At 34.9% G+C, this 63,812-nt stretch overlaps 1 protein-coding gene across 2 annotated transcripts; it reads left to right on the top strand.

The window, feature by feature from the left end:
- The first annotated feature begins 13,990 nt into the window (after positions 1 to 13,990).
- LOC136035548 (CDK5 regulatory subunit-associated protein 3-like) lies at positions 13,991 to 62,212 on the top strand. Of its 2 annotated transcripts, none has more exons than XM_065717406.1 (10): positions 13,991 to 14,099; positions 20,954 to 21,073; positions 25,032 to 25,203; positions 35,246 to 35,484; positions 39,211 to 39,481; positions 42,283 to 42,386; positions 45,586 to 45,894; positions 49,729 to 49,916; positions 55,733 to 55,904; positions 62,046 to 62,212. In XM_065717406.1, the coding sequence occupies exons 2-10, from the start codon at positions 21,071 to 21,073 to the stop codon at positions 62,112 to 62,114; spliced, it is 1,527 nt and encodes a 508-aa protein (XP_065573478.1). In that variant the 5' UTR covers positions 13,991 to 14,099; positions 20,954 to 21,070; the 3' UTR covers positions 62,115 to 62,212. The 2 variants fall into 2 exon arrangements, with proteins under 2 accessions (XP_065573478.1, XP_065573479.1); XM_065717407.1 differs by lacking the exon at positions 62,046 to 62,212 and adding an exon at positions 61,466 to 61,706.
- The last annotated feature ends 1,600 nt before the right edge of the window (positions 62,213 to 63,812 follow it).

Here is a 63,812-nt window from a genome sequence, read left to right as displayed (position 1 = left end):
TATCAGAGAACCCTTTAGAAAAATTTTAAGGTCCAATCTACAAAAATGTGGAATTTCGTATTTTTTGCCAGAAGACAAATCACGGGTGCGTGTTTATTTGTTTTTTTGTTGTTTTTTTTTCCCCAGGGGTCATCGTATCGACCAAGTGGTCCTAGAGTGTTGCAAGAGGGCTCATTCTAACGGAAATGAAAAGTTCTAGTGCCCTTTTCAAGTGACCAAAAAAATGGAGGGCACCTAGGCCCCCTCCCACGCTCATTTTTTTCCCAAAGTCAACGGATCAAAATTTTGAGATAGCCATTTTGTTCCGCATAGTTGAAAACCATAATAACTATGTCTTTTGGGATGACTTACCCCTCAAAGTCCCTGGGGGAGGGGCTGCAAGTTACAAACTTTGACCGATGTTTACACACAGTAATGGTTACTGGGAAGTGTACCGACGTTATCAGGGGGATTTTTTGGTTTGGGTGTGGGGTTCAGGGGGGAGGCTATATTGGAGGATCTTTCCTTGGAGGAATATTTTATGGGGGAAGAGAAATTCAATGAAAAAGGCGCAGGATTTTCTAGCATTACTATTAAAAAAAACAATGAAAATATAAACTTGTAAAAGTTTTTTCAATTGAAAGTAAGGAGAAGCATTAAAACTTAAAATGAACAGAGATTATACGCATATGAGTGGTTCTAAAAATACTTTAGCATAAAGAGTGAGGTATTTAGGAGGAGATAAATACTTCGCTCTTTATGCTAAGAAAAATTCAAGTAATTTCAACTATTTATTCTACGGCCTTTCTGATTCAGGGGTCATTCTTAAAGAATTGGGACAAAACAAGATTTAGTGTGAAGAGCGAAGTATTAACGAGGGGACCAACCCCTTTTATATATAATCAAAAATATAAGAATATAAATGTTTGTTACGTAAGTTAATTCTTAAGTTACGTATATTTTTTACTAATAAAAACATTCGTTAAAAATTAAAAGATCTAGTTGCCTTTTTAAGTAACCGAAAAATTAGAGGGCAACTAGGCCTCCTTCCCCACCCCTTTTTCTCAAAATCTTCTGATCAAAACTAAGAGAAAACCATTTAGCCAAAAAAAGAATTGATATGCAAATTTCATTTTAATAATTTATGTACGGAGAGCCAAAATCAGACATGGATTAATTCAAAAACGTTCAGAAATTAAATAAAAAAAAAAGTTCTTTTAACTGAAAGTAAGGAGCGACATTAAAACTTAAAACGAACAGAAATTACTCCGTGTATGAAAGGGGCTGTTCCTCCTTCAACGTCCCGCTCTTTATGCTAAAGTTTTTTACTGTTTAATAAAGTAGAATTGAGAGAAACAGTAAAACTTTAGCGTCAAGAGCGAGACGTTGAAGGAGGAACAGCCCCTTTCATACACGGAGTAATTTCTGTTTTTTATTGTTTTAAAAAGTAGAGTTGCGAGAAAGAATCAAACTTTAGCGCAAGGAGTGGGGTGTCGAGGAGGAAAAGCCCCTTTCATATACGGAGTAATTTCTGTTCGTTTTAAGTTTTAATGTCGCTCCTTACTTTCATTTCAAAAAACTTGGTTTTTTTATTTAATTTTCGTTAAGATCGTATGACTTTTAGGGGGTGTTACCCCTATTTTCCAAAACAAGGCAAATTTTTTCAGGCTCGTAACTTTTTATGAGTAAATGACTAAATTTGATGAAGCTTATATATTTTAAATCACCATAAAAATCCGATTCTTTTGATATTAAATAAAAAAAACTAGTTTATTTAACTGAAAGTAAGGAGCGACATTAAAACTTAAAACGAACAGAAATTACTCCGTATATGAAATGGGTTGTCCCCTCCGCAGTCCCTCGCTCTTTCCGCTAAAGTTTGACTCTTTGCCACAATTCTACTTTTTAAAACAATTAAAAACTTTAGCGTAAAGAGCGTGGGACTGCGGAGGGGACAACCCATTTCATATACGGAGTAATTTCTTTTCGTTTTAAGTTTTAATGTCGCTCCTTACTTTCAGTTAAAAAAAATAGTTTTTTTTTATTTAATTTCTGAACGTTTTTGAATTAATGCATGTTTGATTTTGGCTCTCCGCACATAAATTATTGAAATGAAATTAGTATATTAATTTTTTTTTGGCTAAATGGCTTTCTCTTAGTTTTGATCAGACGATTTTGACAAATAAGGGGTGGGGAAGGAGGCCTAGCTGCCCTCCAATTTTTCGGTTACTTAAAAAGGCTACTAGAACTTTTAATATTCAACGAACGTTTTTATTAGTAAAAAATATACGTAACTTAAGAATTAACTTACGCAACAAACTTTTATATTCTTATATTTTTATTATGTGTACGGGGGGTTTGTACCCTCGTTAATACCTCGCTCTTTACACTAAATCGTAAGTTTTGTCCAAATTTTTTAAGAATGACCCCTGAATCAAAAAGGCCGTAGAATAAATAGTTGAAATCACTAAAAATATTTTAGCATAAAGAGCAAGGTATTTCTGTCCTCCTAAATACCTCGCTCTTTATGCTAAAGTATTTTTAGAACCCCTCATATGCGTAATAATCTCTGTTCGTTTTAAATTTCAATGCTATTCCTTACTTTCATTTGAAAAAACGTTTTCATGTTTATTTTTTCATTGTTTTTTTTTATAGTAATGCTAGAAAATCCTGCGCATTTTTCATTGAATTTTTCTTCCCCCATAACATATTCCTCAAAGGAAAGATCCTCCCACAAGGCCCTCTCCCATCAACCCCACCCCCCAAACCAAAAAATCCCCATGAAAACGTCTGTACACTTCCCAATAACCATTACTATATGTAAACACTGGTCAAAGTTTGTAACTTGCAGCCCCTCCCTCAGGGATTGTGGGGGAGTAAGTCATTCCCAAAGACATAGTTATTATGGTTTTCGACTATGCTGAACAAAATGGCTATCTTAAAATTTTAATCTGTTGACTTTTGGAAAAAATGAGCATTGGAGGGGGCCTATTTGCCCTCCAATTTTTTTGGTCACTTAAAAAGGACACTAGAACTTTTCATTTCCGTTAGAATGAACACTCTCGCGACATTCTAGGACCACTTGGTCGATAAGATGACCCCTGGGAAAAAAAAAACAAAAAAACAAACAAACAAATAAACACGCACCCGTGATTTGTCTTCTGGCAAAAAATACAAAATTCCACATTTTTTAGATAGGAGCTTGAAATTTTTGCTATAGAGTTCTCTGATATACCGAATGCGATAGTGTGATTTTCGTTAAGATTCTATGACTTTTAGGGGATGTTTTCCCCTTTTTTCCAAAATAGGGCAAATTTTCTCAGGCTCGTAACTTTTGATGACAAAGACTAAATTAATTGAAACTGAAAATATATTTAGAATCAGCGTAAAAATTCGATTCTTTTGATGTATATTTTAGCATCAAAGTTCCGTTTTTTAGAATTTCGTTTACTATTGAGCCGGGTCGCCCCTTACTACAGTTCCTTACCACGAACTGTTTGAAAAGAAAATAATTCGGTATTTCGGGGCTTCTGACATTATTACTCCTTTGCGGAAGTTAGGCTCAAAATTGAAAAAGGATTATATTTTTTCTCTGGGCCCCTTCCACCTCTTAGTTCGTTTATTTTCCCGTTAGTTTTCACCTGTTTTCGCTTTATAGTTGTGTTATCTCTTAGCAGCTCTTTCGTTAGTTGAGTTATGGTTGTGGTATATATGTTTTATCGCTCGTATAGTTGTGTTATTTTCAAATTATACTCCATAATAGAGAGGCTCCGAACACCCAGCATTGTATATTAAGCTCTTAATTTGACGTTTTTTTCTAACGTGACCAGATTCGTCCTGCGCCCTTTTCATTGAATTTTTCCCCCATGGCATATTTCTCCAAGGAAAGATCCTCCCACATAGCCCCCTCCCTCAACCCTACCCCCAAAACCAAAAACAATCCCCCTGAAAACGTCTGTACACTTCCCAATAACCATTATTATATGTAAACACTGGTTGAAGTTTGTAACTTGCAACCCCTCCCCCAGGGACTGTGGGGGAGTAAGTCGTCCCCAAAAACATAGTTATTATGATTTTCGACTATGCTAAACAAAATGGCTATCTCAAAATTTTGATCCGTTGACTTTGGGAAAAAATGAGCGTGGGAGGGGGCCTAGATGCCCTCCAATTTTTTTGGTCGCTTAAAAAGGGCACTAGAACTTTTCATTTCCGTTAGAATGAGCCCTCTTGCGACATTCTAGGACCACTTGGTCGATACGATGACCCCTGGGAAAAAAAAACAAAAAAAAAACAAAAAAAACAAACAAATAAACACGCACCCGTGATTTGTCTTCTGGCAAAAAATGCAAAATTCCACATTTTTGTAGATAGGAGCTTGAAACTTCTACAGTAGGGTTCTCTGATACGCTGAATCTGATGGTGTCATTTTCGTTAAGATCCTACGACTTTTAGGGGGTGTTTCCCCCTATTTTCCTAAATAAGGCAAATTTTCTCAGGCTCGTAACTTTTGATGGCCAAGACTAAACTTGATGAAACTTATATATTTAAAATCAGCATTAAAATGCGATTCTTTTGATGTAGCTATTGATATCAAAATTCAATTTTTTAGAGTTTTGGTTACAATTGAGCCGGATCGCTCCTTACTACAGTTCGTTACCACGAACTGTTTGATATCTATTGGTATCGAAATTGCGTTTTTTAGAGTTTCTTTTACTATTGAGCCGGGTCGATCCTTACTACAGTTCGTTACCACGAACTGTTTGGTTAATTACTCTTGAATTTAAAATAAAACTATAATAAAGAAAATCATGATCTTTTTCGCAACTCCTGTGGTGGTCGGTTGGTAAAGCTTTGTTTAGGAAGTGTAACATTTTCTAAAATCTGGAAAACAACAATGCATAATTGTTTTTCCCACCTTTCTTTCTATTGTCATTTTTGAAAAATGAAATTAAAAATGATCAATGTTTAAATCAGTTCATTTTTAGATTATTTGTAAATAAAAGTCAGAGAAAATTTTACATCTTACTAAAAAAAAAAAAAAAAAAAAAAAATGGTAAAGATGGCTATAGCCAAATTTTAGTCACTCTTCTGGAAAACAGTACAGGCCCCCAAAATTGATACTAACAAAGGATTAATTTTATCTTATACTAGCTGTTGGGGTGGCGCTTCGCGCCACCCCAACACCTTGTTGGTGGGGCGCTTCGCGCCCCCCAAACCCCCCGCGCGCGTAAGTCGTTACGTGCCATATTAGTTACGCGCCATTGTAGTTGTGTCCCTGTGTCCCACCTGTGAATAGAGATATATATATATATATATATATATATATATATATATATATATATATATATATATATATATATATATATATATATATATATGTTTTTAACTACGTAAAACATGCGAATATACAACATTCTTCGCTGTCCCATTATCTGTGCAGATAAATAGATTGTCAGGTTTACTGACTCTTGAACATGCAACATATAATTGTCCATGGGAAAAACAATCCGTATTCAGATCTATACCTCATTATTCTAATGATGTGTCCCTGTGTCCCGGTCGTCATTTATATTCCCTGTGTCCCGGTCGTCATTTGTGTCCCGGTATCCCAGTTTGTAATTTCTCTAGACAACTTATTTTTATATATATAGATTTGTACGGAACTTGTATCTGTTAGTCTGTGCACTGAGGAGCCTATATATAATAGGAAATGTAGGAAAAGCATTGGTTCCCCACCAATGAGCCGAAAAAGCGAATAGAAAGAACCTTATTTTCTGAATATCAATACGTCTTTCTTAAAAGACAAAATTTACAATTAAAATCATTTTTAAACTTAAAAGAAATAAGCTGATAGATACACAAGACAAAAAAAAAATTAGTCAAGTGACGATATCGAAAAGACTAGAGACATCCATTAAAAATATTCTATTATACCACTTATATATATAATACTTATTATATTATAATAATAATATATAAAATAATTAATATATATATATATATAATAATATATATATATATATATATATATATATATATATATATATATATATATATATATATATATATATATATATATATATATATATATATATATATATTATATAAATAATATAATATAATACTTATTATATTATACCGCTATTTATATTTATAACATTAATAGCTGGGTCGACTCTGGCTAAGGTCACAGAGTCACACCACTGACCCCCTTCCCAACCAAACAACCAGCCACACTAGGAATCGAACCCCCGCCCCTCGGACAAAGGATTCTAAATCCAGTGGGCAAAAAAAAAAACAGATAGGACGACAAAAATATTGAAATCTTGGAAGACAGAATTATATATTTATAGAAAGTGAAAACTTTATTGAGATCACCGTCTTGTTCAGCATACTTGAAAGGTCTAATCACTATAAAGTCCCCTACAAACCATGGGGCTTGGGCTGTCAGTTGCACAATTCGCCCACTGTTATGGGAAGGAGGGCACATTTGACCTTTTCTATCCAAAAAGCCCAAGAGATTTCAAGTGAAGCTTTCAAAGAATGTTGAAGAAAGTACAGAACTAAACCAAAACATATTATGTGCATGCAGGTTGTCAAAAGGGCGTATCTAAGGAGTCGCTTAGAGTATCAAGTAGAAACTTTCGGGAAATGAGGGGGATGGTCAATTGACGAAAAGGCAACATTTGCCCACTACTGTAACTACTACTACTGCTTGTACTGCTACTTCTACCCTACTATAACTACTACTGCAACAACTACTGCTTCTTTTGTTACTACTACTAAGGCTAAGGGTATTATATTGAAAATTTTAGAAATGTTATAACATGCAAAACCGATAACCGATTTTAAAGGCTTGAACATTATCTGTTAATTTGCAACTAATTCATTTTCCTATGTTAATTTCTTACCCGAAGACAGTCGTCCTGATGCTGACCAGATAAACTTTATTCTCAAGCTCCACTATGTGATCAGGTTTAGCCAGATCTAAAATATCAACACCGATTAAGTCTGGAGCAAATTGCGTACCAATAAGTGCATAGTCCAAAACACGGAATTGGACATGAAAGACAAGTGAACTCACCCCTTCTCATTGGCACCCGCAAAGGGGGGATAAGGAGGGCCCTTAGCCCAACTGGAAATTGGGATCAACACTAATGTAGCTTGGACTGCGATTATGACTACTTGGGACTGTAAATGCTTTTAAATGCAATAGGGACTAATTGCTATTGAGACTACTAACAATGCGACTACAACTCCTTGCAATTGCGACTTCTACTACAGCTGCTTCGATTTTGACTGTGACAGCTATTAGTGCTGCTGCTGAAACAACTGCTTCTACTACTACTACTGCTATAGCTACTACTACTGCGGCTACTACTACTACTGTTGTCAAGCAAAATCAAAGAGTGTCAGTGCATCCAGGTTGTCAAAAGGACTTTTCTTAAATATTTCAAGAATTGACCTCCTCTCACTCCCTCCCATGCCTACAGGTATTAAGTTGAAACTTTGAGGGTCTAATAAGAGAGATGCTAAATTAAAATGCACTATTTGTTTCCAGATTTGAAAACAAAATAACTTTAATATCTTATGGACAGCTATGTGATAGTTAAAACTTTGAGAGAATGTTGAGGGGGGTGTTGAACCTAAGGCGACTATGTGAGTCCAGTTGTGAAAAGAGTGTATCTAAAAATTCTCAGGAAAGGCTAAGATCGTTAAATAGAGACTTTCAGGAAATATAGGCTTGGCTATTGAAGTCATAAAAAAACATCATTAGCATCCAGGTCGTCGAAACGGAACGTCCGTAATATCCAAGGAGCAGTTAAGGGTAATATGTTAAAAACTTTTAGAGAACATTAAGATGAGCCTAGTCAAAAGGCACTACGCACACAAATTTTCCAAAGGGCTTATTTACAGCATCTCAGGAGCAGCTAAAGGTCCTTTAGCTAAAAGTGTCAAGGAAAATCTGTGATGTTGAAGTAAATGTTGATTAATAGGAACTATATACAATATCTCTAGTACGGTATTAAGTTGTATTTTTCTGGAAATGTTGAGGGGAATATTGAAAAAAAAAATCAAAGAAATTAATTGCATCTCGGTTGTCAAAAGGGCATGTATGAAATATCTTAGTTAGCGGCTAGGGGATAGGGTTTAACTTTCAGGGAAATTTGAGAGGGATGTTGAACTCTATTAAAGAGCATTCAAGCATCAAGGTTGTCAAAACAAAGACTTTTTTACACCGCACCTAGCTAACACTCAAGTCAAAGTCACAAATAAAAGAGTTTAAAGTCAAAAATATAAAGAGGTGAGTGATTCCTCTGTAATGTATGCATTCTTTTACTCAAACAAAATATTTGAACCCAAATAAAGTCTTATAATAGTTGAAACTTAAAACAACCAGAAATCCCTATCAAAGAATAATTAAAACCCAAAATGATGATTAAAATAGAAAAAGATAAATAGTAACATCAAACGTAAAGGTAGTATGCACTTATATATGTGAATAATTAAATACAATGGCTGAATTTTAACTGAAAACAAACATAAATTACTATACACAGGAGCTATTCTACCACCTTCCTCCTATCCCTAAACCTTCTAAAGTCTATTGTGGTATTTGCAGTTTACTGAAACCAAGATATTTTTTAAACTGAATTTCTACTGTTATATCCTTTCTAGATAAGGAATTACCATTAGATAGAATCTTGAATCTTGAACGAATGGAATTTCCAGATATTAATATCGTTATAAATCAAACATTCAGTTCATTTTCAATAGTTCTTTCCAGCCGTTTTATTATTATAGTGATTTATTTTTAATTTTTCATCGACGCTTTCGCAAACCGTTAAAAAAAAACTAATAGATTTGTTCATTTCAAACAAACACTACTCCATTTTGCGAGGTTTCAGGTTGTTTTTGCAAATGTCCGTAACTCTGTTCCCAAAATAAAAGTTTACGCCTAAGTTTAATTGAAATGTTAGTTACAATTGTTGAATGAACTACAAATGGCAATTTTTTATCTCACAAGACAGTTTTCGGTTACTATGGGTCAAGGCTCAATCTTTACTAGGTTGCAGATATCACTGCAACCTTGATTGCATGTATATGGTTTATTTGAAATTTGTCGGAAGTCATCTTCTATTGGCTAAACTCTACTTACCTTCTTAAAAAGGTTAAAGAAAGTTCATTATTTCCCACAGCAATAAATTCAAACAAGTCATGCAAAAACAAAAATCCAAAAAACTAAGTTTAGCTAGTGATATTTAGCTCGATATACAAACAACCTGAATAAGGATTCTTAAAATTTATGGATCATATCAGGTAAAGCTAAACGTAGAACGACAGAAAAATGATCGTGAATAATTGTATGGTGAAAGTGTTTCACGGTAGAAGTGTGCCAAGTGTGGCTTAGCTGTGATGGAACTGGCCAAGCGTGATGGAACTGGGCCAACATGGTGGAAGTATACCAAGCATGGGAGAAACGTGCTTCACATGTGGCGACTCGAAATAAACACCAGGTGGCGAGAAGAGAGAGACCACTAGTTCCATTCTTTAAGCATTAAGTCCCTCTGTTCCATTCGAATATTTACGTTGTCTTGCAATTAAATATGGCAAATAGAATTTGTTTTTCAGGAAAAACTTTCACGCTGATTTGGTGATCTTTAAATATTTACAGGTGGCAAACATTCGATATGTTATCAAAAGAGAAACATGTAGCACATGTCAACGGAACTCAGAGATAACTTCATGGAAAAATAGTTACTTATTGACGTTGCCGAATATTTTAACTTCTTGTCTTTTTTAAGAAATCGTGCAGGATTTTTTGAAGTAATTTTTAGACTTTTTAGACTAAAAAAAAGGAATTTTTAGACTTTTAGAAATCTTTTCTGGCACAGTTATTAAAAAAAAAGTTCAATGTAAACGATGTTTTTTATTATCGTGAATGTCACAGAGTATTGTAGTCCAGGAAGGAGAAACTTATAAATCTAAAGTGTTTTCACATAACACTTATAAATTGTCCAAGATAATCAATTGCATATAAGTATTTTCTAATTCTTTCTTTTCTACACAAGCTAGCTATTTAAAAAGAATTACATATAATACTACAATTTAACTTTTATTTCAAGCCTCCAGAAAGCACTTGTATAGTAGTAGTTATAGTTCTTCCATTTTCTCGTATTTATTGTAAACTATAAGCTATTAGTAGGGAGTGACCCGTACCCAAAGGACTTGAACCTACAAAAAAAAACTGAAAAACTGTTTTCATACATATTATGTATTTAGCAACATATATATATATATATATATATATATATATATATATATATATATATATATATATATATATATATATATATATACATATATATATATATAGGGGCTAGACCACCGTGGCTGGGGCTTTTGAGGCTTTTCTATTTGTGTTGGAGTCGGGAGGAAGCACCGTAATATATTTTACCCCGGACACCATGAACACTAGGAATGGACATGCCCCTACCCTCAAAAGACGTTAAATAAAAACATTTTAGATAGTTATTTGGTCTAAATAATAGAGATGTCCATTTAGTATGCCTCCAGCAATGACAATGCCTCCAGAGGCCTAGGGGAAAGGGAAGTCAATAACGTAAATTGGAAATCGCTTAAGAATATGTTTTATAATAGAAAATAGGGGTGTTGTGCAATAAAAGGGGCGGCTAAAGTTATAAAATTGAAACTGTCAGGAAATGTGAGGGGGAGGGGGTATTAAACTGAAAAAGACATTATGTGCATCCAGGCTGTAAAAATTAAATTTTTGTACACCTCAACAATCATATGCTCACTTCAAAGTCATAAATATATGAGTTTAACGATTCAGAAGTAAAGAGAGCTGACTGATGCTTCTTATATGTATCTATTCTCTTGTTCTGTTTTCAATCATGGATAATATTTTGAGCAATCTCCCAGAAGGATTATTTTCCCGTATTCGAGAATTCAGTATATCACTTTTTAAGCTTAAAACCCGATTAAAATAGAAATATATTCCTAATACGGATATAAACCAATAATAAAACTCGTACCTTAGGCCTCAGATCCACCCGTGCCTCTCAGGGTATAAAAAAGGAGCCACAAGGCATTCTGTTGGTTTGCTCCTGCCAGAGCGTCCTCCCACTAAGGTTGGATTGACGTGTACAGGTTTCGAAGATCGGTCTAATATATTCTTCACAGGTCTTTCTGGGTCTGCTTCTGCAGCGTGAACACATTGGTTGCCAGTTGACCGCTACATTGGGTAGTCGAAGATTGTCCATACGTGTTGCATAACCAATTAATGTCCGTCTTCGATTTCTTTTGACATCTGTCACACGAGGTTGACTCGTTTTATGACTCGATATGTTATCTTTTTCCGCAAACGGATGTTGAGGATTCTTCTTAGATATGCATTTTCGAATATAAATATTCTTCTCTGTTAGTACTAGATTAGGTGCCAGGTTTTGAGGGCGTAGCAGAAAACTGTTTTGTTTTTTTTCGTAGCCTCCGCCATTGAGAGAAGCTATACAACCTTCAAACTTTCCGTAGTCTATTGAAGGCACTATTAGCATGACAAAGTCTTGAGAGTAATTCTTTTGTGGTTATCCAGCATTTTCTTCTTTTTTTTAATTCGTAGCGTCAGCCATGGAGAGAAGCTATACAATCTTCAAACTTTCCGTAGTCTATTGAAGGCACTATTAGCATGACAAAGTCTTGAGAGTAATTCTTTTGTGGTTATCCAGCATTTTCTTCTTTTTTTTAATTCGTAGCGTCAGCCATGGAGAGAAGCTATACAATCTTCAAACTTTCCGTAGTCTATTGAAGGCACTATTAGTATGACCAACTCTTGTGAGAAATTCTTTTGTTGTTATCCAGTATTTTCAATAATACTTCCAAAGTATTTGAAATGGAGGATTTGCTCTATATGTTGCTCTCCGCATTTGATGTTCAATGGTGAGGCGGTGACAGCCATACATTTTGTTTTCCCAGAATTCATTTTCAATATGACCTGAATTACTCGTTGTTTCACCTGGTTTAAGAGTTCTTGGTATTGTTCCTTGCATGATTCCACGACGACAGTGTTGCTGGCGAAGTCTATATTATAGAGACTGACTCTTGAATTCAAATGGATGCCTTCCGTGCTGAAGCTTCGTACTATATATGTAATCAATGATGACTGCGAAGAGTAGTTGGGACACGATGCAACCTAATTTAACCCCTGAAAGGATATGGAGGGAATGTGTTTGACCATCTGGTCTCTTTACGCAGAACTGGCTATTTTTATAGAGCACAACAATCAGCGCAAATATTTTCTTGGGAATTCTGTATTGTTGTAGGATCTTCCACAAACTTTGTCGATCCGCTGAATCAAATGCCATTTCAAAATCAAAAAACATCACATAGATTTCTGATTGCTGCTCTTTACTTTCTGCATTAGTAGCCTTAAGGAAACTATTAAGTCCGCACATGAGCAGTTGGGTGTGAAGTCAGATTGCACTTCATGAAGGTTTCTATTTAGTTTCGAGTTAATTTTTTGCAATAAAATGTGTGATAGTATTTCGCTTGGTATGAAAATCAAGCATAGGCTTTGTCATTTGCCCTGGAAGTTAAGGATACCTTTCTTAAAGATCCTTGAAAGAATTCTGCGTCTTTAGTCGAAATGTATTTTGGCGGTCGTCCAGATTACTTCAAGCAATGCTGTCCAGTTTTAATTATTTTGACGATATTTGGTCTTCGCCAGGTGACTTCTTTGGTGGTGTTGTAATTTCGATAGATTACTCTGAATCCGTCTTCATATTTAAGACAAACAAAGGTTTTGCAAAATCTCTATTGGGTTATCACGAGGAGTTCTATTCAAAATCTTTTCAAAGAGGTTGACCCATACTTTATTTACCGCAGACTTTGTTCTGTTACCAAGAAGCTCAGGTTTTTTTTACCGATCGATGTTAAACAGAAGACACTTTGTCGACAGTCTCATTTATGATCTTAGAGACAGTTATTGTATCGCACCTTTCTTTGTGGTTTCTTCTGCCATGGGTGTCTTCCACTATAATACTTTTCTCTGGTCTTTGCTGGCACTCTAGTTTTAATACTTTACCTATCGTTATTTATTCTTTGTTTTTAAGTTTCTGGTAATCAGGAACTTACCTTCGGATAAATGATGCTTACATTTTTTTCTCTCTGAGTCCCATGTTCGGTCAGACAGCCACTGGTCCTTAAGACTCTTAAAATATCCAATGGTGGCCATTGCGGCATGATTAAAGCACTGCTTTATGCGTCCTCAGATTTCTCTACTATCAGCATTATCCGATGAAGACAGGACTTCAAAGATATATTGTATTTCAAGTTTAAAGTCTTGGTTTTATTCTCTGAACTGCAATTTCTCTGTTCATAAAAGTAGGTCCAAAGCGATCTTTTTCGTGTTTTTTTTTTCAATTTAAGGCAGACTTTTGCTGATATCAGATTGTAGCCTGAGCCCACATTAGCTCCTATACAGCCCCTTATATTAAGCACATTTTGCTCCATAAGCAACTGTCAATCTGATTTCCGGTTTGAACGTCAAGAGCTGTACAAATATATCTGTGCATATCTCAATGGGTAAAGAGAGTGCCTCACATTACAAGTTCGTTCAGGAATGGAAAGAGCATTAGGAGTTGTCCATTTTCATTTCACTGGCCCAGGCTATGCTCACTGAAAACCCATGAATAAAACAGTTAATTATTACATACCTTCGTGTTAAAGTATCTTTAAAAGCATGCCATGTCATGCTGCTGTATGCCATTGACTATGGGGCTCATCGTTATGCAGAATTCATACTTTGGTTCCTCAGTGGCGTCATTGGTAGGTGCGAAGCCTGCTAATACTGACAATTTTACACAGGTCAGACTGAGTATTCAGAATTAGGCTGCATCCAGATGTAGCATTCTTCGTGAAATAAGCTTTCGGACACGCTCTAAGTATATTGTTATAGCGACAAAATCCTCCGAGGATTTGTCAATTTGTTTTACGTCTACACGCAGCATAACCAAACCATTTTCCAGTATTAGTCACATAGAAACTTTTGACTTGATATATTCTGCTACATTAGGCACAAATTGTTATGTGCCTGATCTATGGTAATAATTGATTAATTTAAATTATAATTTGAAGCAGTAGATAGTCATTTCAAAACAAGCTTAGAACAAAAGCTCTGATGATCTCATTTATACCTGCTTCTGATCCAATTTGATAAGTAATTAGGGCTAAGCTATGAAAAGCAATAACAGGGGTGGCCTAGGGACAAATTGAACACACTGCTCGATGTTTTTTTTGAGGCTATTTTTAAATATAATAATTATTTCTCTAGTCAATCCAATCTAAAGTTCTTTAAATGAGCCCAAAGTTTAACATAGGCCTAGCCTCTTTCCTTTATTGTCAGCACAAGAAATTAGCCTACACAGGCCTAAATAAAGTGTTTGGCAATTGTAAACCAATTTTTTTCCAAGGCTTTTTGTTCATCAGGTTTTGATTATAAAAAATGGGTAAAATTCTAGTCAATTGACTTCTTGCTATCTCGGAAAGGGTTTAGGTCAGGGAAATGAAACTTTCAGGGATGGGTCTACAGGCTAAAGTATGTTCTAGGAAGGTTATTTAAAGTACCCATCTCCACTCCTTCTCCCTCTAGAGGGCCCTGAAATTTGCCTACATGACAGGTCTATACCTATTGAAATTTTGACAAAACAACATTTTACCTTAATTTTCAGTTACTATTTGCCTTTTCTCTGCCTTTAGTTCTGAAAATACAATTCATGTTATTTGAGTAGAATTTTGAGCCATATTAATGTTTTTTTTTCAAAATTTAGGAAATGTATTTGCATATCTTTAAAACCTTATAAAATGGATTTGGGCAAAGTTATGAAGCTGAAAACAATTTTGTTGTACCTCAATTAAGCAGAAGACCTATTTTGCAAGGTTTCACTTTTATAACACACATATTTTCAAAGGTCAGGGCCCTCTAGAAGGAGAAGGAGTGGAGATAGTTGCTTCAAAATACCTTTTAGGGACATACTTTAGTCTGTAGATTCATCCCTGAAAATTTCATTTTCCTAACCTAAACCCTTTCTGAGATAGCAAGAAGTCAATTAACTAGAATTTTACCAAAAATTGCCTATCCTCCTGGGTGGATTAATATAAAGGTAAAACTGGTGCAAACAGTATTACTGGCTTTCATACAAAGTGAATATACCACTTGATGCCTTTTTTTATGCCCTTTACAAATATAATAATGGATTCCACTGTTAATTCAGATTTAAGCACTTTTTGACCTCTTGACCTCTTAAAAATGACCTGTATATAGGGTCATTGCAAATCTGTAATAGTTTAGAAACAAATTCAGGCTATATATTTGCACATCAGGGGGTGGGGGTAAAGCATAGCATATATTAAATACTTAAACTAACCATTGCTTTTTTTTTTTTTTTTTTTTTTTTTAATAGGACCCTGAAATTTGCCTACATGACAGGTCTATACCTATTGAGATTTTAACAAAAAAAAAACATTTTACCTAAAATTTCAGCCTTATCTCTGCCTTTAGTTCTAAAAATGCAATTCCTGTTATTTAAGTAGAATTCTGAGTCATATCAATGTTTTTTTTTTCCCAAAATTTAGGAAATATATTTGCATATCTTTAAAACCTTATAAATTGGGATTGAGCAAAGTTGTGAAGCTGAAAACAATTTTTCTGTACTTCAATTAAGCAGAAGATCTATTTTGCAAGGTTTCACTTTTATAACACAAATATTTTTAAAGGTCATCAAAAGTCAGGGCCCTCTAGAGAGGGAAGGAGTAGAGGTGGGTACCCTAAAATACCTTCCTGGAAATACTTTAGCCTTTAGACTCATCCCTGAAAGTTTCATTTTCCTAACCTAACACCTTTCCAACATAGCCAAAAGTCAATCAACTAGCATTTTACCAAATTTTGATCTTCATTAAGGCCCTTCCCCCTAAACTTAGGAATTATTTTTACAGATCCTTATAAACTTATAAGTTGAGATTATGCAAAATATATGGCTCAAAATACTTTTTACCTTAATTTGCACTTTGAAGTAAATCAACATCCATTTTGTGCCTCATTTTAGCCAAAAAAAAAAACCTATTTTACAAGGCTTTACTTTCATAAAACAAAGATTGCCAAAGGCCAGTGCAGGTAAATCTATAATAGTTAATATAATAGTTATATATTTATATATAATAGTTTATATAATCTATTGTTTATATAATAGTTATTGACTCCTTATCAATAAAGTGAACATGCCACTCAATACCTTGATAATTCTAGAAGTGCATCCATTTCTGGTTGACCCTCCTCCTCCATGGGGCATACTAAAAATTCATAAAGTGGGCTTGTTTACAGGTAACATTACCTATAGAGCAAAGCATATTAGTTCATGAGCTCCACAGAAAGCAGGGCAAGGTCTGTATTCTATATTTATTTAATAAACCTTGTTTGAGGTTTTTTTTTCATAGTTTGATCACTCTTTGTTGAATAAATATAGAATACAGACCTTAGCCTAATGCCTGCAGGGCTCATAGACTAATACACTTTGCTCTATAGGTAATCTTACCTGCAACCCCACTTTATGCATTTTTAGTTTGTCCCATGGAGGAGGAGGGTCAACCAGAAATGGATATACTTCCCTAATAATGACAAGGAAACACTATATGATTGGCAGGATCTTGCTAAATGCAGTAATGCATACTTTAGAGCACTTGGGACAAAAGTAAACATTTACCAATGCCTTTTTATGCTCTTAATGAAAATAATAATTTGATTCTGTTAGAAATTCAAATTTAAGCACTTTTTGAGCTCTTCAAAATGACAAATTGTCAATTAAAGTATAAATTATGGGTCATTTTCTGACAAAATAATACTATGTTTTCTCAGTGCCATCATTTTTTAGTTATTTTTGAAAAAATAATGCTACATTTTCTAAGTGCTAAAGCTATTTATAATAAGGTTAGATTAGGGAAAGAAGTGCTTAAATTTGAATTTGGAATAGAAGCAATTATTCACAAAGAGCATAAAAAAGGCATGAAGTGGTATGTTCATGTTGTAGGTAACTCAATTATATGAACTGTCATAATTTTACCCCAGTGCCCTCTGGAAGGAGGAATGAATATAGACACTATATCTTCCTTGGAAATCATTAAGGTCATGTATGCATTCATGAGAGTTTCAATTCACCTAGCCCAACTACTTTCTAAGATTAGAAAAATCCCCTAAACTAGAATTGTACCCAACAGAATCCTTGATTACTAATATCCAGGATGTTTCTACTAATCAGATCATCATGTTTCCTTTTATTAGGCTATTATGCACTTAAAAAAATGATTTCAAATGATATTTGGTATATTACACTCTCAATCAGACACAGATAAATTAGTTTGTGGTAATGAACTTTAAGTAAGGAGCAACATAGCTCAATAGCAGCCAAAACTCTAAAAAATAGAATTTGAAAACCTAATATCAAAAGAATTAGCTTTTTATGTTGATTCCAAATATATAAGTTTCATTAAGTTTGGTGTTACCTATCAATGGCTATGAGCCTGAGAAAATTTTCCTTGTTTTCAAAAAGTGGGGAAATACCCCTTAAAAGTCAAAGAATCTTGAAAATCATCACACCATCACTTTAGATTTGTAAAGGGTAATTGTCTAGTGTAAATTTTTATTGGGATAATTCTATGGGAAGAAGTATTTCTTCATGGATGCACAGCCAAATTTCCTGGCACCATTTAAAATCAACTAGAAATTAAATTAAAAAAAAAATAAACAGAAGCTACTAGATATATGAAAGGGATTTCCACTCCTCAACACCTTGTTCTTTATGCTAAAGTTCTGATTTTGTCTCAAATCTTGAAGAAAGACTCCTGAAACAAAGGGTTGTGCAATAAGAACAATAAGAAGCTTTTTTAAAAGTACTAAAAAACTTTAGCATAAAAAGCAAGGTTTTAAGAAGCAGCAAACACCTACACATACATAGTAGTTTTTGCTTGTTTTGAGCATTAATGTTGCTCCTTACTTTCAGTTGAAAAAATTAGTTTTTTTTATTTAATTACAAACTGAGAAGATGACTGGTATAATATAGGGGTCACAAGGTATTACTACATTGATATAATAATGGGTAGGGTATAGCTATGGGTAGACTCAAGATCAATTTGCCTAATAGTAGGATGACCAGAAGGGGGTACCAGGGACTTTTCGACTCCCAACATTAAAAGTAGTAGCATCTCTGTACAGCATATCAAATTAAGGGCTTGACAGAAGGGGGGTAAATTTGTTGCAAGTGAATATCAATAAATTATTACATTATTATTTTTAATCTGCTTGTTCTTATTTTACCTTAAATTGCATTTACAGCAAGATAAGGTGGACTGCATCCTCCTGTTGAACATCTTGTGTCCCACTTATACTTCCATTCTACATTAATCCACTCCAAATTGACTGCATTTTTGAAAGAATTAATGGATTCACCAGTGACAGTCTCATTGGAAAGACTGTTCCAACAGCCTCAACTGAGAAACGTGTGCCAGATTTATCCTGCATAGAATATGGAATCTGATTGTTATGGGGACCCATGTGAAGGACTTTGCATTTTGATGCAGGTTGAACCCCATCATCCAAATGGGAGCCCATGAGGAGAGACCATTCAAGTCATTTGCAGGGTTCCATTGGCAATTCTAATTAGTTTGCTGTCATCAGCGTAGAGAGTGATGGGGTTTTGTAGAACATCCTCACAATCCTTAATTTAAATAGAGAAAAGGGTGGGGTCAAGGATGCTTCCCTGGGGTACCCTGCTTATAACTGGTGCAGGCTCTGAAAATCCAGGGTCTCCACTGTCAGAGTAGATCATGACTTTCTGGATTTGGCCAATCAGAAACAATCTTATCTACTCCACAGCGTCGGCATGAACTCCATGTGCATGGAGCTTGTGTAAGAAATTTACAGACAACTTTATCAAAGGCCATAGCTTGGCCGAGACACAAGACTTCAACTGCTTTACCTTCCTCAATTAGTTTAGTGACTATATCATAAGACTGGATCAGGTTTGTCTCAATGGACTGATTCCTTCTGAAACCATGTTGAGACTTCGACAGTGACCCATTTTTTTTCAAGGTGGTTAATAATAGCGTCATTGAAAATACTTTCGCGCAGTTTAGAAATGACTGATGTTAGACTAATAGGCCAGTAATTTTCAGGATTATTTTTATCTCCCTCCTTGAAAATTGAAACTATATTGGCTGATTTCCAATCATATGGTACCACCACCATCCTCATGGATGTCTTAAGAATATCAGGCAGTGGTATGGCAACAAGAGCTGCAGCTTATTTCAGCAAACTTGGATGAGTGCCATCGGGGCCCTGGGCATTGTTTGGATCCAAATTATTCAGGCGCTTGAAAACATCATCTGCATCAATCACAAGCCATGGCACTTCGTGGGCATGGTTCCTTTCTGGGAAAGGGGGAGGAGGAGATACTGGAACTGAATGAGAGAAATTAGTGGCAAATATGGCATTTTCACAATTTGTGATGTCTGCAGGAGAATTGAGCACAGTAGCATCAGGACGTATAAGCTGGCATATTCTACGTCTTTTAGGATTAGAGCTGGAAACATACTTCCAAAACTTTCTGGGGTTCGTTATTGCACTAAGGGCTATATTTACTTCATAATCACTTATGACTTTACGTGTGAGATTTCTCAGCTTGTTATGGCGTTTCTTGAAATCAGCAAAATGATTCTCCTGTTTTGATTTCTTGTATATCCTCCATGCCTTATTCTTACTCTTAATGCCTTCTCTTACCTCTTTAGTGAGAAATGGTAATGTTGTTGTTTTCTCTGTGTATAATAGGGAAGCAAATTGCTTCTCAACTGCAAGCAAGCATGACTTAAAATTGAACCATGAATCATCCACATTATCACTAACAATCAAAGATTGTCAATCAACTTCAGACAAGTGTTCCCGGATTTTACCATAATCTGTATAAGATCTTTTTGTCATATTAGTTGGCCTAGTGGAAACCAGCATTGAAAACATAACACAATTGTGGTCACTAGAACCGATTGCAGGTAAATATTTGAGAGACGTGATTATATCAGGATCATTTGTAAATACCAAGTCAAGTGTAGTCGGGTTTTGACCATCTCTATAAAGGGTTGGTTGATCAATCAGTTGAGTGAGAGCAAGATTTGCTACAGAATTCAGAGTTGTTTGGGCATTTTAAGTTTAATTGAAAGGCAAGGCAAGTATGGTCAAGGCAATATGGTTTTGTTATTAGTTGGTATTGACCATTATTATTAATTATTATTATTATGTTATTATTATTTACTGTTATTTATTATCTAGCTTATAGGTAACCTTTGACCCTAGATATCTTTTATAACATTAACTTAGGCAAAACACATGCAAATATATATTTTTTGCTTATTCTTTTTTGGGAAAAAGTCATTGCTGAACTTGCTTAAAATAATGATATTAGGGATTTTTTATTGCTGTTTTTACTTTTCATCTGGCTTTTTTTTAGTGTAAATTGGATTTATCTCTACTCTCCTCTTTTGTTTACCCGAGAACAGCTATTAGACATATAGCCATATTATTCAATTACCAGTAGTTTTTTTGAAATTTACTGTTTTTAAATTGCCTTGTCTTCTTAATTTTTTGTAGGATGAAAAGGCAGTATAGTATTTGCTGTTATTATAAAATATAGTTTGGTAAAGTGAGGAAGTGTACTTTTAAAAATTAGATAAGGAAGTATTGATGATTATTTTAAAGTAACTTTCAGAATTTTCTTAGGGCTTCTTTCAAAAGAGTCCTTCCATACTATTACTTAATTTCCCTTTCCTATAATGTCTTGATATAGACTAGGTAATAGTTTTTTGATGACCAAATTTATGTTCTAAAATAATTTCTCATAATTCTATTTCCTGGTTTTAGAAGAGATACAAAGGATCATATTGAAAAAGAAACGTCAATCTTAACAATCTACTGTGAGCAGTGGCAAAGTGACTGTGAATAGAGTAAAAGAAGAAGTCTATAGACGACCCTGTTGCTATGGTAAGAAACAGTGTAGGCTATTTATGAAACTTAAAACTCATAAGCGGCCTAAACTTATGTTAATTTTGCTTTATTGTAGATATAAGAACATACATGCTGTAATTTCAACAGTCAGTGCAATCACTTGCCCAGAAAAAAAACGTTACATAAATTGTGAGTCTGTGACTCTTTGAAAAAGACTGTCTGGTGTTATTTAACATTTAGTAGAACTAAGTCACTGATGGGAAACAGCAACAATCAGGGACAACAAAAGAATGAAGGACATGAGAATTTAGTTAAATAAAAATTAAAAAGAAAATAGGTTGCTGATGATCATATCTGCACACAGGGGGAGGGAGATCCCAACCTCCTAGACTTTTTGAAAGGAATAAATACCAATAGAAAAGCAGGATGATTAATGGATGACTACGGAATGCATTTTTCAAGCTTTTTGAAGTTTTAGATAACCTGCTTTAAAAAATCTGAAAAGATAGTGACATAATCAAAATTTTCAGTCTCAGCCCTGAGCTTGTACTAATACTAATGAGCTCATCTAAGTACCGATTGTTGTCTCAATCTTGTAGTAGGCCTATACTGTAGTCCACACATAGTTTCACTATCGCAAATGATCATTGTTATCGGCCAACCATCTAGGGCCAAATGAAAAGTAGTTTGTCTCTAAATGGGGTGAAAGGACATTGTATGGAAGGATTTAAGGGGAATTGTAATTTCTTGGGGAGGGGCAAAGAGGGAGGCTTTAAGTAGATTGGAATGGAAGAGGAGCATGCATAACTGTGTTGGCCTCAGTTGGCTCAGATGGTACAATTGGGTTGTTAGTAATAGTAGTAGCGTTTTAGCATATTTCTAAAGCTGAAACAGATCATGGTTGGCATTCACGTTTCAGCAACAGAGAAACTCCATTCCAAAACTGGTTTTTTGATTTGAACATAGCTTTTGGGAAAGGGGGCTGGTCACCAAAACTCTGTATTGTCAATTTGCACCTGCATTACTCTGTAGTAAAGCCAAAAAAATTTGCTGGGTGTAAGTTAATCGTAGCTTCCTGGTTGAATCTGTGTTTGGTGGTCATTGGGGGGGAGGTATATACTTTCTTTTCTTTCTTTGCTTGCATGTCCAAAAAATATCTTTTTTTTATTTGTTTTGTAGAATTAAGAGAAGCACAATAAGATTGATAAGATACAAGAATTTCACAAAAAAAACTCAGACAACAAATATAAAGCTTTTATCCCCATGACTTGTTAAAAGGGGGAAATACACATACTATCCAAATACAAACAAGAAAAAGAAAGAAAGACTGGTAAATATATCAACAATCTTTAAGAATTATTGAATGTATGTAAAATACGATATGAAATTTCTGATAATGGTTCAATTTGGCTGTTTCATTAATTTTATTTATTTAATGTTATTCTTGTTTAATTGTTTTTGGTGATTTAATGTTTTTTTTGTGTGTGTTTAATGTTATTGTTGATTTTCATTGGTATTTACTCCACTATTTATCTTTATATATAAGCGGGTTATAAATAAATATATATATAATATTTCAACTATATGACTGTCTGGATTAATTTAGACTCCTTATATTATTTTAAGCTTGCGCAAATGATTGCTGTAATTACCATCAATCATCCATATAATAAAATTAAGCAGTAATACTTTTGCTCATTCTTGGTAATTAGTTGTGCTTTAGACTTACTTTATTTTCAAAATATTTTCTCTTCAATTTTATTTCCTCTTTTCTGCCTATTACCACATATAATTTTTTTGGGGTGGGGGTGGTGGAGCTCTTTTTTAAGGATCATCAAAGGAACTCCTCTTGTCAAAGAGGATTATGGAATAAAAGACACTAATTGTTAAAAAATTGAGACGGCACTTGTACGATATAGCCCCTACCTAAAAGAAACAAGGGTAGATCCAAACAAAAGGAGTTACTCAGGAATCTCCCAATGAAAGGAGAATTATGGTAAATGGTACATACAAGCTTGCTATTTTGATAATTTTAATGACCCGTTTTGGTGCTAAAAAAATGCGATTGTAGTTATAAATGATACCTATAATTAAAGCTCTTAAAATAAATGTTAAAAATTTTTATTTTGACGGTCATTACCTTTTTTGTTTTTACTTTTCTGAATAAAATCAATAAAAGCCTTGAACATAATTCTACCCTGACTAAAATTTTGAGCTTGTTCCCCTCCAGGCCGTATTTCTAGGCGTGTCCATGCAAAATATACCAACTTTGATCATTCAAAAGGGGATTTATTACAAAACATCACATTTACAGGAAAACTGAAAAATGTGATTTTTTTTCTTTGTTTTTTTTTTTGCTCTAATTAAAAACAGTTCGTTTGCAAAAGGAATATTTTACATCTGTCTAAGACATGGCGAAACGACATAAATATTTGTCCTGGTTCTCAACTATTTTTGAGTGGGGAAGGAGGATACGATGGATTTTGGTGACAGAAAAACAACTATAAATGGGTTGAGAGCCTTACAGTCTTAATGTCTTTCTACTCTTAAATACTTGATAAATGTCTTACGAGATCCACCACTAAAGGTTGAGGAAGGACGACAACTAGATAAGAGCTTTGTAACATCAGACGGTCACAACAAATCAGCAACCACAGGCTCATGAATATGTGTGACAAAAACTTACGATGTCGAGCATAATCAAGAAAAGACGCATCAAGTGGCTTGGCCGTGTAATGCGAGTCCCAGAAAAGACCCTAACAAGACTGGTCCTTACTGCAGAGCCTTCTTCCTCCTGGAAGAACAAAAACTGGGAGGTCAGTTCAAGTCATGGCAGAAAGTCGTGAAGAAGGACATCGAACCAATTGGGGGTTATAGAGATATGGATACAAGTGGGACAAGTCGTAGCTTCAATTCGTTCCTGACAGAACCTGGTCCAGCAGCTTCTTGGTGCCGAGTGGGCTAAATAGCCTGTGTCTCGTCTTAAGAAAGGAAATAAGGACTATTATGAAAAATTCATTTAAGTACCAAGCCACCTGATACCAATGGTTGTGTAGCAACAGCTTTGTAGCTGTACACGTTCCTTCTCCTTCGCAATCTGCTCAAAGTTTCTTTCTTTACTTAAAATTAAGTTAATGACTATATTTTGTTTGTTTTATGTCAGGACTAAAGTATATGCTCAAAGAATTGCCAAGCAAATGTTTCCTAATGCTGCCAAGTGAGGAGGTAAATTGATGTAATGATCAATTGTATCGTACACTTAGGAGTCTCACAGCCGACCGTTGCAGATCGTGGCAAATGCCTGACAGAAGGAAAAAATCCCAAGATCAGTAACTGATCGGTAGCGGTTGCGAGTGAAAGCGCTCATTCGCTAGTATAGGGCGTTGCCCATTTTCTGAATCACCCTTGTGTCTTCTTTTCCTTTGTAAATTACTTCCACTAAGAATTCAATGATGCAATTTTGGGATTTCCTAGATTTTGACAAAATGTGTGCATTGCAAGTATTGTGACAATGTGACGGAATATCACCTTTGCTACATCTTTTTGTATTCAATAATATGTCATGATAGTATTATTATTATTCTAATTTCAAATATTTATCGAAAGTTGGGCAATATTTCTGAAAAAAATTTCGGTATCTGAAAAATGTTATTGATTTATTGCAATTTAGGCAACTAGTGAACCAAGGATTGCAGTATAAAGTTCTCAAAATATGCAGCAAATTTACAAGATACACTGGAATGCCCAAATATCACACATCCTCTTTTGAGAATGTTTAAGTTTTCTGGAATAAAAACCTGAATTTTAGGAAATTATGAGGAAACCAGAGATATTTTGGGAGGCTACACATGACGCTTGTCCCCGAAGTGAAGCCGAAGAAGAAAAAAATGGCCAAAGCTCCACCTAAAGATTATGTTTATTTAATAGTAACTCTAAATTTCCCAGAATAAAGTGTCTTTCAAGGTGCTGATATATTTATGGATGTTTTTTTTAGGAAAATGCACCGATCGATATCCAACTGAATAAGCTCATTGATTGGCTGCAAAACAGAAGACTAATTAAACAAGGATGGCAGCAGCAAGTTCTCAAAATACGCAGCAAAATCAATAACGCTCTACAAGATATGCCGGAACACGCAGAAATTGCAAAACTTTTGTCAGGATCCTGTAAGTTTGTCCAAGTTCTTGTAGTAGTAGCAAGCCAAAAAAGGGAGACTACTCTCCTGTACTTCCGTGGTATTCCTTAAAAACAGTACCTAAGGAAGCCAAGGGAACCCGAACTTTTTTACTCACTGACTTGTGCATCTGTTGGTGCTGTGTAAAATTCTTAGCCGTAGAAAACACGGCTTAACACCTAATGGGTTATCTTATATGGAATTTAAACTGTGTTAAATGTACTATGTTTCTGTGTTGTAGTGTTAATACTTTTTTCTAACTTTTATGACAATTACTCAGAGGACACTGAAAAGCTTGACCGGCCTTGAGCTTCATAAGTTTTTTTGATAAGTTGGCAATTCTTACCCCCTTGACAGTTTTTTTTAAATGTCTTTTGAATGTCCGGTTATTATGGGCCGTGGTTCGCTCTTTAAGAGGTTGCAGCCACATCCCTAACCATCTGTAAATCATCGTTGAATTAAAAGCAAACAATATAAGTCAAAAATCATGTGTGATTAGCTTAAATCACATTTCAATTTTTGATTGTATATAAGATGTGTTAGTTTGTGTTTTGTTCTAATTTTTGAATAAACAATTCAGAAATGGCGTCGAGAGTTAAGATAAAATAAAACATCGAGGTCAGAAAAAATTAATGTCCTTTATATTACATATTTGGCAGGCGAATATGCAACTGTATGTATTAAAGGAAATATTATTTGTAGTGTCCTGTGGTGGCACATTGAGTTTGACCTTAGTTTGGTAACACGGGATCTAGAGTTCGAACCCAGCTGTAACAACACACTGCAGGCTGACACAAGGAAGACGCGGTGCTAGTCTAATACTTATATGCACATTATTTTCAGTAAATTTTCGAAGGAGAGAGTTTTGATTTTGGATAGTTAGGTGTGATGAAAATAGTGGGCAGCCCACAGTAAAGGTAACATACAGTAGTGAAAAGTCCCTATTTTCCTCATTGAAAATTTTTTACACAGATCTAAAACCAAGGTTCAGGACCCCGCCTTTGCGCATGCGCATAGACCAATGTTTCCAATGGAAAACTAAGTAGCAACTGAAACTATGGCTCTGACGTATATGATCAGAGTCTATCTATAGTTCTGACACATATGCTCAGAGTCTAATTTACATGCTATGAAGTGTGTGTCAAGTTTGGGTAAGATTTCGCTACTGGTATATACTTATGTTCTGGGTAGCAGGACTTGGCAGCATTACTACTTTGCTTATGATGTCATTAAAACAGTCTCCATATTGGTTTTTGTTCCATGTATTTGACTACGCATAGAACTTGTAATAACCTGACAAGTGGAAGTAAGTTGATGATCAGTCAAAACTCTGAATAATACATAAATATATAGATAGAAACAATTTGTAGAGTATTGTTAAAACTTGATTTTTAGTTAAAAATTTGAGTTGATCGAAACCCAGTGAACTTGACGTCATATTCTCGTGTATAATCCTAAAATGACGTCAAACGAAAAAAATAAAGCGGATAAATAACATCATTTTGAGTTCCATGACGTCATCGTGGATATAAACATACAGCCTTACCTCCCACGTTTATTTTTGTTAAAAATGGACGAAGGAGACAGACGAAAAATAAGAAAGAATCTTGTTGTTTTGGAAGAACTGTTGAAGATGGACGACCAGTTTCAGAGGTTGTCAGTGCAGAAGAAAATCTTCAGCCAAATAATGATTGATGATATCCTGCAACAGGATTCTCCAACCTTAGATTATTGTATGAAGCTGATGTGTCGTGGTCCCACAGCATTTACTCGATTTATTGATATCTTAATGGAGACAAAACAAAATGACATTGTACGTTTGCTGGAGCCTCGATACTTTGAGTGTCGAGATATAGTCAGTGATAGTGTCTGTCCCCGCCCACTGATGGGCGGGACAAGGATGTTTGCCCGCCCAAAGTATGTTTGCAATCGGTGAAATAGTGTTTTGCAGATTTACACACTACAAAAGCTGGCCCGTGAAGATACTAAGAGCTATACCAATTAAGGACGGTCAAGTTAAGTACCAGGTACTTTGCTACGAAGGTAAAAAAAAGAACTCGGAATTGTTACTGCTGGGTCCCTCTCATTTTGGGGTGAGTTTCAAAACGGTTTTGTTGGCAAAAATAGTGCTGGGTGAAAGAAAAAAATTAAAAGGAACAGGCCTCTTTATTTCTGAGTCTTTGACTAAAGTGAGGCTAGACCTCCTCAATGCTACTAAAGATAAAGTTGGAAATCGGAATGTTGGACAGTAGACGGAAAAATCATGGCCAAAATCGGGTCAACTACAAAGCAAATGTCGGTGAGATAATTGCATTGCCCGATCCTTCTCATCCAGTAATGTAACAAGACAGGGACTAATTGCAATGGGTCAGTGATTAATTAATTAGTTCATTTATTGCGTTATACAGATGAATCGACTAGAACAGTTTGAAAAAAATCCCCTGTGCCTAGATTATCTGATAAACACATCGCTAGGTGAAGATGACAAAGAACAGATTGAATAGTTGGTATATATTATATCATGCAGATATGTAAGTGAATGCTCGAAAAAGGTAAATAAGTCGGACTTAAGGGTTTGGTCACTTAAATTGTCAGTCATTACAGACAGCATATGATGAAATATCTGAAGTTGTTAGTAGAAATAATCAAATTGATGTTCTAGCGCTGACAGAAACGTTCCTTACAGAGAGTATAGATAAGAAAATGCGTGATATTACGGGTTTCTCGTTAGAAGTATTAAACCGTGAAAAGCTAGGGAAAGGTGGCCTAGCATATTATGTGCGACAAGGACTTGATTATTCGCTAATACCTGATTTTAATGTTCGTGTTGAAGGAATATTTGAGTCATTCTGTCTCAAGGTAAAATTAAATCATCAGGAAATTCTAATGGTGTTGGTACATTATAGCTCCTCAGGTGATACGGAAATATTTATGGATGAACTAGAAAAGCTTTTGTCAAAGTTGAAGTGTCATCGGTACCCGGTAATAATGCTTGGGGATTTTAACATGGATCTACTATCGTTACAAAATAACAAAAATCTGTTATTTCTTCAAAACTGTATGTCATATGGTTACCTGCCTATAGTCCAAATATCCACAAGGGTAACCCCAATGTCCGCGACTCTGATTGATAATATATTTGTATCTCACCAAAATATTGTTAGAAAGTTCGTAGAAGTGCTATTATTTCAAACATCAGATCATTTTGCTACTTTCACTGATGTAGTGATGGGTAAAAGTAAGATAAAGTCAGAACCGAAATACAGGCTTAATCGTTGAGATGAGTCAGAAAAAAATATTGCGGATCTAGTATTAAGCTTAAATAGTATTCAGTGGGAAGAATTTTTTCAAGCCCACGTTGATTCGGATTCAGCGTATTCAGGATTTATTGATTTAATTACTAGCAGTCATAATTGTCACTGTCCTCTGATGAAAGAGAAACAGCGTAAACATTTGCCCTGATAACCATGGATAACACGGGGACTTCTCGTTTCTGTTAACAACTGCAAAATTCTTCATAAACAATATTTAAATGATCCGTCTGAAGAGAATTTTCACCGGTTTAAAGAATATAGAAATGAGTTAAACCAGCTAAAAAGAAATATATTTATATAGAAATACTAGCTGTTGGGGTGGAGCTTCGCGCCACCCCAACACCTAGTTGGTGGGGTGCTTCGCCACCCCCCCCCCCCCAAGCCCTCCCGCGCGCGTAAGTCGTTACGCGCCATATTAGTTACGCGCCATTGTAGTTGTGTCCCTGTGTCCCACCTGTGAATATATATATATATATATATATATATATATATATATATATATATATATATATATACATATATATATATACTAGTTGGTGGGGGCGCTTCGCGCCCCCCCCAAGCCCCCCCGCGCGCGTAAGTCGTTACGCGCCATAATAGTTACGCGCCATTGTAGTTGTGTCCCTATGTCCCACCTGTGAATATAGATATATATATATATATATGGTTTTAACTACGTAAAACTTGCGAATATACAACATTCTTTGCTGTCCCATTGTCTTTGCATGTAAATAGATTGTCAGGTTATCCCCCTGTTTCCCCCGGTGTCCCCGTTGTAGTTGTGTCCCTGTGTCCCGGTCGTCATTTATATTCCCTGTGTCCCGGGTCCCGGTCATCATTTGTATCCCGGTGTCCCGGTCTGTATATACATTCGTTTTTTAGTTTTGTTTTTCTCCTTTATTTTTTTCCTTTTTTTTCTTTTTTAGTTTATTTAGATTTTTAGATTTTTTAGTTTTTTTATTAGTTTTTAGTTTTTTTTTCTTTTTAGTTTTTTTGTAGTTTTTACCTTCTTTTTAGTTTTGTTAATTTTTTTTTTTACTTGTGTCCTGGTCGTCATTTATACTCCCTGTGTCCCGGTGCTTTGTTGATTGCTAATCGAACATTCCTTTTGTCCTGGTCGCTTTCTCTTTGAGTGTCGTCATTTATTTTTTTCTTTTTTAGTTCTTTTAGTTTTTACCTTTTTTAGTTTTTTTTTAGTTTTTAGTTTTTTTAGTTTTTTACCTTTTTTTAGTTTTTTTAGTTTTTTAGCTTTTTTATTTTTTTTATTAGTTTTTAGTTTTTTTGTAGTTTTTGCCTTTTTTTTTAGTTTTTTGTCCTGGTCGCTTTCTCTTTGAGTGTCGTCATTTATTAGTTTTTTCCTTTTTTTTTTAGTTTTTTATTGGTTTTTACCTTTATTTTAGCTTATTTTTCAGTTTTTTCCTTTTTTTTAGTTTTTTTTTATTTTTTATTTTTTTTAGTTTTTTACCTTTTTTTAGTTTTTTTAGTTTTTTTAGTTTTTTAGCTTTTTTACTTTTTTTATTAGTTTTTAGTTTTTTTTTGTAGTTTTTGCCTTTTTTTAGTTTTTTCAGTTTTTTTTTTAGTTTTTTATTGGTTTTTACCTTTATAGTTTTTTTAGTTTTTTAGCTTTTTTATTTTTTTTATTAGTTTTTAGTTTTTTTTGTAGTTTTTGCCTTTTTTTAGTTTTTTCAGTTTTGATGTCACCTAATCCAGTTTTTTCAGGTGACGTCACCTGACACATCCATCCACACATCCATCCATCCATCCATCCACAGACAACTTATTTTTATATATATAGATATATATATATATATATATATATATATATATATATATATATATATATATATATATATATATATATATATATATATATATATATATTATATGTTTTTAACTACGTAAAAATTGCGAATATACAACATTCCTCGCTGTCCCAATGTCTGTGCATATAAATAGATTGTCAGGTTTACCGACTCTTGAACATGCAACATATAATTGTCCATGGGAAAAACAATCCGTATTCAGATCTATACCTCATGATTCTAATGATTGCCCTTGAGCTTTGTTGATGGTGATTGCTAATCGAACATTCCCCTGTGTCCCCGTCATCATTTATATATCCCCCTGTTCCCCCCGGCGTCCCCGTTGTAGCTGTGTCCCTGTGTCCTGGTCGTCATTTATATTCTCTGTGTCCCGGTCGTAATTTGTGTCCCGGTGTCCCAGTCTGTAATTTCTCTTTGAGTGTCCCGGTCGTCATTTATATTCCCTGTGTCCCGGTCGTCTTTTGTGTCCCGGTGTCCCGGTTTGTATATACATTCGTTTTTGAATTGGTATATGATGAAATGATTTTTTTGGTTTTTTTTTCTTTTTAGTTTTTTTTGGTTTTTACCTTTTTTTTAGCTTTTTTTTATTTATTTTTTTAGTTTTCTTTTTCTCCTTTATTTTTCAGTTTTTTTCTTTTTTTTTCTTTTTTAGTTTTAAGTTTTTTACCTTTTTTTATTTTTTTTTTAGTTTTTTTAGTTTTTCAGTTTTTTTTATTAGTTTTTAGTTTTTACCTTTTTTAGGTTTTTTTTACCTTTTTTTAGTTTTTGTTTAGTTTTTTAGCTTTTTTAGGTTTTTTTAGTTTTTTTTCTTTTTATTTTTTTTGTAGTTTTTACCTTTTTTAGTTTTTTTTCTTCTTTTGTATTAATGCTAGGCTCGAAACTGGAACCTCTTGAACCTAGAACCTGGAACATAACGCCTTACCAACTCAGCTAATTCTGCTTGAATACATTCGTTTTTGAATTGGTGTATGTTAAATAATTCAGACGTTATATGAAGACATATAATGACGTCATATACTAAGCATCGTCATAACAAACATGACGACAACTAACTTCATGACGACATACAGCTCAATCCTTATAATGACGTCACTTGACAGACAGACAGACAACTTATTTTTAAATATATAGATTATTTTTATATATATAGATATAGAATATATTTTCAGAATAGTTTTAAAAATGCGAATGGGAACCCCAGGAAAACTTGGCAAATAATTAATTAGGCCATCGATCCAAATAAATAGGGAAAAATACATCATATAAAAGAACTAGTTAGTGAAAAAGAATCAGTAAAATCATACCGGAAGAAATTTCAGGTGTTCTTGGTTCATTTTTTGTAAATATGGGACAAAAAATAAAAGATAAACTGTCAAATGCAAAATCAAAAAGAAAACTAGTGACAATTGCAACACCTCCAAAACCAAAGAAACAAGAGACATTGGCGGAAATGCAAAAAATTCCATTTGTTACATGCGATGAAGTAAAAAATGCATTTGTGAAATTAAAGGGACAAGGTCAACGGGCCTAGATGGACTTTCTTTGCAACTAATAAGAAAAATACAACCAGCAATCATTGAGCCTCTTACGGTCCTTATAAACAGAAGCCTTGACGAAGGTATTTTCCCTACTAAACTAAAAGAATCCAAATTAATACCACTTTTTAAAGGAGGAGACCCAACAGTAATTGATAACTATCGACCAATCAGCTTACTTCCAATTTTTTTCGAAAATATATGAAAAGCTTGCTGCAAAAAGACTGTATGAATACTTTGAAGCTAATAAAATTCTTTCTGATAAGCAATATGGATTTCAGAAAAACAGATCCACTAAACTCGCAATTACGGATCTTATAATGAATATAAAAGTAGCGCAAGATGATGGTTTATATTCTCTGGCGATTTTTTCTAGATTTAACAAAAGCTTTTGATTGAGTTGATTTTGACATCCTTCTTGAAACATTAGAATGATATGGGATAAAGTCGACGGTTCTTGATTGGATTCGGTCATATTTAGCAAATAGACGTTGTAAAATACTTGCTAATGGTATCTTATCAGATTCGTTCAATGTAACTTGTGGGGTGCCACAGGGATCAGTTCTTGGACCATTACTTTTTTAATTTATGTGAATGAACTTTCGGCTGATATCCCCTTTGCATATATGATAAATTTTGCGGACGACACAGTAATCTTTCTAACACATAAAAACCGTGAGCAACTAATTGGAAACGCTGAAGTTTGCCTCCAGGCAGCAACTAAATTCTTTGATGAGCGGCTGCTTTCCCTTAATACAAAAAAGACGAAGTATATCATTTTTAAACATGGAAATGACCCAGTTTACGACAGCAAGATAAATACGGCAGACCACAAAGAAATTGAACGAGTTGACCACATTAAATATTTAGGTATAATAATTGATGAAAAGCTGGATTGGGCAATCCACGTTAAATTTCTTTGTATGAAGCTGTCAAGAGCTGTTGGTATTCTCCATATACTGAAATTTATTTTTTCCCATAAAATAATACTGATCCTATATTTCAGTCTATTCCACTCATATCTTTTATATGGAACAAGCATTTGGAGTTCAAGTTTTAAGTCAGAATGGAAGCAAGTTCAAATTCTTCAGAATAAAGCTATACGGGCAATTTGCAAGCTTGAGCCTCGTCAGAATGTGAAAGCATTTTTAATATAACTTAAGATATTAAATGTAGCTCGACTTCGAGAAAAGAAGATTGCCGAAACTTTATATATAGTAAGCGAAAATACCGCACCTGCGCCGTTTCAGTCGGCTTTTCGAAGCCGACATGATACTTCGGCTCCCAACATGATACTTGACATGTATCGCAACTAGTTACAGAAACGAGACGTCTCACGTCATCTGGTTTTTCAATCAAATTTACCGAACCGAAAATATGGAATTATTTGCCAAATACTTTGAGAAATGCTAATAGCCTACCAGAGCTCAAAAGTAAGATTAAAAGCTTCTTATTGGAAAATATTGAATTAGATCCTAATTTCTTGTACCGATAGTTCTTTATGTTTTGTTTTATTAGTTTACGTTTGTTTTCTTTTCTTTTCCCTTCTTCTTTTCTTTTCTTGATGATTGAATGAATTCTGTCACCCGTTACGGGCAGTGCTCTCTTAGGGTGTGGTTACTTTACAGTGTGTGATTTGTTTTTTGTTAGTAAACAAGTTGAATTGAAGAAAAAAAAAAGATAAACGAAGGTTCATTGGATCTGATGCTTCGGGAGTTTTGTACTTGGAGTTTAAAAGTACCGGACTAAATTCCTACCAAAAAATTAGTTGTAACGGAGTGCTATTTATTGAAACTGAAAAGTTATGGTTTTCTCCAAGTTCTCAAACCTGTGGCCTCAAACTTATTTAGAATGCTGATTTCGATTTCTTGTCCTGTTCTTCAAAAATAAGACCAGATCTTGGTGGAACCGTCCACAAAGTGGTAGAGTTTCCCAAAGGGAGTGTTCTTCTATTACAACCTGATTTTCCGTTGAAGTAAATCCCTCGGACATTATAATAGAAATGATTCAATTATCGAAAATCTGAAATAAAAAAAAAATGTTAAACTTCCTGTCTTCGGGATCTTTGAAGTTGATGAAGTCCAAATAGTGCCAGGTGAGGTTTCTGCAGAAATAATACAAAAACTCGTAGATAATGCAACAAGATTGATACCTTCACTAGCCAGAAAATTGCACTCATCCTGAGGAAGATCTACTATCTGCTTCAGCCTGCTGCTTTCTTACCATGTAGGTCGGCTCTTTCTGCTGGAAAGAAGTAAATAGAAAGACGTCGATTTCCGACGATAGTATTCCTCTCCCTACAATCAAAAGAAAGGAAAAAGACCAGTTTAGTGAATACGAGAACGAGTTCAATTGAGAGAATATCAGAAATTTTTGGGCTGTTTTTTGGACGCTCGAATGTCTTAGTTCGTTCAGCGGAACAACATAACGAATGGCTTGCCCCCAACCGTCCATTGCACTTCCTTGCTAAAGGGACATGAAAAGGAGATCAGTACCGCCTGTTTGGAGATTCTAGTGCTGCTTCTCTATACCAATAATTGGATATCCAGATTTTGGACTAAGAACGTCCGGATTTAGAAACTTATTAATAAATGTTTAATTGATGTTGTCCTTCTGGATCATAATTCTCTTTACTTGAAGCTTCTTAACTTGAAAGTATAGTCGTTGTGATGCTGGTGATTTATACTAATCTAGAGTTTTCCATTTATATATTTTTTTTCTCCAGTATCCACCTACAATTATTTTTTCCATTCCATAATAAACAATATAGGCCGTAATTTATACTAATTCATTTATTACTGTCGCATGGATACATTTAGTGGTGATAGAAATTCTTAATAGCGTTAAAGATCAGTTTGTCTAAGGCTGTGGGAATCAGGGAATTGTCTAAAGCTTTGGATTTTAATAATCAACCTGAGGGCGCATTTAAAGGGCGCATCTTGCTTCCGTTTACTAGGATTTCTTTCTTAAAATTAATTTTTAATTTAGTTATTAATTTGATTTTCTAATTTCTTAGGTTTAATTAAGTTTAATTAATTAGGATTAATCTCCCTTTTGAGTGTTTTTGGGCTCACTTATTTAAGTTTGAGAGATTGTGCTAGTATCTTGGAATACTATGGGAGATTTGCGAAGTTACTCACAAGCTTACTCAGTTTTACTTTATGACTTAGCCAAGCTGATTGTGTTTGTTGGCTTTCCTTGTTTTAGAAATACTCAGAAATAAGAAAATCTGTCTAGGGATGCACTGTCTTTTCTGTAGAAAAATAAAAACAGCTTATCATTCACTCGTGTACGTTCTTAAAAAACTGGAAGAAAGCCATGTGTCTATCCAGCCTTTTATGTATGTTTTCCTTTGTATTTAGACCTTGACCTTTACCATGCCAAACGAATCGTAGAAGTACTGAGAGATACTGAAGCTAATACGAAAAATATCTTTGGATGGTATGGATCCCAACGAATGAAAGACTGGCAAGAGATTGTTCAGCTTTATGAAAAAGATAATGTTTATTTAGCAGAAGAAGCGCAGACTCTTGTTCGGTGCCTGACCTATGAAATTCCAGCTGCAACAAGACAAATCGCCAAACTGCAGCAGCTAGAAGAGGTGAGCAATTCAATGTGGTTTATTCGTATGAATAATATTGTGTTTGTTCCTTTGTTTGTAACTAAACTGTCTCAGGGGGAGGAGGGAGTCATAATCCCCTCCTATGTTAGTCTGAAGAACAAGTTCTCTAGACTAAATTGAACGATCTTAACCTAGTAAAATTGGTGCCAGTAAAGAATATAAAAATGATTTAGTTCCTATACACAAAGGGATTTGTGCCCAGAAGAACTATAAAAGGAAAGCAAGTGTACTCTTAATACTGTCCAAATCCAATTTATGCTACTATCAAATAACCCGATCATGCTTCATCGGTGGTGCAGTATGAAGGTTACCTCGGGCTAGAATGACCACATGGTCGCTGGCGGTACATGATCATTCAGTTCAAAAGAGCTAGGACGGGTATGAAGAAGCATATCAAGGCGAGGTAAACTACTGGGGCCCAGGCTGGGAGCAAGTTTCCCAAGTTCATAGGACATAGACGGATCCTGCAAGTCACATCTCTTCTGATCGGTGATTTTACTGCTAAGTCATATTTTCTGATGAATAATAAAATAGCTATGTAGAACGATGACAGCTTTGGAGAACTTTCCTCTGATGAAATCAAAAGGGGCTTTAAGGTAGCTGCTTATTCAAAAATGTATAACATATTGTATAATAATGGAAAACTTTTTGGGATGTTCACTTTGACTCACAGCACCTCTTTGTGCTCAGAATCTGGGAAATTTAGGCTAGTATATGGAACATGGTTCTGGTGGTAAACAGCAACATCCCCTCCACCATTGGTTGCCCACATCTTGGTGCTTCTGATCATCTCTGGGGAATGTGTTACCTCATTATTGAGGATCTCTGGTAACCTCACTATTCAGTATCACATGGTTCAGACAGTTTGGGCAGTCCAAATTTTGACTTGACAGCTCAGAGTAGTTATGCTGTGCTTTTTTTCTATTAGTGTTTTGTTCTATTAAAATGGCAGGACGTTAGGCGTTTTCCTAGAGCTTCATGGGAAGGTTTAAAGAGGGAGGCCTTAGAATAAATTGGGTTGGAGGAGGAACTTGCGTAGCTGTGCTGGCCTCAGGTGGCTTGGTGCTGTGGTGAGTTATTAGTAGTTGTAGTAGTAGCTGTGGGCTACTGTAAACAGATCCATCTTCGTTTTCTGGGAATGAGCCAGAAGTCGCTTACAAGAATCATCCGGACTGAGGCTTATTTACTTTTGATTTGGGAACTATGTTAAAAAAAAAGGTTTGCAGGATGTTAGCCAAGCAAAGCTATTAAGTTACTCCAAGGGTCAGTGTATTTTCCGGATGAGGAAGTACCTTAAACTCACCCTTAGTAATTGAGGTAGTGCCCCAGTATAGGTAATGCATATGCCGTGTTTGGAGTAGCATTTTAATAGCAGATGACACCTATCGATTTTTTGGGTATTTCGATAACTGAGATACGCATAGTGTCTTTTGGTTTACGCCTATCCACTAGTCCCTAGTCGACGTTCAAAGTTCTTTTGACCCCTGAGCATTTTATGAAATTTAAAAATCAATTCTTTAAGCCGTTCCTGAACTGTTGCAGATTTTTCTTGTTTCTTCTTCTTTACTAGCCTTGATACACACCGTCGTTCGCTTTGTATCACTAATCCACAGTGAATAGATTTTTAGTTCTCCTGGTGGCATTGGTGCAAAAACCTTTAACGAAACAAAATTTTAGGCCCCCACCTCACCGCCCCTAAATTCAAAATTTGAAGTCTCCTGTCCTCCCTCCTCCCAATATTCTGAAGACTTCAACTTGATACCACCCCTAAGCCCTTCCGGAGATAGTTCATTTATAGTATCTGGGCTCATATAATTTCTTTGGATCTACTTTTCTGCGCTCCACCTAATTCAAAATTCAAGGTCTACTTGGTCTCTAATTCTTCTTAAACTTGGTCCCCAAGCTACAGCTGAGATAATACTTATCAGCTATTTTGATATGATGGGAACTACAGAAGATATACCGAATCTTTTAATTTACATTACTACTTTACAGAATATAGATTCTAGCCCCACCTTATGCTGCCAAAAGTTTTGAGCGGACTAGAGGCGAACATTTTTATTGTTAAAGTATTTTTTTTTTTTTTTTTTTTTTTTTGAGAAGTTATGACTCTGGACTGGTAATCGGGGACTAATTTCAGTTTTGCACCGCTATAAAATTCAAACTAGCGCAGAGTTGACTTTTAATATTTTTGTATTGATGAACAGTTTTATAGCTTTCATACAGGTAAAGCTATTCTAAAGCATATCTCAAAAACAAATCACTTTAGAGTATGCGTACACGCGTACTATGTCAGATGATACTGTAGGAGGGACAGAAAAATGGGCCTATTGTCTGATGCCTCGGATGCAAACTTTGTTTATTTATTAATTGTCTTCAGTAAGGTTTTCTTGCTCCTGCGTAGCTGATTGAAGAAAACTTATATACGGTTTTCCAAACCTGCGTCAGAGAAAACTTGTTTTTTGGCGCCCATTTAGCCAAATACATTTTTATGTTTGGTTTCCCTCGGCACAGAGAGTTCGACTTTAGTTATCAAAATGATCGAGGACTTTTTTTGGACTGTTTCTGAACCCCCTTCTTAATACCCTTGCCCCTCCCGATAAAAATGTATGGTCCCCTTATCCCAGGCAACGAGCTCATACAGGTTTAAATTCAAGCCGTTTTAATGATATAAATTCAGGAACTCTTTTTCAGGGGAGTCGGCATTTTTCTTTCGGTTTCTTCTTACTCATTGGGTCCTCTTGGCCCAGCAAGTTAAGGCTATATATCTTTAATCAATGGGGAAAATTTTTTGTTTTCATTTTCGGGGAACCAAGCTCAAACCAGTTTTTTAAATATTTTTTTTTCTCTTGGCTTGGGAACTTTTGGCTGCAAGTTTAAAACTAACCAGGGGACAATAAGGTTCATGTTCAATTTTTGTGCTCTCTAACACTCCGCTTCTCCAAATAAAATTGTGTGATCCTCTTAGTCCATGCAATGATCGGAAAATTTCAAGCCAATATAAAAAATAAATTGTTGCTTTTTTGGGTGTTTTTTTTGTTTTTATTTATTTTTTTGAAGTCCCCTTGGTCAAAGGATTTTCAGGTTGGAGTTCCAAGCCAATTGAAAAAATAAATAACTGGCCCTAGTTTTCGGGGGGCATGGCCTCTGACTTAAATAATGTAAATAATGACGAAGACCAAACTGCCTTTCCATAATACAAAGACAGATGAGAGAATAATGAGGACTTTTGTTCCCAAGACAGTGAAGGAACAAAACCTTTTTTAATATTTTCAAATTCCAACTTAATTTTTTAGTCCATGATAGCTTTCTTGGCACACAAACGTATGGTTAGAAGTTTCAATCTTTTTGGAATAGAAAAGTTTCTAGGCCCTGTTTTTGAAGAAAAAAATTCTCTATTTTTTTGTGCATCGGGGTTCTCTTGGTCCAAAAATGAATGGACATAGATTTTGAGGCGGTCATACGTTAAAGTTAGATATAGACTACTGTTGCATCGTGAAGAGGGTAAACTAGGCTAATCAGAACTTCGAAGAGAAACCTTGTTGAACCCCAGAAAACTCCGACCCTTACTTTTACGTCCCCCAAAGTGTGACAGAGCATCGATAGCCCCTACCTCTAGACTTTTTATGACAACGTTTAATAAATTTAATGTTTAAGGATAAGTTTAACAGAGATGAATAATTATTTGTATTTTGCTTGATTTAGGACTTTGACCGAAAAGAAGTTGAATGTACCAAAAATGCGCAAAGGCAAAGAGACACGTTTTTCAAAATGTGCAGAGATTTCGGTTTGAAAGGGGAGCAACTACAAGCCGAATTTACGTGTCTAGTTGAAGAGCTTCCAAAATTATACGAAGATGTCGCTACTGCAGCAAAAGGACTAGATGGGGTGGTAAACTTCTATGAAGATTATTTGAAAACTGTTCTTAAATTAGAAAATATATCTGACAATCTGGCAGTGCTTCGACATATTGTAGGTAAGTTGAAAGCTGAAAAAAATCGGATGAGACAACCCTGGGCTACTCAGCTATGTTTTTGGTCCCGATGGAAAGCAGCTTCGGGTAGATTGGATGTTGCTAAAAGAGAAGTATTCAAGTCGAAGTGGTTCCTTCTGTCTGTATAAACAAAAAATTGAAAACGTTTCGATTTTAACTGGTGTGTTTTTCAACTGATCTGTTAAAATATTCTAACGGGGCTGTTAACCGTCATGACACATGAACTTGCAGCAAAAAGTGGATTAAATGAAAACCGCAACTGCAGCTGCAAACTGCAACTGAAAACTGCAAAAGCAGCCGTTTTTGCTTCAGCAGAAAGCTTCAGCGGAAAATAGTGCTAATAAAGTAAATAATGTATGGAGCAAAACGAGGAAGAAAATGGAAATAAATGATTATAATGAACTATATTTAATATAAATATATTTTTTTTTCCTTTTATTTCCCTTGGTTCCCTCAATAATTTTTATGAGATTCCGCAAAAGCTGTAGTCGATCAATATAACGTGTTAGACACGCTGGAATGATACGTTTTCTTATCGCTCTGTTTTTGTCGAAACATTCTTGAGCTTTGGGAGGGAACATTTGCTTCCCCTGGAAGGATTTTTGAAAGAGGGGTCTCTCAAGAACCCTGAGATGGTACTCAGGATTACGATTGTTTGAAAATCTATGTCCTCGTCAAAAGTTTAATTTCGTTTTTTACCAAAACAAAGACACAAATCTCTAGTTATAAAACAGTGTTTAATTATAATAATAGGTAATGATTAGTTTTGTGACTGTGGAGGCTTGAAAAAAAATATTAACAGTAAAAGAGGAAAAGATAGAAGACAAAAAAGAAAGAAAAATGAATATAGTAGTTAAACAAACTAATATATAATTAGTGAGAAAAATGGTTGCTTTACACAATATTAGAGTGCCAAAGAGAGAAGTGTTGAAAGGGACAAAAAGGACTAGGACTTAATGAATATTTCAACGTCTGAGTCAAAGTTACATCTCTTATTGTGTTTTGCTTGAGTAAGTGAGCCACTTTTCTGGGTATCACTTGTTGTTATTGTAACCCCAAGGAGTTTTTACCTTTTGGAGTAAATTTCCTTCAGAGTGTGTGTACCAAAAGAGGGAACAGATAAATTTAGCGTTAAAATGCTTAGTTTAACAGAATTGACGAAGTGTTTCCTTTAAGGGAATCGTTCGTGACACTAAATAATTTCTAAAGAGCAACTGTTGATATTTTTTTTTCTTTTACAAACTGCCATATACAAACCTCTCTGTCATTTGCAAACTGTCATGTACAAGAAAAATCTTGATCCCCTTGTTTACCAAGGGGAAATGCAAACTGTCATGATTTCAACTGTCGTCTGTCATTATGAATGCAAATTGTCGCGTACAAGAAAAATCTTGATCCCCAGTTTACCACGATGGAAATGCAAACTGTCATGAATTCAACTGTCATCTGTCATTATGAATGCAAATTGTCGTGTACAAGAAGTCTTGATCCTCTCGTTCACCATGATGGAAATGCAATCTGTCATAAATTCAACTATCATCTGTCATTATGCATGCAAACTGTCATGAAAAGTCTTGACCCTCTCGTTAATCTTGATAGAAATCTCATGTACAAACATTTCGTCTTGACAATGTCATGTCAATAATCATGATTGCAACTGGCATGTACAAAGTGTTCTGTACAACAAAAATCGGAATCTCTTGCTAATCATGGTAAAAATAATAATCATGTTAAACTATATTGTAGAATTTGATTATACACAGGCGAAGAACGAGAACAGCTATTTCTATGTTTTAGTCCTGGTGCCAAAACTTGGGGCTATAGCGTGGCTCGTAAGCCAAGTTAAAACTGGAACTTTCAGAGAGAGTGAAGCCTTACATAGTTGATTTCAACACAAGAATATACGCCAAGTGGAGCCAAGAATTGCGAAGATGTGTTTTTCGCAAAGGAATAGTGATTTTTAAAAAACAACCATCAACCATTTTCAGTCGCTGCCCATATGACACAGAAACATATAACCAATCATGGTGCATCTAAAAAGGGTGGCTCTGCCCCACCCCATTAAGGTTTTTACTGATTGATGATCGATACTGATGACACTTGGCCGACCCTGCCTGAAAATGGCAAGTTAAGATATGACTTAGTAATTCCGTACCCAGTAAACAATATACTATTTATATTAGGCTAAGTTTTATCCCTTTTTGGATAAGAAAAATTAAAGGGTGTCCAGAATTAGGAAATAATACCAAAATTGAAACCTTGAGCTGGAAAAAAATTCAGTTGCTCCAACGTCGTCTCTTCCCTGTAAATTATATTTCTTTTAACTAATTACCAAGAATTCTGTTCCTTAGAAATAAGGAACTGTCCTTCATAGAATAATAATTCCCTAAAAAAATTCGATGATTTTTTATCTTTTTTTTGTTCAGTTATTATTTTTTTTGCATCAATTATTAACAAAAACTTAACATAACCAAATGCCAAGGCATGACATGGAGGAAGGTTATCAAATAAATCCAGGAAAAAAAAATCAGTGAATTTACATTAGCCTCAAAAGGGGTTAAAAACAGCAAAGCATTCCTACAACATCATGTACCTTGCTACCATTAACTTAATACTAAACATTCAACTCCTCCCTTAACACACATCAATCAAAACAAAAATACAATAAGCTAAAATACTTACGCTAATAAATATTTTTTTTTATTTCTAGTTTTGATTAATCAAATTATTTTTGTTCGACTCCGAAATAGTTCCAGACTATTAATTCCGTATTCTAATTTTAGCTAAAGGAAACACGACGGTTTACGAATGGAAATATTCCGATCCTCCTTTGAAGGTAGAAGCAGTCCCTTTTAAAATCGAATCCAGTCTTTTGAACGATGAAAGGGTAAGCATTTGCTCATTATTCTCATACTAGGACCTCTTAATATTCAGTTGATGGCTCTGAAGCATCACCCCAAGCAGTGGTGCCGGATGCCTGGTGTAAGATTACGCGGCCATAAAAGCGAAAATGTATAGAACGCACCACTTTTCGAGGAAAAGTGCAGCCAGATTCCAATTTTTCCTAAATTGAAAAATTGATTTGAAAAATTTAATGCCCAGCTACCTCAAGAAGCGGCCAATCGTGCGAATGCGCAGCATCTGACAACAATGATCCCAAGATAAAATGACTCAAGATAAACTTTAAGTTGTATGAATAATTTGTATTATTAAAGTGCCGCTTGAGGCCACTTGAAGCGACATTCTAATGCAAAAGAAAAATGCTTAAGGGAAGATTAGTATTGAATACTGTTTATTATGATGACTATGTTACCGTGGTTGTCTGAAATTTGTGAATGTTGACATCCACTGGTGAATGTCCGATGTATCTTTTTTTTTTCTCTCCTTGGATTTAGTCACTGTTGCCAGTCAGCTTTTCAGTTTTATGCAAGGTTTGATGGTGACAGGTTAGTTTGGGTTAGGTTTTTAACCCATTTCTGAGATTTATAACATGATTTAGCCTTACCCAACCTATCCTAGCTTTATCTTTTACCATCAAAGCAGAGAAAAAGAAATTTAGGACATTCACCGATGAATGTCGATTTTAACCAGATTTTAGACATTGACTGTAACAACCATGCTAACACTCTTGGTCGACTTAGCAACTGCAAAAATTCTTCATGCTTGTGATGCGATTGATAATTAATGGACAATTTCTTTTCAAATTTCTTATAAGCTATATATTTCCTGTATCCTCAAAGTTCCTGATTCCGTCATCTATTATTTATTTCTTCATTTTAGACAAAAAGGGGTAAGCCATGGGCTTGTCTTCTCCTCTCTTGTTGTTTCCTAAGGTGTCTCTGCCGTTTGTATTTCAGCTGATATCTCAAGTTTCACTATACACGTACGACTTTATGAATCAACGTGAGATTTTAGTCTAAACACCATGCATTTTTTTTAATGTTCGGAAATAGTTTAAGGAAATATTTATAATTATATCATAACGTAGTAAAATAAAACAATATAAAATAACAAAATTGTAAAATAATAAATAATTACAAGTATGGGTTTCCGTACTCATCAGTCCTCGTCCCCCGAGAGCTTAAAATTAGACCCAGTAATTTTTGTTATAATCCAGCACTCATAAAAATGAAGTCTCAAGAAGAGACGGGAAATATTCTTTCGGAAAGCCCCTCCTTACCCCCCCCCCAAAAAAAAAAAATATATAAGGCTATTTTAGCAATTAAGTCTCGGGGATGGAACTAACTCAGTTATGAAGTTTCTTGTAGATCTCAGATACAACCCTTTGCACTAAAGTAGGATTCGAAAGCTTGCATTTGTTGGTCTCCGAAGAGGAGAGGGCCACAAAAAGTAGTCAGAATTAAAGATCTTTCAAGTGAAAAAAAAAAAAAAAACTCCACAGTTGATCTAGCGCTGGGATACGGTTTATGCAGGGTCTTAAAAAATATTCCTATCGTTTTGGGTTGACTCGGAAAAAAATATATCGTATCTGTAGAGAGACATTTAATTATCAAGTCTATGGGGATATAGTTATATAGTATAAAAAAGAGTCACCTCCCTGGTCCGCTAAACTTAATATTAGTCAAGTCTGGTAGGATGAGTAAAACCTCAAAAGTTGTCAGAGCTCGAAGTTTCTTCGAGCACTGAAGCCTTCAGGATTGGTTTAATCTAAGAAGGGAGGGGGACATTTCCTTGAAGGACCCGTCCCTTGCCACTAAGAACCAAAAGGGGATACCCTTCAAGGGATATCGTCTGCAGGGGTGACCCAGCACAGGAACAAAGTTTCATGTTTTGCCCAAAAAACACCCCTTATCTTATCGTACTGCAGAATTTGGGATTTCTTTCAATATGGAGAGGAATTAAAACCTAAAAGTAATTAAGATCCAACAATTCTTCAAGCGACAGAGTCTCTAAGTTTGTTCTATTATAAGGATAGAAAATAAAAATGTCTTTTTCAGGAGATATCAAATATAGGGGATATATATTGTTAACAGGCACGTACGCAGGAAGTTTTTTCGGGGGGGGGCTAAAACCTTCGAAACAGCAGATATAAAGTAGCACTTCTTTTTTATTTAGTAGCTAAATAAATGCAAAAAGCATGTACATCACAAAATACAGATTAACTTTAATCTGTAGTATTGTAGTGGATGGGGGGGAAGAAGACTGAAGCCTCAAAAGTACGTTTTAGGCTCAGGTTATGTCCATAGCGATTTAGAACCAGTGATTAATCTATTATATCCCACTGTAATTGAAATTTTAGGGTTAACAGTGCAATATGGGTGCTGTGGGCGGTGATTCTTCTATTGCGGAAACGTCGATTTTAATGAAAAATGATAGTCTTCAAAATTGATCCATTAAAAGCTGTACTTTATCCTGAAAAGTGGGGATAAACGCCCTAATATCAAGGATAATTCTATTTTGCTGTGGAAAGCAAACTCTCTTTACGAAAAAAAAAAATAACAGTACAATCGCTAATTACTTCAAAGAGGATAAAAAGTTAGACAGAAAATGAGTTAATAATTGTTAATAATGAGGTTAGTGTAGCACAGGGTCTCAAATGGTGACTTTTTTTTTGCTTGTTTTTGTTTTTTAGGGGAATCCATTGATGATTGATTTGTTTTGTAGTTTCGAGAATGGCCGCACAAGCCATAAGGCTTTTTGGCATTTTCTTTCTTTTTTTTGTGTTTTTAAATAAATTCTCTCTCTTTCTAATTTGGCTTCTTTCCGCCTCTTGAGGCGGGTTTACTTTTTATTTGGATCCGGACAGGAGATGATTTGGCATCGTTTTTTGTGACAATGTGCTGGAGTAGGAGCGTGCATAGCTGTGCTTGCCTCTGTCGGCTATATACTGTGATAAGTTATCAGTATTGCTAGGGCTAGCACTATTAGTTGTAGTAGTTGCATCATTAGTCGTCAGTATAACATGACCTGAACATATTAACTTTTCTCTCCTTGTAGACCTATAGATTAAGTTAAAACCATACCATATTGCTTGGTCTCATAGGGAACTGAAACCTCACTGTATAAAATACTCGAGTAGAAAAATTCGTAATTTTTTTCTTGTCTGGCTTCTGTTTTTCTTTTAGGACCCAGCTGAAATTACTACCTCAGAAGCAATTGATTTCGGTGCTACAGATGAGGGTGGTATTGACTTTGGATCAACTGAAGATGGCGCGCAAGGTGGTATTGATTTTGGAGAAGAAGAAAACGGTGACATTGACTGGAATTCTATCGAGATGATTTCTGCCTCTGAGCTTAACGGAGATAGTGACAATAACTTCGAAATCGTGGTCGAAGAAAGTGGTGTTGAAGGGGGCGTGGCTAGAGATACAGAAGCTATGACAGTCTTAGACTATAAACGAACCAGAGTTCAATTTATTGCTAATCTTTTAGAGGTATATAGAAGTTTGTAATAAGAATGTAATAAGCTTAATGGGGTTGTCCAGGAAAATATTTGATGTTGACACAACTGCTAACTTAAAAACTACAAAAAAAGGAAGGTAATTATATTATGGTGTCTGAAATAATAATTATACAAATAAAAATGCGTAGGGGCTTAGGGGATTTCTCTTACATAATCTGATGATGCCATAGAAAGAGGAGAGGTTTGTAGGCCTAGATATTCTGATTTGATGTCTTCTAACTTGTTATTCCAAAATTCTCTTTTGGGTGGAAATCTCTCTTTTCTGCCTCTATAATAATTAATAATAGTTTATTTATTATCCACAAAAACACTGAACAGTAAGTACTAGGATGTGTCTTGAAAAGAAATTAAATACACACAATAAACACAAAAAAGAGAAAGAAATATAAAATATATAAAAATTAAAAGGGAAACTAAAGAAAAACAGATGGGTGAAACAAGCAAATAAGTGCAACAACCTGGGCAGGCAGCGAATGGGGGACAAAATAGCGATGGGCTCAGAAACAGCTCGAGGCGGCCGTAAAGCTGCAATAAATGATAGGGTGCACGTATAAGAGATAACACGGATGTAAGCGTTAATATGTATAACGAGATATCTGTTTTTTTTGCTTTTTTTTCAATTATACTTGGAAAACCACTCAGATTAAATTTTGAATCTCAAATCTGTTGGAACACAAGGAAGCAAAAAAATCAGGTGGTCCGAAAAAAAAATAGATGGTCAATATCATGATCATCATCATGGATAGTTACAATCGAAAGAACAAATATATGAATAGCAAAGAACGTGGTCAATGTCAGAAGTACTTCCAGTGTGATAGATATATGTGAAAGGTAGAGATTTAGGAATGATGCGGTATAGCGGGAGATAATCAATAACATAGTCCTTTCTACCACGGTCAATATTGATATTTGTGTTAAGATCACCGATCTTAACCGACAATACTTGGTTGCAAATAGTAGTGATTGTTATTGATCTGTCTTTCCCTTTCTCTCTCTCTCTCTCTCTCTCTCTCTCTCTCTCTCTCTCTCTCTCTCTCTCTCTCTCTCTCTCTCTCTCTCTCTCTCTCTCTCTCTCTCCCTCTATCTTTCTCCCCCCCCCCTCTCTCTCTCTCTTTCTCTCCCCTCCCTCCCTCTCTTTTACTCTCTTTTTGTTTTTGTTCCCTATCTTGTTCTTATCAGTATACGCAATGAACATTTCCACAAAACGCAATATTTTATTATTTGACAACAGATAATAGTAATACAAGCTATTTCGGCCATGATGTTAGGAATTTCTTTTAATTTTCTGCAATAAATCTAAAATTCTACCCTTTGAAGACCTCTAGCACCTCGTAAAGTGAAAAATTATTGTTTGTATTCATTAATCCTAACATTATACATATCAAGTAGGCATTGAAAATATTGTTCCATATAAATTAACGCTCTGATCCGTTAATTAGGAGCCGTCCTAGCCGAGTGGATTGGTGCGCTGGATTTAGGATCCTTTGTCCGAGAGGGTTCAAATCCTGGTGTACCCAAAGTCGACCCAGCTCTAAATGGGTACCTGAAGAAATCTAGGGAAGTTAAACAGGAAGGTTGTGCAAAAACAAAGGCTGGCCCCCATCCTCGTATTACACTTTCTGGCTGAAGAGCCTTGAGACGGAGATCAGCACCGGTTGGGACCGTAAGGGTTTAGTGCCACATCCTTTGCCCTTTTTTTTAGATAAAAATTAAGAATAGTTAAAAACTAATAATATCAGGCATTAATAAGTTTTTTTCTTACAAGAGAGATAGAGGAAGAAGGGGGGAGACTGAGAATATAGAAGATTTAAAAATTATTATCGTCGACCATCCTTTACTGCCCATTCATAGCCAACGGCTTATTGGAGGGTGAATCAGTTGGCTTGTTATGAGACTTGGGTCGATTATTACTACGTTTCGACAACGTTTCAATGATGACAATACCTCAAAGAAGTAACTTTAACTCTGTAAAAGTCACACTAGTATATTGACTATCAAAGTAGACAAGGTAGCTATCGTTGCTTAACATAAACATGCGGAACAATAAAATACTTTGTACTGTCTTATATGTGTTGAACTTTGTCTTATTCAGTTTTGGCCTCTATTGCGTATTTTAGAGAGCAAAACGGCATCGAATTTTAATTAGTATAGATGTCATTATAAGCAGTATTTCCTATGCAGAGGGAGTACTTGTTCTTGCCTGAAATTTAGAAAGTGCTCCAAGGAATACTCAATCGAAATGCCTCAAATATGCTAAGGATGAACATAACTTAACCATCAGTCTGAATACAAGCACAAAGAGTTTCCTATAGTACTTTAGTAAAACGGGTTTATTGTAACTCGTTCTGGTTTTATGACGTGTGCTTTAAAGCCAAGCATTTTATTCGTTAAATGCATGTCCGAAGGTGAATTTTAACAATTGAACAAACTTGAATGACCTTACTTTTTACCTGATTAGTTTTTTTAAACTCTTAAAATATTTCTTACAAGTGACTTCTCTCGTTTTCCATCACCAGTAATAACTATAACTGTAAATATTATATAACTATAAAAAATTATAATTAATAATGACAGTTATAACAATAACCATAAGTATGAGTAACCCAAATGTTCCAGCTTCTAAGTTCTTGGCCCCATAATTGTAAATGGAGGTTCTGGAGGAAGTTTATAAAGCCCAGGTAGTCTCTTTGTGCCTTTCTTTTAAGATCAGTTACCGATAAGGATTTCTCCATAGATAGATAGATAGATAAGTGTATTTGAAAGCCAAATATACAGCCATGAACGCAGTACAAACAACATAAACGAAAGACACAAATAACATGAACTTTGATCAGCAATCATCATAAAACGCTTACATGAAACACTGCATTAACCTAATACTAGTACTTAATACTTGAAAAAAAGGTCATTGAAAAGAACGCTTAACACTCAGAAAAGGACGTAAATAAAACATTACATTTACTTTATACTGAGATTTTTTAAAATTATTTATTTATTATTATTTTTTTTTTATTATTTAACAAATTTTCCAGATACCTTGCTACTCTACAAATAAACTGAGGCGACGTACTATTTAAGACACTTGGAAGTATCAACTCATTATTTCCAAATATCCCTTCCCTTATCGTAGAGAGCCCCTGGCACCGGCTTAAGCAATTCACTAAATAATCCTCTTTAACACTGAAAAGCGGCTAAGTCTATCTGTCTTCATTGGAACATCTTTCTTTAGAATATTTTATAAATCTTGCACTTAATTGGGAGGCAGTTATCCCTGAGCTGCATCCACAACGTCAAATATCTAGCTGGTAAATTCAGCTTAAAGTAGAACTCCTTCTATATTGAGTTCTACTCTGTAGAACTCCATATTATTCTCCGTTTTATTTGATATTGAACCTACCTAGGAGAGTCCTTATATTTCATCGCAAAATGTGGACATTTTGTGTGCCACTGCTCAAGACACACTTGGGGTCATATGACGAAGATGGCTCTAGAGGTAAGGTTGGGAATCTTGCCCCCTTTTTGGGGGGTATGGGATTGGACTGGAACATTTTCTGAGAAATTACCAAAATTTTGTGAATTTTAGTAAATATTAAGGGATTCTTGGCTCTAGGTTCTAAGCTCATTTCTTTAAGGGAGATTTATATTGTCGCATGCAGTTGCATTTGATCAAACATTATATTTGAATATCATCAATAGTCATTTACCCAAAGGCCCTATGCTGCTAGGGGTATTACTGATTAATTTTTGTATTTTATCTAAGTTGTTGTCACTTGATAAACTAATGCTAATTTTTTTTCTTTTTTAGCTGGAAGGATTTTTTGAGCAAAAATTGATTGAGTTGAACAGTAATTCTAGGCAGTTTCAGAGCTTGTCAACACCTATTGAATTATCGAGCCAACAATTGACTGAATTCTTGACACAAGTTCGTGAAGTCTTATCGAAGTTAGAAGCACCAAAACTGAAGAACCTGATTTTAATGCGGACTTCCCAAAAGTGAGTTTGTAGGTTTGTTAGTGATTTGAAAACTGTCAGTTTGGATTATGTGTTGTTAAAGATATGGTGTTAGCGATTTTACACTGCTCGTGCCCACAGTGGAAAAAAAGTAACGCTTCAGGGCTCAAGAAATAAAAGTCACTCCGAAAAAAAGTTTCTCAAGTGGTTTTTATTGAGCACTGGTAAAGTTAGCTTTTCTTCTGTAAAAATTTGAGTACTGAAGAGGCTCAAATTCTTATAAAATCTTCTGACTGACGAAGGTTCTTGCCGGAATTTTTGCTTTGTTTTGTATTTCTTATTTACTGATTGAAAATTATCCTCAATGTTGTATGGTCCTTTCGTTAAATTTTTTCTCTTTTTACTTTTCTTATTTTCTATTTTATTTTACTCCTTTCCTTTTTACAAACATCAAAAACAAGAACAACAATAGGGAATTCTTTTCGCAAGACAGTGGTTGTCTAATTTTAATGAATGACAAAAAAGCAAGATTATTACTAAAAAAGTGTTTTTAATTATTCTTCTTTCAATTCAATGAATCGCCTCGTTTCATCTCACTTTATTTATCAGTCCTGGTTGAACTTCGCTGAAGTAAGGATGCTGGGACTGTTTTGCCTCGTTTCATCTCACTTAATTTATCAGTCCTGGTTGAACTTCGCTGAAGTAAGGATGCTGGGACTGTTTTTAAAAAGTTTCATTTTAGTTCTGTTGGTCATATGTTGTTGTAAGTTTTTCTTCTTCTATGTATTTATGTTTTGCTGACTTGAGCATAGGGCCGAAATACTCATTCAACTTAGATTTCCACTGTCTTGCGAAAAGAATTTCCTATTGTTCTTCTTGTTTTGATTTTTGTGATCGAAATGCAGTTTGGTCTTTGTCGCTATTTATTTTTTATTTTTATTTATTTACTTTATTTTTAAAGACGCATAGTTGAAAGAAGTATCGTTTCCAACAAAAGTGCCAGTGACCGAGCTTTGCTAGGCGAAAAGGAAGACGGTTCTTACATTTCTTTTGGAAAAACAATTTAATTTAATCTTATTTTAATAGCTGTAAAAAGTAAAACCAATTGGACGTCTGAGTATTTGTGGCGTTATCATATGAAAAAGTTTTATCTAAAATTAATTTTCCAAAAAGTGAATTTCCTCTAAAGGACCTTCTAGATTGTTTTTCACATAAAAAAAAAGAACAAACAACTATCTTATTACCTTATTGACCTTATTAAATGAACAGTAATCACCAATCTTGGTTGAACAGCAATGGACGGAGCTTGCTAAATGAACAGTAATCTCAGAGCTTGGTTGACCAGTAATTGACCAAACTTATTAAATAAACGATAATCACCAAGCAAAGGTCTCTTTGCTCGGTCTCCTGGTGTACAAATTACTATTGTAATTTTTTGCCGCAATGTGTAGCATTTAGGGCGAAGCAATTAAGAATCTGAGACTGAGTCCACAGCTTTCAAACAGGAATCGCTTTCTCTAAAAACTTGCAATCAACTGATTTGGCATCAAACAAGTCGGGTTTTGAAACTCTCCCTACTCCTGCTCGAGGCTTTCAAACCCTGAGGGATCTCTGCTTTCAGTCAGCAGACATTTTATGAAAAATACTAGCTGACTACTGCCACGCGAGTCTCAGTTAGTCCCCCCTTCATCTTGATTAAATATGGAAAGGCAGTATAAACTTAAAAACTTTTTCATATCAAAAAGAGAATAATTGTTAAAAAAAAAAACAAACTCAAAAGAATGCTAAGAGTAATGTTTACTAATGAATAAATTATAAGTAATTTTTGGATGTTGATGGGAAATGAATTTCTTCTAAGGAGTTTAGTTGAAGTGTAGTTCAAATAATTTCGGTGACATAAATTCTGGATGCCGAAGCGTATCTAACTCTTGTCAGGACCTAAATTATATAGTAATTATAAATATTACATTACAATTATAATATAATAAGATTGCCACATACTAAATATACTATCAACATCAACATAGTAATGGTATTGTAGTAGTGCTGCATCATGGTTTCCCTTCTTATGGTGTTAATATAAAAAAAAAAGTTTAGTTTTGATGCCTTGGATAAGCATAAGTAGATACTAAAAGTAAATTAACTGAAATCCTAATAAACTTAGATGTTAATACTTAAATTAAAGATTAAAACTTTCAAACATGGAGGATAATAAGAACTCCCTTTGTGGAGCATGCGGGCTTTATCTACATATGTCTTATTAGCATCGTACTAGCAAATTTCGAAGAGAGATTCAAGTTTGTAGAATCACTCCTTTATTGTCAAGTATTTAGTATCTGACCAAGTTCAGTGATAACCTCTAAGTTCCTTTTTGAAAGTTGAACAGAATATCGATTAACTTTTAACCATGCCAAATCGAATATCGCCATATTTCGCCCCCTCTAAGGCGAGACCTCAAGTTACCCCCGGCGTCTTCCAGGTGTCTTATGCAAGACCGTAACTCGAATACGCTGAATCTTTTAAGAGCCCATTTGTCCAGAAAGCTAGCTATAATTGTGATTAAATCGAAGCTATTCAGAAAAGAGCAATGGAAGTCATAATTGAAGGTTGAGTTGTAGATTATGTCAAAACACTGGAAAATCTGAGGCTTGAATCATTACAAGATAGGTGTGACTACTTAAAAGTATCTTTTAAGAACCGTTACTTCCCTTACCTTGGCGCCACTTGAGCAGCATCTTACCACAAGGTGCTCAGTGGATGCCCGAAACAAGCTAAAGCTGAAATTGAACCCCAAGCTAAAGCTGATTTCAGCTAATTCAGCTGATTTCAGCTTTCAATTTCAGCTAAAGCTGAAATTGAAATTTAAGACAAATCTGTATCGAAACTTGTTTGTCCTCTATTTTGCGGTAGTTTTATTAATTTTTTTGTGACTGTTGTGAGTGAAAAAACTACGATGTAGGTATATTTTAATTAAATATTTAATAATTAGAGACGGTTAGGGGTTAGGTTAAGTTATATTAAATATTTAATACAATACGTTCTGCTTGCCCTGCTTTCCATAATTCTTTGTCATAGTTTCCATAATTTTGCTTCTAAAGTATTATATTATCATCATGTTTTGGTTTATTTCATTGCGATTAAACTAACTTCATTTCTTGGGGATGTTCTGTTTAACGGAAAAGTACCTGCTTTGCTCTGAATCATCTGAAGTTCTTCTATAACATTTACTTGCCCAAATAGCATACCCAAATACAATACATGGTTGGATATTTGGAAAAAAATCTTTAAATGTAACTGAAAAAATTACAAAAGCCTCAAAGTAAACCTATGTCTCTTACTGCCTTACACGATATAGTTTCGCTGGGTTTCTTGATATTCAAATTACAATCAACAACAACTCTCAAGTATATTGTTTCAAAAACTTGATTGATAATAGTACAGCGAAAACAAATATTTAAAGAATGTATCAAAATACTAGCCCAGCTAAAAGTCATAAATGCCTAACAGCCAGAAAATTAAGACAACGGAGTGTATTCGGGTTCTGCAAGGTACCATTAGCACGAATGTTGAAATTTTTAGAGTTTGCCCCTGGAATTAGTATTATGGTGTTGTTTGGAAGCGCCATAAGACTTGCGTCAGAAAGATAAAAGTCAAGTTAAACAGAAAAGTAATGAAGCTGATTTTTTTTATCAAATGTGATAAAATCTTGTCTTTTCTAAATATTAATCGTATTCTATTCAAAATAGTTGTCTTCGAAGCTGTACAAGGAAGGAGGTATTGTTTGCACTATTACAGTCTTTTACATTTATTCTAGTCTCGGAATGACAGCATTTTAGTATAATATTTAGGAGTGAAAAATATTGTCCATGTTTTACTTTAGATTAAAAAACCAATGGGGAGAAAGCATTAATGGGAATTAGAAAAAGAGCTCGAAATGAGTCTAAAACAGTTTTTTTTTGTAGGGGTACTACCTGGTCACGGAAAGATCTTAGGGATCTTTCAGTATAGTCAGGTGTTTTGTCTACCCTACCTGGCATCTGAAATTCACGTGTTACTTGGGAATTTGTTTAACCGTAAGCCCCCCAGACTTACAGTCCGAAGATCTTAAGGGTTGTCCAATGCTTACCTGTGCCGTAGTTTTCCATAGAAAAAAAAATGCTTTGTTGTCTCACTTCCGTTATTATGTCTATTGACGGCTTACAAGGTTGTGTTTACTTGACGTAGTAAACGGTACTATAGTTATAACGGTATTTTATGAACGGCGCTATGACGTTTTGACCTTGTAAAGAGTAACTGCTTAAAAAAAATTGGTTTGACCTTTTCTTAAAAATATTAAAAACAAAGCAAACATATTTTCAAAGTACTCTTGGAGTTACAAGTTAAGCGTAAATAATTTTGTAGTCAGAGAGTATTTAAATTGTTTTCAAAAGAAATTAATAGGACACTCAAAAAGTCTTTAAAAGTAAAAACCAAATATCTGTATGTATTAAGATGGAGTTCAGGTTTGTACTGGAGCTTTTAGTCAAAAGCACCACAGTAAAAAGCCGAGTCGATGCCTTGCTTTTGTTTGTTTTTGGAAAGCTGATAGAGACTGGCTGTTATATTCAATCTGGTGATGAAACCGCGTCTCCATTTGGCAGATTCTGTAAATCTGCCAGAATGCCGAATCCGCAATCATTGATCTCTATTTGCGGTCATTTGGCTGATAGAGATTGTCTGTTATATTCAATTTGGTGAGTCTACATAATCTCCGCCTTAAAACCAAAACGAACATAAAATTAGACAAACATATGAGCTGAAATTATAACACAAAGCTAATTGTGTTCTTTTGAGAGGTGTCACGAAAGACGAAAAACTTCTTGTTAGTGTTCACCTTGAATCCAGTGATAGCGAGAACGATGTCACTATTGCTTTCCAGCTTGACGAAGCCACATATAATTTCAGCGAGCCAAATGAAACTTATCAGAATCAAGAATTATTAGTTGCTCGAATTGAAAGTGTGGTAATTCAAATCCTTTTCAAAAATAAAGTAAAGGCACAGGAATCAAAATTTGTGTCACTGGGAAGATTAGAAGGTTCTAAACGTGACGACTAAAACCCTGCAGGGGGGAGTAAAGAAGGGATTAATATTGATCCCTTCGACAGTCAACGGTTTCAGGTTGATCATCGTGCAGAAGATAATAATGCGTCATTGAGAAGACCAGATCGTTGGGCTTATGGACTTGACGATTTAGACCTTCAAGGAAGAAGTAGAGGGGAGATGGTCATGGATCATTTCGATAACCAACGTCCACATGCATCTGTCCATGCTGCCCCTGAAGCGCACTGGATCCGGCTCGGTCCAATAGTTCCCATTGAAGATCCACAGCCACCATTCGTAATACCACCGCCTCGCACGCCAAAACCCTCACATAAGAGCCCACCACTGATCATATGAAACCGCCAGAACAAGGCCAAATTTAGCTCTTCACTAGTAAATCAGTTATAATTGTATTTTTCGCTTTGGAACCAAAGGGTAAACATATAGCTTTGCTTGAACTGAGTAATTCTATTAAATCATACTTTGGAAGTCTGAACTTAAACTCTCTAGTCCTCCCCCCCCCCCAATCTTAAACAACCTTACTGACTTTTTTGTTTGACTTAATGACCAGCACTTTTTAGCGTACTGATTTAAAAGACCTTCAGAGCATATAAGCATATCAATTATATTTCCATTTACTATTAGAGAAATCAAGTGTTTCTTATTAAAAGAATTTTTAACTGTTTGGAACTCTTTTGCTCAGTTTTTTTTGTCATAGATTAAAAGTTTTTAATGTAATATGTTTGATAAAATACGTGCAAATACGGTGTATTTATAGGTATGTTGATCGTGTCATCTCAAATTTGTTACATCAGAAGTCGCTTTCCTCCAAATTTGAGAACAAAAGATCCATATTTGTAGAAAGACGTCAGGCCGCTTCAGAAGAAGTAGCAGAAATCGTTATTACTGTCAAAAAACTTGGTGAAAAAATGGCTGAACTTCAAAGAAAGGTAAATCTACTAGTTGCCCAGACAATTAAGTTTAATGACGGAGATTTTTAAATCGTAATTTAGATCAAAATCGTGGAACACTAAAACCTATTTACAATCAAAATACTCGTGCTTTACCTACGAAAAACCCGAATCTTAAAAACCTTCTCAGCGGACATAATGGTTCATCGCACTGTAACATAGCTGATGTCAATATTCAAGATCTAGCTGACGTCATTTTAGATTCCGCACTATAGATTAGTCGTGGTTACAGCAGTAACGAAAATGTTGCCAAGAACGTACTACAACACGTGGTTACAGCAGTAACGGAAATTTAGTCAAGAGCGTACTACAGCACGTGGTTGCAGCAGTAACGGAAATGTTACCAAGAGCGTACTACAACACGTGGTTACAGCAGTAACGGAAATTTAGCCAAGAGCGTACTACAACACGTGGTTACAGCAGTAGCGGAAATGTTGCCAAGAGCGTACTACAATACGTGGTTACAGCAGTAACGGAAATTTAGCCAAGAGCGTACTACAACACGTGGTTACAGCAATGACGGAAATTTAGCCATGAGCGTACTACAACACGTGGTTACAGGAGTAACGGAAATTTAGCCAAGAGCGTACTATAACAGTTAGCCACCGAAACTTAAAAATGTTTTAAGCAAAAAACTGTTAATTAACAAATTATTATTCAGGAATGTTTACTATTTGCATTACAGGTTTATCCTTTATAAACTTATAATCTTATAATTATTTTTGGCACTTGTATGATATAGCCCCTACTTAATTTGACTCCTTTGTCGACTCTAAAGCCTGAATTCAAGATTTTTGAAATGAATATCTTTTCTTGTCCTATCTTAACTCTTCCAATATGGTTCTCTGACGCTCAATCCTAATGAAATATGCCTAAGTATGATAAAAAAATATAATACTTTAGGAACAAATTTGGGCTATATATTTACACTTTAGGAGGGGTGGGGGTAAAGTATAGCGGGTCTGCACCCCTAATGTGTTAGGTGCAATGATTCTGCGTATTATGAAGTAAGAATTGTTTTCTAACTTTATAGTGTCCAAATACTTCCCCTCCCTCTTTACTTTTCAAATATATAGCCCAAATTATATATTTTCTGTCTATTTTGTCACTTTTTTTGTCTTGTTTCACGCTAAGCTGAAAGATACTAACGAAAAAAACCGGTTCTGTAATGCGTCAATGAATGAAGAACTTAAGCGGTATGGGTATCGAATTCTATGAAACTTCTGACATACAAAACTAGACTTACCAGGAAGAAGAGAAATGAATCGAAAATCAACAACTTTTACTTGATTATTCCAAATCCTAGCAGAAACTTTGCTTCCAGCGATTTTAAATGGAATTAATTTTGTTTTTCAACATCTATACAATAATTAGATGTGTTTAAACATACGTACGCAATGTTTTCAAGCATCCATGGCATAATACCTAGAATCTCTGGAATATAAGCCAAAAATAATGTGAACTATCAATTCTTTACAGATAAATTTCATAGTGGAAAAGCGGGCGGTTTGTTTGATCTTTGGGATCCAGTGGCGTGATACTCTCAGGAATTATTTTATTGATAAAAAATATCATCAAAATCCAGCTGTTGGAAGGGAGAGGGGTTAGGGTCCCGGAAAAAGCAACACAAACTTTTGACCTAAAAACAATCCCTTAATTATCTTACTTGAAATCTCATGTCCCGAAAAATGCAACAACACTAGACATAGCACAACAAAAAACAACAACAACAACAAAAAACAACACTAGACATAGCACAACAAAAAAACACCAACAACAACAAAAAACAACACTAGACATAGCACAACAAAAAACAACAACAACAAAAAACAACACTAGACATAGCACAACAAAAAAAAACAACAACAAAAATAACACTAGACATAGCACAATAAAAAAACAACATCAATAACAGAAAACAACACTAGACATAGCACAACAAAAAACAACACCAACAACAAAAAAACACTAGGCATAGCAGGAAGAAGAGAAATGAACAGAAAATCAATAGTTCTCATATATCAATCAGCAAATCTAGGTTTAAATACATCAAAATTAAATGAGAATTTCCAAAACAATTGATGGAAGAAATGATATTAAGTAAATATCACATGTGGTTCTTAATAACATTGAGCCTCTGAACGTACTAATTATTATTGAATGTCCAAAATTTTCTCTCATGTTTGGATATTAGTAGTTAATTGTTGGTAGCATCTCAATGAGCTGAGTAAATTTAATTTTTTAAAATAGAATATTCACTTTTGGAGCATTCGCATAAAATATTATTTAATGAATTCGACTGAGTCGGCATCTAAGGGACTGAAATGTACTTTTTCAATATAAAAAAAAAATTAAACACCCTATATGCCATTTATAAGCTAGAAATTTTCTAGATAAAAAACAATAAAGTACCAAGGAGAATGAAATGAACCCGGATTTTTGACTTTTCTTCGTGAAAACTAACAGCCACATCTGTTGTAAAAAATGAAGAAATAGGTTTAAATATTTAATGTAAAGAGTTTTTGGTTCGAGTCCAGTGTCAAATTAAAAAAAAAAGAAACTTGATGGAATAGCCAGTAAAAAAAAAACCACATGACTTGTGTTATCTGAAAATATTATTTAATGAATTCGACCGAATCGGCATCTAAGGGACTGAAATGTACTTTTTCAATATGAAAAAAAAAAATTAAACACCCTGTATGCCATTTATAAGCTAGAAATTTTCTAGATAAAAAACAACAAAGTACCAAGGAGAATGAAATGAACCCGGATTTTTACTTGTCTTCGTGAAAACTAACAGCCACATTTGTTGAAAAAATGAAGAAATAGGTTTAAATATTTTATGTGAAGAGTTTTTGGCTCGAGTCCAGTGTCAAATTAAAAAAAAAAGGAAACTTGATGGAATAACCAGTAAAAAAAAAAACACATGACTTGTGTTATCTGAAAATATTATTTAATGAATTCGACCGAATCGGCATCTAAGGGACTGAAATGTACTTTTTCAATATGAAAAAAAAAAATTAAACACCCTATATGCCATTTATAAGCTAGAAATTTTCTAGGTAAAAACCAACAAAGTACCAAGGAGAATGAAATGAACCCGGATTTTTGACTTGTCTTCGTGAAAACTAACAGCCACATTTGTTGTAAAAAATGAAGAAATAGGTTTAAATATTTAATGTAAAGAGTTTTTGGTTCGAGTCCAGTGTCAAATTTAGAAAAAAAGGAAACTTGATGGAATATCCAGTAAAAAAAAAACAAATGACTTATGTTATCTGAAAATATTATTTAATGAATTCGACCGAATCGGCATCTAAGGGACTGAAATGTACTTTTTCAATATGAAAAAAAATTAAACGTCACATATGCCATCTATAAGCTAGAAATTTTCTAGATAAAAAACAACAAAGTACCAAGGAGAATGAAATGAACCCGGATTTTTGACTTGTCTTCGTGAAAACTAACAGCCACATTTGTTGCAAAAAATGAAGAAATAGGTTTAAATATTTAACGTACAGAGTTTTTGGTTCGAGTCCAGTGTCAAATTAAAAAAAAAAAAGGAAACTTGATGGAATAACCAGTAAAAAAAAAACATGTGGCAGCAAACAATGCTGTTAAGTAGCTATGTAAACAACTAAGTAGGTGGGGCTATTCTTTAGAAATCTAGTCCTTGGAAATCAAAAGATTGTTATTGTTTGACTTTTTTGTGAACGACAGTTGTTGCCAAATTTAAAAGTTAGTTTTGTCTTTTTATTTTCACGGTTAAGCATGGTAATGTAGATAAAGTATACATACTATGCATTTATATATACTATGTATATTATGTGCTACTACTACTGCTAACAACTAACTGCAGCACCAAGCTACCTGAGGTCAACACAGCAACGCATGCTTCTCCTCCATCCCAGTCTATTTAAAGCTTCCGTTTTTACACCCTCCCATGAAGTTCCTATTTCTATTAGATCTTTCTTTGTGGCATCCTCCCACCCCAACCGCGGATGACCTGCTTTCAATTTAACGCTATACGGTTAGTCGAAAAGGACAACCCTTGGCAATCTGTCATCCTTCGTCAGCAAAACGTGCCCTAGCCATCTCAACCATTCTCTCATTATAGCGCTAGAAAGCGGAATTGAACCACACTTTTCATACAGCCTACTATTCAAAACACGGTCAGTCAGCAGGGTAACCAGAACAATCCGTTGGGATTTTTTCTAGAAAATGTCTAGCAAATCTTTATTCGCTTTTTGGAGCGCCCATGCTTCACAGCCATATTTGACCACATTCATCACTGTAGCTTCCGGAATTCTAATCTTGGTTTACAGATTTATCTTCCTATTCTTCTAATTTTATTTTAACTGTGAAAAAACACCCTGAGCTTTGGCTATTCTATTTTTAACATCTTCACTGCTCCTACCGTCTTTACTAATAATACTACCAAGGTAACTGAAGCTGTCCACCTGATCAATCTTTTCTATACTCAACGTCACCTTTTCATTTTCACTTATTAGCACCCTAGTGATTTAGTCTTCTTAACATTAATTTTTAAACCTATTCAAGCTCCGTGAACTCGCAAAACCTCTAACAACTCATTCATTTTCTTCACACTTTCATCTAGGATGCTTAAATCATCAGCATAAGTTTAGGAGAGTTTTTCCTCCCCATTTGACACCGTGGTCTCCCATTGCCTTTCCTGTACTACTTAAGATGAAACTCATCAAAATGATTCATATAAAGGGGGATAGAATACAACCCTGATTAGCTCCTGATTTAATGCGAAACAAGCTTCTAACCTCATTTCCTACCTTAGCCCTAGCAGCGTTATTCTGGCATATAGCACTAATTCCTTTAATGTATTTGTTTGGTATGCCACACAAGAATAAGACCTTTGCTAAAGCTCTTCTATCGACAGGATCGAACGCTTGCTCAATGTCTATAAAACTGGGGATCAAAGGTGTTTGACAACGATTGCACTTCTCAATAGTTAACCTAAGAGTGAAAATGTCTGCCTTTTCTAAAACCACTCTGTTCTTCTCTTACAACTTTGTCTACAGCATTTCTAAGTCTAAAAAGTATCATATTTCTTAGTAATTTGCTACGTACTGAGACCGGACTAATGCCTCGATAGTTGCCACGCTCACTCTTATCACCTTAGTTATTCAGTGATTTAATTAAGGTTTTTCTAAAATCGTATATAGTACTAGGTATATATACATAGTATATAATGTAGTTAGTTTTTTGGCTTTTTATTTTCACGGTTGAACATGACAATGTGGTTCAACGAAAATAAGATTCGTATTAAGTAAGTAAGAGATGTAAGTGAAGAGACAGATATAGTATAAAAAGATAGATAAACATATATTAGTAGTAAATAATAGTACAGAAAGATAAGTATAAGTAAGATACGTAAGTAAGAAATACTATCTTAAGAACCTGAGAATTTTGAAACGACAAAATGAAAATGTTTCAAAGATCGTGGTTTTGCGTTGTTTTTTTTTTAGATAATTTTTAACGTTGGAAATACAATAAAGGAAATTTTTTAGTTTCTAATTTGAAGATTGACCTACAACAGGCCATTTTCTGAACATCCAAAAGTTGCCCAATCTATCAACAAATTTTAAAATCTGCCAACAAATTTTCTGCAGAATACTCTACATAAATAAGATCTAATTTGAATACTTTGCAAGTGATTGTGGTCCAGAAGATATTAATCAGTTTGATTTTATGTTACCTTGGAAGATATTGTTTATCGTACAAATAAATATTTTCTTTTTCTTTCATCTTTTTTAGGATATCCTTATATCAGAATATCTTTTTCAAGATATTGTTTAACGTACAAATAAATATCCCCCTTTTTCTTATATCTTTTCTTCTATCTTTTTTCTTTTATCTTTTTCAGGATATGTTTATATCCTTATATCAGAATATCTTTTACAAGATATTGTTTATCGTACAAATAAATATCTTATTTTTTCTTCTATCTATCTTCTATCTTTTTCAGGATATCTTTACATCCTCATATTAGAATATCTTTTTGATGATATTGTTTATCGTACAAATGAATATCTTCTTTTTTCTTGTATCTATCTTCTATCTTTTTTCTTTTATCTTCTTTTGTTTCAGGTCGAGCAGGATTTAAGTGAGAAGTATAAAAGGCCAGTGTATATAGTTGGTATTCAAAAGAGTTGGTAAAATATATGAATTTATATATATAATATAGTTATATTTTGTTTCTTTTTTTATATTTACACCAGGTTATCGGAGAAATAAAAGGGAATCTTTAAAGACCATGTCCGTATACATTTCTTTTTATATAGGCTTCAGCCAATGACTTAAGGATACTCAGACCTTATAAATCTGCTAAGAGGAATAAAACGCTTAGGGGAGGGGTTCAGCGGTTTTTGGATTTTTATATACTTTGTCTGTATATCGAATTTGTTCTCTGTACTTCAAATGCAAGATCTGACATCTTAACTGTTTTGTGAAAGCGCAAAAATATTTTATTAGATATTTTTTTTCTCAACATCTGGCCCAATATACACTGTGTTCGTACATTGTTGTACGAAGCTTTAACACCGGAGAGCAATAGCTGCCTTCGAACATGGATGCTTACGCAAAATACTTAGATTTCGCCGGCAAAGAAAGAAAGAAAATGGTAAAAACAAGGAATTAAAAGTTAAAGTCTAGTTCAATTCACCGATAGTAAGTAGGGTGGTATTGTGTTTCCGAGGTGAGAGGCATCTAGTTCTGACATATAAATAACTGGTATATAATTAGATGGTTCCATATTCAAATCATGGTGAGCAGCTTCAAGATTCCTTTCAAAGGAATCCACAGACTGATTATCCACTTGACTGATTATCGCAATTCTTGGAAGCTTCAAATCTTCTCCAACAAAAACTCAAATCTCCTTTCTGGCGATGAAGGCACAAATATAATTTCACATTTCCTGATTCAGCTTATTTCGCTCTGAAGCTTCAAGGTCGTACATTGTATGGCTTTGGCGGTTAATAGTCCCCCTGAACTCTCCCCCTACCCAACGGCCTTTTTAAAGGCCGCCAAATCTTTTAGACACTTTCTAGCTCAGGTTTTTGCCAAATACGGCAAGATTGTATATTCAACTCTGATATTCGCCAACTCTACAAGATTAGAAGAGATGTCGCTACCACCGTTAAAAAGCGCTGCTTAGAATGGCTGGGTCACGTCCTGCGGAGACCACCAGAATACCTGCCCCGTCGAATCCTTCTAGATGAGCCCTACGACTCTTGGAAGAGGCAGCAAGTAGGGAAAAAGAAGAACTGGTGGACCCTGATCAAGTCTTACCTGGATCTCATTAATGGCTTTAAGAAATTTGGACATAGATGGTCGGCCCAGTGGCTCCCGTTCGCAGAGCGATTGGCAGCAGATCGTGAAACCTGGTCCAAAGAGGTCAAAGATCCTGGATGCCGGGTGAGGCGGAAACGCCTTGCTCCCGCCACAAGTACAAGTAAGTACATTGCTGTGCACTTTTGAGAGTTGGAGATGATTTGAATTAAAATGAGTCTATATGGAAGAAACTGGGCGAAAAAACCTGCATGCGTGTTGATTAAATTAGCGTTATTTCTCGTAAGTTACATTTTGGTATGTTCAATTATCATTTTAAAAAAGTGTTCTGAGTAAAAATGGTCATGGTTCTTACTTCGTTTTCCAAAGACAAGTAACGTCAAGGACAGAGAAATTGCTCCCAAAGTAAGGAGCAACATAAAATCCTTAATTTTGTTTTTTTTTAATGTTTTTTTTAAACGAAATTAGAGTCACATTAAAACTTCATCAAACAGTTCGTGGTAACGAACTGTAGTAAGGAGCAACCCGGCTCAATAGTAAACGGAACTCTAAAAAATGGAATTTTGA

This window comes from Artemia franciscana, chromosome 14 (genome assembly GCF_032884065.1).
Source record: "Artemia franciscana chromosome 14, ASM3288406v1, whole genome shotgun sequence".
Classification (NCBI taxonomy): Eukaryota; Metazoa; Arthropoda; class Branchiopoda; order Anostraca; family Artemiidae; genus Artemia; species Artemia franciscana.
The sequence above is the reverse complement of the archived record's forward strand: the minus strand, read 5'-3'. Positions and strand labels throughout refer to the sequence as shown.

What these genes read in the sequence shown, in the direction of transcription:
- LOC136035548 (XM_065717406.1), top strand. An exon ending in AACTGCAGCAGCTAGAAGAG is followed by an intron (nt 35,485 to 39,210) that starts GTGAGCAATTCA and finishes TGCTTGATTTAG; the next exon opens with GACTTTGACCGAAAAGAAGT. An exon ending in GTCTTTTGAACGATGAAAGG is followed by an intron (nt 42,387 to 45,585) that starts GTAAGCATTTGC and finishes TTTTTCTTTTAG; the next exon opens with GACCCAGCTGAAATTACTAC.